Below are 72,089 nucleotides of genomic sequence, written 5' to 3'. Positions count from 1 at the left end.
AGAAGAGAGGTCAATATCTGACCAATTTTTTAAGGCTGTATTTTGTAGCAGAGATCACAAAGACCTTAATATATAAGCCTTTCCATTCTCAGGGTTATTAATGAGTCTGAGATTGTTCCTTCGAGTATGATTTGCAAGATGTTCCAGACCCTCTTCCATTTTCTTGTTTTGGCAAGTTAACCGGCTCACCTCAGCAGACGTCTTGTCCATAGTTTGTTTAGTCATGGGGATTTCCTGCTCCAAAGCCTCGGTTCTCACAGTGACTTTCTCAAGTTTCTGGGCTAGAACAGCACAAAAGGCCTGTACAACAGTCCCTCCGGCCAATGACTGACAAAACCAATGAAATGGTCACAGAACAATCCTCCGGGTGAGGACAGAACACATTGTCATTGTTTTGGGATCCAAATGTATCATTAAGGACCAAGTGCAATTATAATAAAAAGTGTAAAATACAGGTTATCCAGTGCAAGTGCATGAAAACCCAGCTATCAGATAAGCACCATGAAAATCCTAGTATTTATATCATAAGGAATATAAAGTGCTATGTGTGAAATATCAGGCTAAAAAAAGATCTACCCAGAAGAGATCATACATAACTGTTGCAAAACCCCACATCGCTGGGTCTTAAAAAATATATATGAAGTGTCTAGTACAAAGTGCAAATAAATCAATTTATCATGTAAACATCATGTTCATAGAGTTTCTAGTGTTCAATTCAAAACACAACATAGAAAACTGCAAAGTGCTATATGCTAGGCGTCAAACATTAGTCACTGAACGATGCACCCAACAGTTATCCTGCTTTAAGACTTACTGAAGAACCAAGGTAACGCACAGTTAGAATTGACCTTTAAACAGAATTTTCAGTTTGGATTGCTGTACTTTTGAGACATGTGCTCCAGCACTTCTATATTTGCCAATTAACTCTAGATAAGATCTCTGCTGATGAGCTGCCAATACTGGCATATCTGAAAATACCCTTATCTGTGTTCTATCAGGTAGCATAAAGAATATATTTTGGATGGCTCTAGAAAGAATAGCCTCTTCAATATGATAGTCAACAAAGTTCGTAATCCTCATTGAGGACACTTGGCATTTGAGGCACATTGGGCGGGGACTGGGTCAGCTCACGTTATAGTGAGGTCAACGGGGGCATTCTCCAAAATATGTGCTTTGATCAATGTTTCAATGTACTGCAGTGGGGTTTCAGGATCCTCAATTACTTCTACCGCCTCTGGGATTCCCACAAAATGCAAATTTGAAATTCTTGCGTAGTTCTCCATTTCATCAATTTTACTTTGGGAAGCCTGTAACTTTTTTGGGATGGTACTGATACCTTTGTCCCAGATGAGAGTGTGGTTTAAATCCGATACTCTCGGTTCAAATTCCTTAATTTTCTCTGGAATTTGTTGCATAATCCCCTCTATTTTATCAAATTACTGATGGACTGCCCCTATTTCTTGAGCCATTGACACTTTAAAGTCTCTGGTTATCCCCTGTCCTGGCTGTTCACAAATTGCTTTCAATGAGGGCCTTGACATTGACACAGAAGTGTCATGCTCAGAATGAAACAGAGTGGGGCCGGATCTGAATATAATTCTGTACTGTTTCACCAGAAAAAGAGTTGAAACAGGGTCTAAGATTGATTTGTACACGCTTGTTCCTGCTTACTCTGCGGCCATGATCTCTGTTCCAGTCTTATGAGTTTTAGAAAACAGGAGATTGTCCTTGCACCCTTTATCAACATTTTTGAGTTTCCTGCTACTCCATAGCAGTCTCTCGTGACTTCATGTTGGCTACTCCCACCCCCTCCCTCTATTACTTCACCCGGGGAATGGACTGTCTGTCTCGGCATCACCCCTGATGGTACTTGAACACGAGGCCATACTTGTAGGTAATACAGCATTATCCAAAATAACCAGAAATACTGGTGACATTGACTCCATGGTGTTAATGGGCGAATTGCCTCTGTGTTAAGACGCCTTCTCTTTGCAAGCTGCAATAATACACCTTTTGGCTTTTTGAGTGAGTGGATTAGTACCGGTAACTTGATCACTGGCTCCCCTCAAGTGCATTTGCTGCATACTACCCTTACAGTGCTATTTTACTACCACAAAGCCTCAACAACTCCAATCTATTTCTTTAGTGCAGTTCCTTGTCCAACTTTTAAAAACTTCAACTCTCTACCTTTAGCCTGTAGGTATGGAAAGGGAAAAGGTGAAAAACCTGATCAGGGACCCTCATATGTGGTGGGCAGGTGCACTGTATTGACTCCTCAAGACAGAATATCTCGCTGACCTCAACAAGGCACCTGAGGGCGCTTCACCCTGCAATGGTAACTTGATAGAGCACAAGCCAAAACCTGTCCTGCTGGTGGTTCGTAAATGGAGATCAGTTTACTGCCAATGGTAATACTTTTGCTGCAAAGGCTCAGTGCCCCCGGGACAAAGTTGTACGCTGACAAAGATCCTGAGCAAGTTTCTGCAATGCTGTAGCTTCAGCAACCTCTGACAACGTTCTACTCCAGAAGCACAAACGGTTTCGTCATCTGTAGAGGTGGTAAGGCCTGAGAGCACCTAAACAGCGAGTCATGTGGCCTCCTTGCCTGCTCTGAGTACCCAACATTATCAATGGCAAAGGGTAAATACTGTAGCTTCTAGCTACATGTTAGTTGATGGATTGAGCTGGTGATTTCTTTCAGTAGACTAGACAGTCATCCAGTATGTAGACTTTTAGTTTTCAGTTTTTGTCTGCACTGGACATCTACTTGATCCATAACACATGATACAATTCTAAAACTGTCTGTCTCCAGGTGTTATACAATATGCATTTGCATTACCAATTTGACTTGGCACTTTATCGTCAGGACTTTATATTGAATTTATTGAATATGTGATGTGATTTAGTGGATATTTATTTATGTATTCTGTATCAGTACCAAAATATTTGAATGTTTTCTCATCGTTATAATGTAATGGCTAAGAACTGCTCAATATATATATATATATATATATATATATATATATATATATATATATATATATATATATATATATATATATATATCAAAACTTTAACAGGTAGCCCCATTGAAGCAAAGCCACACGAAGTTGATTTGGCAATTTTAATCCATTTCACAGCCTGCTCGCAGACAAACAGCCAAGTACAGTCTTTGAAATAAACCAGCCTGACGCGTTTCAGGATGTAAAATCCTTTCATCAGAGGCACTGTTCATAAAGGAGTGGAAAACAGTTTTTGGTCGTGTTCATTTAAATAATTACATACACCTGCCACATTGGGCGTGGCTTTTTCGCAATGCCTTCTGTGCATTGTAGTACGACGACCCGGGAAGCGAAAGCCCACCGCTAGAAACGGATCCTTGCAGGCTTTGTAACGAGGCTTGCAGTCAAGGAACGAAGGCTAGTACAGCGCCAATGCAGGTGGTGCTGTCTTGGCCATGGATTGACCGCTACAAAGCAGAGCAGATGGCACCCAGCGCCGTGCTTCATTCCACTTGGACAATACTTGGTTCAAAATTGTAAGGATTGTGAAACTGCCCCACCAGGGGAAGAGGGTCGTCGTACTACAATGCACAGAAGGCATTGCGAAAAAGCCACGCCCAATGTGGCAGGTGTATGTAATTATTCAAATCAACACAACCAAAAACTGTTTTCCACTCCTTTATGAACAGTGCCTCTGATGAAAGGATTTTACATCCTGAAACGCGTCAGGCTGGTTTATTTCGAAGACTGTACTGGGCTGTTTGTCTGCGAGCAGGCTGTGAAATGGATTAAAATTGCCAAATCAACTTCGTGTGGCTTTGCTTCAATGGGGCTACCTGTTAAAGTTTTGATGGATTTACGGCTGTTGCCCAGCCGGGAAGCGAAAGCCCACCGCTAGAAACGGATCCTTGCAGGCTTTGTAACGAGGCTTGCAGTCAAGGAACGAAGGCTAGTACAGCGCCAATGCAGGTGGTGCTGTCTTGGGCATGGATTCACCGCTACAAAGCAGAGCAGATGGCACCCAGCGCCGTGCTTCATTCCACTTGGACAATACTTGGTTCAAAATTGTAAGGATTGTGAAACTGCCCCACCAGGGGAAGAGGGTCGTCGTACTACAATGCACAGAAGGCATTGCGAAAAAGCCACGCCCAATGTGGCAGGTGTATGTAATTATTTAAATGAACACAACCAAAAACTGTTTTCCACTCCTTTATGAACAGTGCCTCTGATGAAAGGATTTTACATCCTGAAACGCGTCAGGCTGGTTTATATCGAAGACTGTACTGGGCTGCTTGTCTGCGAGCAGGCTGTGAAATGGATTAAAATTGCCAAATCAACTTCGTGTGGCTTTGCTTCAATGGGGCTACCTGTTAAAGTTTTGATATATATATATATATATATATTTAACACCAGGCACAATAGGGATTTATCATGTCTTACCTATTTTGTCATTGACGCCGTGGCCCCCCTCAAACGGGGAGGTGACCGTGAGAAATTACTGCGCCGGTTGGAAACCCAATATATCTTTAAACTCGACAGTAAACAACCGAATGGGCTGAATGCAATGGAGGATTTGCATAATTTCCTTTATGGACACTCAATTTTCAATGTTTCTCTGCATATTAATGTACATAGTGGGTAGAACGTGAGCACAATTGTATATAGTGTGTAAATATATGAAATCCTGTTAAACAGCACCTATTATTAGGTATCCTGTAGTCTGATCTCCGTACAGATCTGGTTGTTTTTGTCTTCTTGACAGTTTAGTTTTTCTAAACAAACACACGGATTCTTTTTTTGGTGATTTTTTAAACACTGGTTATTGACTTATGCACTTTGAACACAATTTCTTTTTGGGGCTACACAACCCTTTGGCGCAGATAGTTCCCATATAATCATGATTCGTGACACACAAATAATGTATAGATGTACATATACTGTGGCGTATATGGGAAATGGTGATTATATTTTGTTTATTATTGTATCATACAAGTAGGTGCTGTTTTTGGCGTTTTAAGTCATTATGTGTATAGGTTATAAACAACACAGGACAGTGCAACACTGGGATGCAAATTAATCAGTATATATTGCAATGACACATCTTCTTTTGAGGTTGCATGTATTGTATATCGGAGTCGTGCATATCACTAGGTTCAGTTTTACAGTGATATAAAGGGTTTTTTCGCATTCATGCGGTCATTTTTAAACCCGGATGGGATATATAACAGTCTACAGAAATAGTCTGCAGATAATCAAGACTGCAAACCAATGCGATCAACAACGAGCATTCATATTGATAATGTGTCTTAGCAAACTGTTTTAATGAACACTCACGCATTCATGCGGCTATTTAAAATGTCCAGTTTTAAAGTCATGGTATATGCAAACATTTATACAAAGTAATTTATGTAAATAGGCCAATAGACTAACACATGTATTATTTACTTTGTATTGCAACATTGTTACAACTATAATGTGGCTACCATGCACTGTGCCTTTAATTAAGTCGAGGTTGTTTTAAATGTTTTACCATGTGACTCACGTTTGGAGGTGGGACCCGGAAGGGTGTGTCTCCACTGCAAGAATATAAAAAAAAGTTTCCACTTTGTGCAATGTGGTGTGTGAACAAGACTACATCGTTAGTCGAAACGTTGCATTTTTTGGAAGGCACAAGAACTCAATAAAACATCTTGCCTGGAAAACGTGGGGTCTGTCTCTTCTCTCGCCGCTGTGCAGTGGAGGTTTGAAGATTTATGCTGATATATATATATATATATATATATATATATATATATATATATATATATATATATATATATATACCATACCCTGATCGATCATTGGTATGGGAAGGGGATCCTGGCCAGGGAAGAATACCTATATTTGCAAAATAAACAACCGAGGCTTCCCAGATGGAAATGGGATCCTGGCCAGGGAAGAATACCTATATTTGCAAAATAAACAACCGAGGCTTCCCAGTTTCTACCATCTGCCTAAGATACATAAAGACCCCACTAGAACACCTGGGAGACCCATCGTATCCTCCATAGGGGGACTTACAGAAAGGATGTCCAAGTTTATTGACTCATTCCTGGCCCCATGGGTAACGCAACTATGTTCCTATACTAAGGACACTAAAGATTTTTTGCGACAGATACAAGACGTGGAGTGGGAAAATGATCTGATCATGATAACTATGGACATCTCCAGCCTATACACAAGTATCAGGCACAACAATGGGATAAAAGCAGTAAAAACATTTCTAGACTTACTTTCTGCAAAATATTTGGAACATAGCAAGATGATTGTAGACTTCATATCATTTTGTCTTAACAACAATATTTTTATTTTCCAGGACCAAAGGTATAGACAGACAAGAGGAACAGCGATGGGCACCTGCTTCGCCCCCAGCTATGGGAATTTATTTGTGGGCTTGTGGGAGAAGCAGGTGGCCTGGGCCGACGACAAGGCAGAATGGGTGGATAAAGTGATCTGCTGGAAGAGATATATAGACGATCTCTTCCTTATTTGGAAGGGATCTGAATCCTCGGCTGAGGAATATATAGAGGCACTTAACATCAATGACTTGAATTTAAAATTCACCTACAATATGAGCAGACAAGAGGTCAACTTCCTTGACCTGAGGGTCTTCGTAGAGTCCGGTATGATTCAGACCGCTCTCTATAGGAAAGGGACAGCAGGGAATTCCGTCCTTCATAGACGTAGCAGCCATCCTTAAACCCTCAAAAGAAGCATCCCTTATGGAGAGCTGTTGAGGATAAAACGCAACAGCTCCCTAGACAGAGAATTTGAGATGGCAGCCGAGAGCAGTATTAAACGCTTTAAATCACGCGGCAACTCTCAAAAGGTGCTTAAACACGCAAAGGGAAAAGTAACAAACACTGACAGGAATACACTCCTGAAAGAGAAACAAAGCAGGGAAAAGAAAGGCGGAAACGGCATAATAAGACTAATCACTAACTATTCGGTGGCAGCGAATAGAATTAGAGCCATTATGCTCAGGAATTGGGGTATTCTGAAATCAGATGTAGTCATAGCGAGGGATTTATCAGACCACCCAATGATAACTTTTAGGAAAACTAAGTCATTAAAAGACAAGTTAGTACAAAGTCATCTGTCGAGAGTAATACCCAAAGGAGAATTACAGGCCATGCATGGATCGCTCCCATGTGGGAAATGTAAGGCCTGTAATACAAGTCAAAGAGTACTATCCTACCAAGTGCCCCACAAAGAAATGAAGATAAGAATTCCGAAATTCATAACCTGCTCCACACCATTTGTTGTTTACTGTTTGAAGTGTCCTTGCGGACACCGCTATGTAGGGAGCACTACGAAAGCAGTCAAACTAAGGATATTGGAACACCAACGTGCCATCGCGAATAAAGATGACAACTATCCGATGGCCCGTCACTTCGCAACACATCACAATAGCGACAGAACTCTCCTTAGTTTTTTCAATCTAGACTGCATTCCACAAGATCTGAGAGGGGGTGACTATAAGCGTAGATTGAGACGTTTGGAGTTGAGATACATTATCGAACTCCAAACAAAATCACCAGGAGGCATTAAATCATGAGAAGAACTATTATCACACCTGTAAATTCCGATGAATGATAGGGACGTTTAGCTGCCGATAAACCTTTGTTTGTTTTTGGAAATGTCCCGAATACATCACTACAAGCAGAATGTTGGATAACTATATGAATTAATACTTACAGTAAACCAGTATTAGGAAGTGTGAGTTATTATGTAATGATTCAGATAATTGTTTTAGTGATTCTAACAATTCTATTACTATGCCCATCCAGGGCCTTATGAAATTTGCATACTTGGACAATTGTCTTCTTCTTCTGCTTGAAAATTTTGGGTACAACTGAAAATATCTGCCTGTATGAATTGATCAATTGTTAATGAATGAATTGGACGCTTACAATCGCCCATCCAGGGCTTGATTATCTGTCACTAACATTTAATGGATGGGTCAGGCAGTACTATGTACTCAAATTATCTAATTTGAATGTTTAATTTGTATTTTATTATTATTTGGTTTATTTGACCATTCTAAGATGGCGCTTATGATTTTGGACTTTGGTCCACTTTTTATGTTTCCTATGTTGCCATTATTTACACTCGCCTTGCCGTCGCCAGTTGAAACTGACGAAGGCAAGTGCCAAAACGCGTTTTTCCTTTTGTGCAGTAAACCTATGTGGTTTAACTTACTGCGAGTGCTGGTTTGTTTGACTTTGTCAGGCAGAGGAGCTGTGAATATATATATATATTACCTACTGGCGGTCGCCAGTAGGTAGTTATAGTTAGGACCTAGTTTCCATAGGAAATCCACAACATTCTATTTGGAATAACTTTGGCGCCGGTGGACGAATCTTCGTGAATTTCTCCAAGAAATGGCCTGCTCGGTTCCGCTCCTTCCCTGAAAGTTTGGGGGTGATTCGTCAAGTGGGGGCCGAGAAAAAAGGGGGGTCCCAAAACGTGTTTTCCCCATGCAATTTTACATAGGGACCTTTAGCCAGGGCTCCAGCTCGAACGGCTGAACGGAATTACACGAAATTTGTTGAGGTAGAGTTCTGTTCGCAGATTGTGCTTTATGTTAAATGGTGTAAATCCGTTCACTAGTTTCTGAGAAAATCATAGCAATGTCTAGAGTCAGAGTTCAGTACACGTCCTGAAATCTGTTCAATTACGAACGGGTGCTGCATGCTGATTGGCTGTGAACTGTCTGTCAGCATTCGCAACCAGGAAGTGTTGGCGGCCATCTTGTGTCTCGCTAGAACCGAGTCACAAGAAAACAGTAAAACAAAGTTGAGAAATAAGGGAAGGGGGTGGGGTAGAAACATTCTGATTGTTTCAAATTAGACAGAGACACCTTACAACCAGGGGAATAGGGTACTTTAACAGTAAAAGAAGTTATCCCTTGGCAGACCGTTCTTACATGGGACAAACCTAAATGTTTGTCTAAACTACCCAATAGGCCCACTAGATCCCTTAGGGGACCTTTCCTGTCTTATATACTTATGCAACAAAAATGTAGTTCATTTGTTTTATTATAAAAAAGTTCATACAAATACACTCTAATGTTAAAAACAAATCATTATACACATATATTAAAATGTCCTAAACACATTCATGGAGTACAATTTCTCCTACACAAAACATATAAAACTGAATTATTAAAAAAACAATTAATACATATTATATCAAGGTGAAAATTACAGAAAAAGGAGAGACATACATAGACATGAAATTGTCAATAACTATTGCACATTTTTTGAGATTTTTGACATAAATACCATTCTGGACATGTTACAATTCTTTGTCTACAGGCTAGGTTTTTTAATCTCCTGATCGTGCAGAGAGGCGTTGACGCGTTTCGATGGTTTTTATCGATGCATTACCATCTTTTTCAAGACTATATTAATAAGTCTCTTCTACAAATGGCACTGGTTGGTTGCCATCTGTATAATTCTCCTGCGAATAAACATATTACCATCAGTGTTTTATATGTATTACATTCGAGTTCTTCATTCTACACAAGCCACTTTTCTATTTGGTAATTGTATTACAATCATCCTAATTATGCATCATATCATAGTACATAAACATTATCCTATTCCTGGTTCAAAAACGGTAATCTCAATCAATCATGAGTACATCGCTATAGGTTACCTAGGGTCATGTCCCCCAGGGATTATATCTTCCCCCTATGCATATTATCAGTTCTGAACCACTCCTTATGCCATGTTGGCTTCATCTCGCCTTTCTATTAGCTCCATCTAGTTGTTATCAAATTCCTCGGCTGATCTGATGTGCACAGGGGTCTAAATTCCTCCTTACTGTGGAAACTTATGTAAGATTATCTTATTACCTGTTCACATCTTGCACAGTTTCCTAATTAATCTCATCTACTTCGTCACACTCTGATCCAGGGCTATTTGTACTGAAAAATAGATACATATTGTCACATCATCACTGCGGTTAACATGGTTGTATAGACACAATAAGCACCAATATGTAATTTTCCATTGTTTTTCCCTTTAGTTTGGCTGGAACAGTTTACTAATTGCCATATATTAATAACCACGAGTCAGATACGATTACATTCTGTATACCATGTAACAAATTAACATCATACCGAAAATGAACCTAGAAGTGTGAGGCCAACAACGGTTAACATGGTTGTATTGATACAATAAGCACAAATATGTAATTTTCCGTTGTTTTTCCCTTTAGATTGGCTGGAATAGTTTACTAATTGCCATATATTAATAACCACGAGTCAGACAACACTTAAAATATTGGGGACAGCAATGCGATTAATAATAAAATTCGATACAAAGATAGCTGTGCGCCAGAAGGAGGCTTGGAACCCATTTGACATGTATCATAACGAGGCTTGGAACTCGTAGATACATGCCAGTATACCTCAGCGCACTCGCAGGGATTAACATCAGGGCGTGTGAATAAGAGGGTCTCGTCACAAACGAGTTGTGCTAATCCGGCCGGCACACTCCAGAACGAGGCTTGGAACTCGTCGGGGATGAAAATGGCTCAGTATAGTAAGTTTCCATAGTAAGGAGGAATTTAGACCCCTGTGCACATCAGATCAGCCGAGGAATTTGATAACAACTAGATGGAGATATTAGAAAGGCGAGATGTGGCCAACATGGCATAAGGAGTGGGTCAGAACTGATAATATGCACAGGGGGAAGATATAATCCCTGGGGGACATGACCCTAGGTAGCCTATAGCGATGTACTCATGATTGATTGAGATTACCGTTTTTGAACCAGGAATAGGATAATGTTTATGTACTATGATATGATGCATAATTAGGATGATTGTAATACAATTACCAAATAGAAAAGACGCTTGTGTAGAATGAAGAACTCGAATGTAATACATATAAAACACTGATGGTAATATGTTTATTCGCAGGAGAATTATACAGACGGCAACCAACCAGTGCCATTTGTAGGAAAAACTTATTAATATAGTCTTGAAAAAGATGGTAATGCATCGATAAAAACCATTGAAACGCGTCGGCGCCTCTCTGCACGATCTGGAGATTAAAAAACCTAGCCTGTAGACAAAGAATTGTAACATGTCCAGGATGGTATTTATGTAAAAAATCTCAAAAAACGTGCAATAGTTATTGACAATTTCATGTCTATGTATGTCTCCCCTTTTTATGTATTTTTCACCTTGATATAATATGTATTAATTGTTTTTTTAATAATTCAGTTTTATATGTTTTGTGTAGGAGAAATTGTACTCCATGAATGTGTTTAGGACATTTTAATATATGTGTATAATGATTTGTTTTTAACATTAGAGTGTATTTATATGAACTTTTTTATAATAAAACAAATGAACTACATTTTTGTTGCATAAGTATATAAGACAGGAAAGGTCCCCAAAGGGATCTAGTGGGCCTATTGGGTAGTTTGAGACAAACATTTAGGTTTGTCCCATGTAAGAACGGTCTGCCAAGGGATAACTTCTTTTACTAGAAACATTCTGAACCTATAGTCTTGGTCAGGGGGTGGTACATGGATCTTTAGGGTCAATTTTTATTTAAAAAAACATACAAAATGGCGGGGTACTCGTGCAGTACTTGTACGCAATGGAAAAGGTGAAAAAAAAAAGTAGAAGTCTGTTTTATCCATTAGGGCCCGGGGGGTAAATTATGGGGGCAATTTTTCTGCATAATGGGGGCTTGTAAGGTGCCCCGAGCATTGGGGAATGGCACTCCTCTGGTTTTATTTTGAAGTATGCAGGGGGTTACTGTCCTACTCCCCGCAGTCTCAGGGAGCGGCACCCCTTGGTTCTTTTAAAAAAATATATATTTTGAGCTCTCTCTCTCTGTCCCCGTACACGTCGCGGGGAACACCACATTTCTGGGGCAGTGATATGTAAAATTATCTTCCAGCTCCGGGTATCTCCATAGTATGGAGTTTTTTATTAATGTTGGGAGGGTGGGCTTGATAATACGTCCTTGTTAAATCCCATAGAAGCCTATGTTCTAGTGCTATCATGGGGTTCTATGGGAAATAACAAGGACGTATTATGAAGCTCATCATCGCCATTTTATCAGCAGTTTCTTTCCAATAAAACAGCGATAATTTTAACACCGGTCCTTGATAATATGCACCTAAGTTTACTGGTAAAAAAAAAGAGCAATGGTCCATATTATCAACAAAAGGCGATACATTAACGTTGCATTTATTGGCAGGAAACTGCCGATAAAGCGGAGCTAATGGGCTTGATAATATGTACTTGTGAATAACCATAGCAGCCTAGGTTAGGATCAGAACCTGGGCTGCTATGGGAAGTTACAAGGGCCTATTATCAAGCACATTATCACCGCTTTATCAGCAGTTTCCTGTCGATAAAAGCGGCGATAATGTATCGCCTTTTGCATGTAAAACTTTCCTATTTTTGGTGTAGCAGCTGTACTCTCTTCGCATGCTCAGCGTCGTTTCCAAGTTCACGTTTTTTTCTTCAAGTTCAACAAGCAAACGTTTCTTTATATCAGTTAGTAAATCTGTTGTTTTCTTTTCCCGGTTCGTGTGATTCATCCGGTGCTGTAATTTTGTACAGTATTAATAGTCATATTTTTTATATATTTATTTGAAAGGTAGTGCTGAGCCATCGGCAACCCCAGAACACTGCCTATCCCTGCTGACAAGGGGTGATACCCCGAAACACGTGTCCAGGGATGGCGAAGACAGCGAAGACAGCAGAAGATCGAAAGATGATGCATCGCAAACACGTTACTACATTGACCAGAGTCCTTAGGGGCGACACCGCCGGTGTGTGAGTAGAGTGCAACCCCACCCCCATTTGTAACTTTAAAGCTCCCTTGAGCAGCGGGCTGACGAGCCTGGGATCCCGCACCTACGCGCCTGTGTGGTACTATACCTGGCAGATATTGGCAGCCATCGGCAACCCCAGAACACTGCCTATCCCTGCTGACGAGGGGTGATACCCCGAAACACGTGTCCAGGGATGGCGAAGACAGCGAAGATAGCAGAAGATCGAAAGATGATGCATCGCGAACACGTTACTACATTGACCAGAGTCCTTAGGGGCGACAACGCCGGTGTGTGAGTAGTGTGTGACCCCACCCCCATTTGTAACTTTAAAGCTCCCTTGAGCAGCGGGCTGACAAGCCTGGGATCCCGCACCTACACGCCTGTGTGGTACTATACCTGGCAGATATTGGCAGCCATCGGCAACCCCAGAACACTGCCTATCCCTGCTGACGAGGGGTGATACCCCGAAACACGTGTCCAGGGATGGCGAAGACAGCGAAGATAGCAGAAGATCGAAAGATGATGCATCGCGAACACGTTACTACATTGACCAGAGTCCTTAGGGGCGACACCGCCGGTGTGTGAGTAGTGTGCGACCCCACCCCCATAGGCGCCAAACGTTCATTACGTACTCCGTCCACCACCATTTTAGTAGTTTCTCACTGTTGTATTTATTATATCAGTTAGTTAGAACTCAGTAGTTTTCAATCCTAGTCTTGAATATCTTACTATAGTATTTCAACATTATTTTTATTGTGGAACGTCATACCCCTCCCCCACAAAATAAAAGAAGTATGTCGTTTTTTTAATTAACTTTTATTAAACAATAAATATAAACAAAACTCAATTATAACTATATTAGAACTGGCAAAATATGTTAAACAATGTTATAAAGAAATTGTGAAATGGATTCCAAAAGGTGTCCGATTGGTAATCTGCAAAAGAAAAAAGAAAATTAGAGTTTAGAATTATGTAGATGTGAGTAAATGAGCTGAAGCATTACAAGTTGTGGTAACTCTACAGTTTTACGTGTGCAGTGTGACTCGTATATTCCTGTTCTGTTATACTGCCGCGTTCAAGTGGTGTCTATATGGAAGTGCCTATTGCATTACTGACGCCCGTTATGGCAACTTATTTCTAATGCATTCCTATGAAGGATTTGTAGATCTAGGCCTCTGTGCTTACCGTTGTATAAAGCGTGCGGCCAAACACATTGCACCCACTGGGATGGACAACTTCAGGTGGGCTGATCTTCTTCACGTCCAAGTAGACAGCAGTGTCTAAGTTTAAGAGAGATAGAGAAATGATGTCACAGAGTGTGAGAGAGAGAGAAAACATTAAAACTGTGTCGCAGAGTCTGGAGTTGAGATTTTTTGTTGAACCAGACGTAGATTTACTAGCTCCTTGCATCACTTTACCCATGTTAAAAGTGACTCAAAAGTGGCGTAATAAGGTTGATGATCTGTTTGTTAGACTGTTGTAACCTATCTGTTGTCACTGCTCGGAGGTATTTATACATTTTACAGAGAAGCTGCTGTACACTACGCACTCTGGGCCATAATATCAAGCCTTTGGCGACATAAATTATTGCCACTTTATCGGCAGGAAAGTGTCGCTAAAGTGGCGATAATGGGTTTGATAATATGCTCTATTGAATTCCAATCAAAGCTCATGTCAGATGTCGTTCACATCTAACATGAGCTTCGATTGGAATTCCATAGAGCATATTATCAAACCTATTATGGCCACTTTAGCAGCAGTTCGCTGCTGATAAAGTGGCGATAATTTTGTCGCCAAGGGTTAATAATATGGCCCTCTCTCGTTTCACAAATAAAGCTAACACTACAGTTTTATGAGTGCAGTGTACCTGGTACATTTTACTTGTTATAGTGCCGCGTTCAAGTGGTGTCTATATGGAAGTGCCTACTGCGTTTCTGACGCCCGTTATGCCAAATTATTTCTAATGCATTCCAATGAAGGATTTGTAGATGTAGGCCTCTGTGCTTACAGTTGTGTAAACTTTGCGCCAAACACATTAGGAGGAGGAGTTGACACATTAAGCTGAGCAGATCTTCTACACGTCCAAGCAGACAGCAGTGTCTAAGTTTAAGAGAGAAAGAGAAATGATGTCACAGAGAGTGTGAGAGAGAGAGAAAACAACATTAAAACTGTGTCGCAGAGTCTGGAGGTTAGATTTTTTGTTGAATTAGACGTAGATTTACTAGCTCCTTGCATCACTTTACCCAAGGTAAAACTGACTCAAAAGTGGCGTAATAAGGTTGATGATCTGTTTGTGAGACTGTTGTAACCTATCTGTTGTCACTGCTCAGAGGTAATTATTCATTTTACAGAGAAGCTGCTGTACACTACGCACTCTTGGCCATAATATCAAGCCTGGGTGCCAAAAATTATTGCCACTTTATCGGCAGGAAAGTGTCGCTAAAGTGGCGATAATGGGTTTGATAATATGCTCTATGGAATTCCAATCGAAGCTCATGTCAGATGTCCTTCACATCTAACATGAGCTTCGATTGGAATTCCATAGAGCATATTATCAAACATATTATGGCAACTTAAGCGGCAGTTTGCTGCCGATAAAGTGGTGATAATTTTGTCGCCGAGGGTTGATAATATGGCCGTCTCTCGTTTCACAAATAAAGCTAACACTACAGTTTTACGAGTGCAGCGTACCTGGTACATTTTACTTGTTATAGTGCTGAATTCAAGTGGTGTCTATATGGAAGTGCCTACTGCGTTACTGACGCCCGTTATGCCGAATTATTTCGAATGCATTCCTTTGAAGGATTTGTAGATCTAGGCCTCTGTGCTTACCGTTGTGTAAACTTTGCGCCAAACACATTAGGAAGTGGAGTTCACAACTTAAGTTGATCAGATCTTCTACACGTCCAAGCAGACAGCAATGTCTAAGTTTAAGAGAGAAAGAGAAATGATGTCACAGAGAGTGAGAGAGAGAGAAAACAACATTAAAACTGTGTCGCAGAGTCTGGAGTTGAGATTTTTTGTTGAACCAGACGTAGATTTACTAGCTCTTTGCATCACTTTACCCATTTTAAAAGTGACTCAAAAGTGGAGTGATAAGGTTGATGATCTGTTTGTCAGACTGTTGTAACCTATCTGTTGTCACTGCTCAGAGGTAATTATACATTTTACAGAGAAGCTGCTGTACACTACGCACTCTGGGCAATAATATCAAGCCTGGGCGACAAAAATTATTGCCACTTTATTGGCAGGAAAGTATCGCTAAAGTGGCGATAATGGGTTTGATAATATGCTCTATGGAATTCCAATCGAAGCTCATGTCAGATGTCCTTCATATCTAACATGAGCTTCGATTGGAATTCCATAGAGCATATTATCAAACTTATTATGGCCACTTTAGCGGCAGTTTGCTGCCGATAAAGTGGCGATAATTTTGTCGCCAAGGGTTGATAATATAGCCCTCTCTCGTTTCACAAATAAAGCTAACACTACAGTTTTACGAGTGCAGTGTACCTGGTACATTTTACTTGTTATAGTGCCGCGTTCAAGTGGTGCCTATATGGAAGTGCCTACTGCGTTACCGTCGCCCGTTGTGGCAACTTATTTCTAATGCATTGCTATGAAGGCTTTGTAGATCTAGGCTGCTGTGCTTACCTTGTATAAAGAGTGCGGCCACCAGAGTTCACCACTCGACTTGAACTCTGCTTCTATACGTCAAAGTATATTCAATAAGATGCAGAGATTTCCATTGCTGTTGCTCGATAGGCCATGGTTGCTTCTGAACGATGTTTAATGAAGGAAACAAAAGGACATTATGATTAGTCATTGAAACTGAGTTGCGTAACTACTATCAAATTGAATTTTAATGTGGGTTCTTAATATTCCGTAGTTAAGACTGTTGCAGCTCCAGCAAACAAAGGAAGATCAATAAGTTAATAAAGGGCTGGGACGGCATCGTGTCGCAGAAAACAAATACTATCATGGACACGCAATTAATAATAATAGAGGCCTAAGCACGTGGCGTAGTACAGAAATATGACACAGAAATTTATGCACGCACAATTTTTAAGATTAGAGGTGTATAGGACCTCGTGACTTATAAAGGAATATTTCAATAATGTAAGTACAATTTAAAACCATTGAGGGGTAGAAAAGCCATATGAAGGATAAAAAAATTGTATTTTGCATATACAATTTACAGTGGAGGCTGATGATGTGACGTCTTCTCTTACCTTTGTTTCTGTAGTCTTTTGTCGTGTCTTGAAAGGCTGTGGTTTCGCTGAGTCTGGGGTGTTTTAGACAGTCTGTCTGTCATCGCAGCAGAGGTAGGCAAAAGAGAGTGTGCTCATGTCAGTGCCCGCATTATATGGGAACCACGGGGGCTGACCAAGCCAAGCCAAGGGCCATCATTGGTAGCGTTTTCACAGTCTATAAGAATGATGGCCCTGGGGGACATAACATTGGCTAATGTATTGGTTTCCAGGCTAAATGATAGCAAGCATGTTTGGTAGTGGCATGTGGTAGTGTGGGCGGGCGTGCACCGCGCATGTGCAAATATGAGTGTGTGCACCAACAATTAACAACAGAGAGAGATGGGGGCAGTGTTATAATGTACGCAGAGGCAGGACCAGAATCGGATCTGCAATGAGTCAGCACTTCTAATCATTCTTCTTAGCGCGGCCTGAGCTCTGATTTGTCACTGAGAGGGTGATCGCACCATAGTTTGTATTGCGTATCATACTCAGCGTGTACCCGCGCATACTTTACAAATATGCTTTGACGGTACGCGTCGCATTAAAGCTTCGGCGTGACGTCATGCACGGCATTCTGTACGCGAAAGGGGGCAATGTTTCTACTTGGTTTAAAACATTTATTTATGTATTTTTTTTATATTTCTTTTTATTAGAACAAGGCATCAAGAAATACATTGGTGCATCATACAGAAGAGGGTCTGCACAACTTCACCCTATGGTACAGAAAATGCTGGCCGGGGGGGGAGGGGGCATGGAGCACAAATGTCAGGCAGATTTAACATGAAAGGGTCATGGGGAAAGAGGAGTTTCAAAAACAACAGTTGCAGGTGGTACACAAATATTTCCTCTGTATTGATTCCAGGGTCCCCAAACATTGTTCCACTTCCTAGAGCGACCCCGTGCCAGATAAACAGTTTTTTTGCGGAACATACACCAATCCATACTTTCTTTCCACCGTTCTAGCGTAGGCGGACCAGCCGCTCCCCACTGCTGTGCTATGTTCCGCTTAGCAATCATGGCCCCAAGAGTGACCTACCGCGTTTGTGAAGTGTTCAGGTCTGTAGGCTCCCAAATATTCAATAAACATCTTCTAGCTTCTGGCAAAAGAGCCACACCGGTCACTTCCTGCATAACATTATGTACTCTGCTCCAGTAGTCTATCATATATCAGCATTCCCACAGGATATGAAGAAATGTCCCCAACTGGCCGCAACCACGCTTACACAGACCATCCTACGTTAAACCCATTCTAATCAGACGCGGACCAGTGACATAGACCCTGTGCAGTATTTTCAACTGGACGAGCCTCAATCTCGCTGGGATCGCAACTTCCCTAGGGAAAGAAACTGCTGGCTGCCAATCCTCGTCATCAATTTCAATACCCTCCTGCGTCTACTTATCCCTTAAATCTGCTAAGAGATCTGCTCTATGGTTTATCATTTTATTATAATTGAGCGAGATGGTGCTGTCAGGTAGATGCCCATCTAGTATTCTGTCCTCAAATGGGGACGCTTCCGGTATCTCTTCCCCGTCGGGGAACACCGACCTCAAGGCATGTCTCACATGCGCATAGCGAAAATATTCCATCCCACTCAGTACATATTTAGTTTGTAATTCATCAAACGACTTAGCTCTTCCCTTCTCCCAAACATTGCCCACAGTGGTAATCCTTATCAAGTCCCATTGATCAAAACCCTTAGAATTCCATAACCTGCCCAACTTATGCGATCCAAATAACGGGGTAGCCAAAGTCAGACGGTCTTTCCATCCCAGTGAACAAAGAGCATTGTGCCACACGCGCACCGCCACTCTAGTCGGTCCCGTCAGAATTTTCTCTATAGATTTGGTGTACAGCGCTCTAGTATAGTCACCACCAGGGAGCCACCATTTATCCATTGCATTACCCGGATCCACATTGGACCCATAGGTACCATGATTTATAGCACTCAGCTGTGACGCTCAATAGTATCTCTTAATATCAGGGAGGGAAATTCCTCCGTCGTACCACGGGAGTGTCAACTTAGCCAACGCTATACGCAGCCTGCCTTCCCAAAGTAGGTTGCGCTGCATTCCCTCTACTTCTCGAAAATAGCTAGATGGTACCACATCCAAGGTATTCTGGAGGGCATAAAGAAATCGAGGTAGGGACATCATTTTAAAAAGGGCCGCCCGTCCTAATAGGGACAACGGAAGTTTCTTCCAGCCAGCTACATCGCTTTTCAGCTGAGTCAATGGAGGAAGAAGATTCCTATCATATTGAAGTACGGGATCCATTGAAATATAAATCCCTAGATATTCGAACCCATCCTGAGCGATCTGAATAGGACAATTACGAGGCAGGACAGGGGTGTCACCACACAATACATAGAGATAGGATTTTGCCTAGTTTATTACCAATCTTGAATTCCTACCATACGAGACCAAGACATCACAAACAACATTAAGGGATTTCCTGGGAGAAATCAAATAAAGTCAAATATCGCCAGTATATAGGGAGATCCGATCTTCCAAACTGCGGGGACTATCGTATACCCCTTATCGAAGGCTCCCAACAGATCCAGGCCGCAAGAGGCTCAAGAGCCAATGAAAACAAAAGAGGAGAAAGCGGGCACCCCTGTCTAGTGCCACACCCAAGACAAAATGGAGCCGAGACACGATTGTTCACAACAACCTGTGCAAGAGGCTTAGTATATAATAAACGCACCCAGCTAACAAACTCAGGACCGAAACTGAATTTAACCAATACAACCCAGAGATATGGGCATTCCACTGTATCAAAGGCCATCGTCAAGTCTAATGACGCTAATATGGCCGGTTCCCGCAGGGTATGCGCCCTGGCTAGAGCCCTGTGTAACCGCCTTAGGTTCAACGCTGTATTCCTATGCGGGATAAATCCAGATTGCTGAGGATGTACTAAATCACTAACGACCTTGATCAACCTATTAGACAATACTCTAGCCAAAATCTTGGGTTCCGAATTCAGCAATGAAATCGGTCTATAAGAAGCACAATTGGATCTCGGCTTCCCCTCCTTAGGTATCACTACTATCGAGGCCACTCTCTGGTCTTGGGGCAACACTCCACTTTCTTGAGCTTCCAAAACATATCTTTCAAATAGGGGGTGATCTTATCTGGTCTGAGCTTATACAACTCGATCGGAAGACCATTGGGACCCATTGCTTTCCCAGAATTCAAGGAACGCACCGCCAAGGCGATCTCATCAGCGGTAAGTTCACTATCCATGAGGTCAGGATCCTCCTCCGTCAAACATGGAAGTTGAATATCCCTCAATAATAGGTGTGAATCTTCCTCCGGCCTATATGAGACAGAAGTATAAACGTTACAAAAATGATCCGCAAAACGATCTAATATCCCTTGTCGATCTTTTATATAAGTCCCCTCTTTCGTCTCAATCTCAGGAACCACCCGATCCGCTGTGTCCTTCTTATCCAACCACGCAATCAATTTACCGGCCTTGTCCCCAACATCATAAAGATGCCCTTGCTGTTCTCGGCTCAAGACTCTAGCACTATCTGTGACTAGCGTCCTGTACTCGAGCTGCTTAAGTTGTAAAACATGTAATCTAGCCCGGGTCGCCTCCTGTTCTATTTCTATTTCAATGTTTGCTATCTCCGATTCAACTCTCACCACTTCTTTCTCTTTCTGTCTGTTGACTCCCACGATCAGGGACAAGGCTTGACCTCTAATCACTGTCATTTTCCTGAAAATAGTGCTCTAACGTTTGTAACAGTTGCTTGCGAATTTTAGGATTACGCAAGTGCCACGGGTTAATGGGGACGATCCTACCACCTGAACTCAAGGTCATCTCAAATCGGAGCCAGAGCGGCGAGTGATCCGAGATGCCTCTAGCCAGATGTTTCACTTCAGTAATATACGACGCCTGGGCCGCCGGTACTAGACCATAGTCGATTAGAGAGAGGCTACCATGGAGACCAGAGTGGAAGGTATAGTGTCGCTGATTAGGATGAAACAATCTCCAGCTATCAACCAGACCCAGAGCCTCCAAAAAGTCGGTTAACCATTTTTGTGCCCGACCCACATAACTTGGGCGGAGACCTGTCCATGGTGCCGGAGACCACAGCATTGAAATCCCCACCCAGAATCAACAAACCACTAGGAAGGTCTAAAACAATCTTCCCCAAGTCAATATAGGTAGTGGTCTGCAGACCCGAGGGAACATAAATAGTGACCAAGGAGAGAGTGTATCTGTTGGACAGGCCTTGTGACATGCCCGACCCCTCCCCGCATGGCGGGTCGCTGACCCCGGCTACCCCTGTCCCCTGGACGGGAGCGACCCCTCCAGGCCGCCGGGCCAACACCCCGCTCTTCCCCGACAGAACATTGGCTCATGATTGAAACCTCCTCAGCTGGCCCGGGTCCCCTCCCGAACCTCCGGCTCCGGCCCAGCCGCCATCTTGGACCCTACATGACCAGGCCTCGTGGCCTCGGGTCGACCTCAGCCTCCGGCCTGGCCCAGCCCGACATCGAGGCACCACCATCCACCCAGGGGGTAAAGAGACCACTTGGCAGGTCAATGGGAGAAGGAGTGTCGATGGCTCCCCTCCGCCAGGTTTCGATCGCCCCCCAGCCTCCCTGGGCGCTGGCTCCACCCCCCTGCCGGGTGTCTGGACTCCCTCATCCTGGACCTCCCGACCTCCAAGTGCAAGGATCCGGACATCAAAGGGCACCAGACCTATAACTGGGGCAGCTTCAGAGCAGGAAGGCAGTTGTATCCTGGAGTCGAGAGACACTGAGACAAACTCATCCTTGGAGGCCTGCTGGCGCTGCCGTGGCTCCTCTTCGTGAACTATCCTTGAAGGCCTGCTGGCGCTGCCGCGGCTCATCCTCTTCGTGAACCATCTTGAAGGCCTGCTGGCGCTGCCGCGGCTCATCCTCTTCGTGAACCATCTTGAAGGCCTGCTGGCGCTGCCGCGGCTCATCCTCTTCGTGAACCATCTTGAAGGCCTGCTGGCGCTGCCGCGGCTCATCCTCTTCGTGAACGCTCTTGAAGGCCTGCTGGCGCTGCCGCGGCTCCTCCTTTCGTGAACCATCGTGAAAGCCTGCTGGCGCTGCCGCGGCTCACCCTTCCGTGAACCATCTCGAAGGCCTGCTGGCGCTGCCGCGGCTCATCCTTCCGTGAACCATCTTGAAGGCCTGCTGGCGCTGCCGTGGCCCCTACTTGCGAACCCACCAGCTCAAGGATTGTGAGCTTCACACCCGCTAACCCCGTACCTGTCCGGTACCGAGACTGTCCCGCTACCCTTTCCCCAAAGAGACTAGAATTGACGGGATCCTCGTATCCTGCTCCTACTGTATCATCAGCTACCTTACCTAAAGATATATAAAAGTGTGCAGAACTCATCTCTGTGTGGTGTCTATCTGTGGGGGGGGAAGTTGCTCGTCCGTACGATTGTAGGAGAGGGCCCTCGCCAGGAGGCCTCTCCCCCCTTGCCCGGCCGACCCTCCGGGTCCCCGTCTAACATTGGTGGCAAGCGGCGCGACCCGAGCCTACGCATAATCGTACAGAGAGTAACTCACCCCACGACACACAGCAGCAATGACGACAAAGGAGAGTGGAACAACCGCGAAATTTCAGATAGAGCAGCTGGAAGAATACAGCCACAAAGAACTAAAGCAATTCTGCCTAGAGTTGGGCATCGCTACCACAGGACTGAGCACTAAAGATGACCTCAAGCACGCATTGGAGTCTTGGGTGGAGACAGAAGCGTCCCCACCCCGAAATGAAAACATTGAGGCCAGAGAAACGCCGACCACCCCCGTAGAAGAACGGAGAGCGGGCCTCTCGTCCGAAGAGGCCCGAGAACGGGAGAGAAGCAGACTCCACAAGTTGGAGCTGGCTCGACTCCGCTTAGATGGAGAACTAAAACTGGCAGAAAAAAAGATAACTCTCGAACACTTACGGCTCCGGGAAGAACGAGAAGAAAAAAAGAACCAGAGGGAGCTAGAAGAAAAAAGACTAGCGTACGAACATGAGCGCAATTTAAAAGAGCTAGAAATTCGACGACAAAACAAAGAACTCTGCGTCCCCGAGAACCAGAACTCCGCTCCCCCGGCGGACCCCAAGGTCCACATTCCCAAGGACGTCGTCCGAGAGTACCACAGGAACGACGATATCCAACAATGGTTTAAGGCCTACGAGGTAGCCATGATCTCCCACCGAATACAGCGAAAAGACTGGGGAGCCGGGTTATGGGGAAGATTCGTCAACGAAGGAAGAGATGCCCTGCTACAGCTCCCCGACCACGAGATGACGTCCTACGAACACATGAAGGCCGCCCTTCTCGCTCGCTATGGGCTCACGCCCGAAATGTACCGGCAGCGATTTCGAGACTGTAAGAGAATCCCCGGTACTACCTGGGTGGAATACGTGAACTTTTTTAGCCGAGCCTTCGAGGGATGGATCAAAGGCAACCAGGTCACTACTTACGAACAATTATTTGACCTTATTGTGTGGGAGCACCTCTACAATAATTGTTTCGTGGAACTAAGGCAGCATCTCCTCGATAGCAAACTGACCGAACCTCGGAAACTTGCCATCGAAGCGGATCGAAGGGAAAGCACACGGGTCCCTCGGAGTTGGCCAGGCGAACAGAACAGAGCCTCCCAAGGGCCCCGCCACCCCCAGGGGGAGGAGGAGGCCAGGGTTGGGGTCGGGATACCGTCACGGTGCCCCCCACTAGCAACACCCCGCCCCCGGCCGGAAGAGGAAACCCTCCGGCGCGACCAGGATTCCGCGCCTACGTTGTCTGCCACAAATGCCGGCGACCCGGCCACTACGCCAATGATCCAACCTGCCCGAGAAACCAGAGCCCAGCGAACCACCAGATCACCGCCGTCGCCCTAGGAGAAGAGCAGGGCGACGAAGAACAAGAGGAGTGCGAACAATACCAGCCCGAGTGGGAGCCTGCCGCCATGTCCATGGTATGTCTAGGGGAAAGGGACATGGTCCCGCGAACCCCATCCCCGCCAACACACAGAAATACAGCCAGTGGGTCACTATAAATGGACACCGGGCGGAAGCCCTCCGTGACACCGGGGCCAGTGTGACCGCCGTCCGCTGCCATCTGGTGACCCCCGATCAAATACTACCTAATGTACTTTGTCCCGTGCGGTCTGCGGACAATTCCGAAAGCCTGTGCCAGATGGCCCGCATCCCCTTCGAGTGGGGAGGGGTGTCAGGCATGCTGAAGGTGACCGTCCGAGATGATGCCCCGTGGACTGCCTCCTGGGGAACGATCTCGAGAGCTCCCCCTGGGCAGCAGTTGAGTGAAGAGAGCACCTGGGGATGCTTGGCCTCCCTGAATGGGTCTGTGCAACGACCCGATCCATGGCTGCCCGCGCCATCCCCCTCGCGGAGGAACCAGAGTGGCCCGAACCTCCTCCGCCGATCGTCGCAGAAGAAACCACGCCTGAGCCTGATCCTCCGGGGCTTGACAATGAAGAACCTGACCAGCTCCAGAACCTCCCGGAGCTGGCCCAGTGGCGCCAAGAAGGTGGCCCCACTCAAGAACAGTTCCGCCAAGAGCAAAGGGCGTGCACCTCCCTCGATGGGCTCCGACAGCAAGCCATAGACCAGAGCGCAGGGGACGCCTCGGGCCCCACTGGATCTACTGGGACAACGGGCTGCTCTACAGCGAGCAAAAAATTGCCGAACTGGGAGCCAGCCGGGTGCTGGTGGTCCCCCTCCGATTCAGAGACTTCCTCTTGAAACTGGCACACGATGTGCCACTTGCCGGGCACCTGGGACAGGACAAGACGTATAGCCGCCTGGTGACCCATTTCTATTGGCCGAAAATGTGGAACGATGTAATGAACCACTGCCGGGCCTGCCCCACCTGCCAGGCCAGCGGAAAGAGCGGCCGGAAACTGAAGGTCCCCTGCAACCCTTTCCCATCGTCACCACCCCCTTTGAGCGGGTGGGAATCGACATTGTGGGGCCCCTGGAGCCCCGGACAGCACAAGGTCACCGGTTCATACTCGTCCTGGTAGACCATGCCACCCGCTATCCCGAAGCTATTCCTCTCCGGACCGTGACAGCACCCGTGGTGGGCCGAGCCTTGATGGGGATCTTCTCGCAGGTGGGCTTCCCCCGGGAGGTCGTCAGTGATCGAGGCACGAACTTTATCTCCAGGTACATGAAGTCTCTATGGCAACAGTGCGGGGTCACCTACAAATTTACGACCCCCTATCACCCGCAAGGAAACGGACTAGTAGAACGATTCAATCGCACCCTCAAGGGTATGATCATGGGCCTCGAGGAGCCCCTACGCCGCCAATGGGACGTGCTACTCCCATGCCTCCTGTTTGCCTACAGGGAGGTCCCCCAGAAATCCCTGGGCTTCAGCCCCTTCGAGCTCCTGTATGGGCACCCCGTCCGGGGCCCCCTCAGCCTGATCAAAGAGGGGTGGGAGGTGACCCCCCAGAAGACGCCCCCAGATGTGTACAAATACCTCTTGGCCCTCCGGAACCAGACCAGGCGGTTCAGGGACCTCGCCAAAGCAAACCTCGAAGCCAGCCAAGAAGACATGAAGCGCTGGTATGACCAAAATGCCTCTTCCATTGAGTTCGAGCCAGGACAACAGGTCTGGGTGATGTCCCCGGTCGAACCCTGCGCCCTCCTGGACAAATGGACGGGACCCTTCAAAGTGGTGGAGCGCAAGGGCCCCGTCACCTACCTAGTGGACCTGGAATCCCCCCGAAACCCTCTTCGGGTTCTCCATGCCAATAGACTTAAGCCCCACTTTGTACGCTCTGAACTTAGCCTTCTGATGGCTACCGACAGTGGGGCTGAGGAGGACTCCGAGCCCCTCCCCGATCTCCTGAGGAACCTCGAGACAGACGGCTCCGTAGACGGAGTCCACCTCTCCGCTGCCTTATCCCCGGAGCAACGCCAAGACTGCCAAGACTTGCTTCAACAATTTGCCGACCTGTTCTCCCTCATCCCTGGGGTACCCCCTGGTGCCTCCACGATGTCGACACCGGAGATAGCCCCCCTATCCGGCACAGGGCGTACAGGGTACCTGATCGAGTATGCGCCTGCATCCAGTCGGAAGTCTCCAAGATGCTGACTCTAGGAGTGATTGAACCCTCCGACAGCCCCTGGGCCAGCCCAGTCGTGCTGGTTCCCAAGGTCGCCGCCCCTGGCGTCGCCCCAGAGCTCCGGTTTTGTGTGGACTATCGGGGTCTGAACGCCGTCACCCGGACTGACGCTCACCCCATTCCCCGAGCAGATGAACTAATCGACCGCCTGGGGGCCGCCCGCTACCTGAGCACCTTTAATTTAACAGCGGGCTATTGGCAGATCGGCCTCACCCCCGGGGCCCAGGAGCGATCCGCCTTCTCCACCCCGGATGGCCACTACCACTTCAAGGTGATGCCCTTTGGAATGAAAAACGCACCAGCCACCTTCCAGAGGCTCGTAAACAAAGTCTTGGCGGGACTGGAGGAGTTCAGCGCCGCCTATCTAGACGATATCGCCGTGTACAGCCGCCAATGGGCAGATCACCTCCAACACCTCTGGGAGGTCCTGAACGCCCCCCGCGGGCAGGGCTAACAATCAAGGCCAGCAAGTGCCAAATCAGCCAAGGGTACGTGACCTACCTGGGGCACCAGGTGGGGAGTGGCCTGGTGGCCCCTCTCCAACTCAAGATTGCCGCCATTCAGGCCTGGGAGCCACCGGTAACACAAACAGAGGTCCGAGCCTTCCTGGGGCTCACCGGATAGTACAGACGCTTTGTAAAAGACTATGGCAGCATTGTGGGGCCTCTCACAGAACTCACATCCAAGAAGAACCCCACGAAAGTACACTGGACTCCTGAGTGTCAGACTGCCTTTGAGAAACTCAATTCCGCCGTGTGCTCTGCCCCCATGCTCCAAGCCCCCGACTACAGCCGAGAATTCGTGGTGCAGACGGATGCCTCCGATCATGGCATAGGGGCCGTCCTCTCCCAACTCAACACCGAGGGAGTTGACCAGCCAGTGGCCTTCATCAGCCGCCGCCTGTTGGCCCGGGAACAGCGATAGAGCACTATAGAGCGAGAGGTCTTCGCAGTGGTGTGGGCCCTCAAGAAGCTCCGGCCCTATCTCTTCGGTACCCACTTCCGGGTGCAAACGGATCACCGACCATTGCAATGGCTGATGCAAATGCGGGGGGAGAATCCAAAACTGTTACGTTGGTCCATCTCCCTGCAAGGGATGGACTTCACGGTGGAGCATCGCCCAGGCCATGACCACGCCAACGCAGATGGCCTGTCCCGCTTCTTCCGCCTCGGCGAGGAGATTACCCAAGAGGATGGGTGACTCTCCCTGCCTTCAGCTGGGGGGGACGCATGTTGGACAGGCCTTGTGACATGCCCGACCCCTCCCCGCATGGCGGGTTGCGGACCCCGGCTACCCCTGTCCCCCGGACGGGAGCGACCCCTCCAGCCCGCCGGGCCAACACCCCGCTCTTCCCCGACAGAACATTGGCTCATGATTGCAACCTCCTCAGCTGGCCCGGGTCCCCTCCCGAACCTCCGGCTCCGGCCCAGCCGCCATCTTGGACCCTCCACGACCAGGCCTCGTGGCCTCGGGTCGACCTCAGCCTCCGGCCTGGCCCAGCCCGACATCGAGGCACCACCATCCACCCAGGGGGTAAAGAGACCACTTGGCAGGTCAATGGGAGAAGGAGTGTCAATGGCTCCCCTCCGCCAGGTTTCGATCGCCCCCCAGCCTCCCTGGGCGCTGGCTCCACCCCCCTGCTGGGTGTCTGGACTCCCTCATCCCGGACCTCCCGACCTCCAAGTGCGAGGGTCCGGACATCAAAGGGCACCAGACCTATAACTGGGGCAGCTTCAGAGCAGGAAGGCAGTTGTATCCTGGAGTCGAGAGACACCGAGACAAACTCATCCTTGGAGGCCTGCTGGCACTGCCGCGGCTCCTCTTCGTGAACTATCCTTGAAGGCCTGCTGGCGCTGCCGCGGCTCATCCTCTTCGTGAACCATCTTGAAGGCCTGCTGGCGCTGCCGCGGCTCATCCTCTTCGTGAACCATCTTGAAGGCCTGCTGACGCTGCCGCGGCTCATCCTCTTCGTGAACCATCTTGAAGGCCTGCTGGCGCTGCCGCGGCTCATCCTCTTCGTGAACGCTCTTGAAGGCCTGCTGGCGCTGCCGCGGCTCCTCCTTTCGTGAACCATCGTGAAAGCCTGCTGGCGCTGCCGCGGCTCACCCTTCCGTGAACCATCTCGAAGGCCTGCTGGCGCTGCCACGGCTCATCCTTCCTTGAACCATATTGAAGGCCTGCTGGCGCTGCCGCGGCCCCTACTTGCGAACCCACCAGCTCAAGGATTGTGAGCTCCACACCCCCTAACCCCGTACCTGTCCGGTACCGAGACTGTCCCGCTACCCTTTCCCCAAAGAGACTAGAATTGACAGGATCCTCGTATCCTGCTCCTACTGTATCATCAGCTACCTTACCTAAAGATATATAAAAGTGTGCAGAACTCATCTCTGTGTGGTGTCTATCTGTGGGGGGGGAAGTTGCTCGTCCGTACGATTGAAGGAGAGGGCCCTCGCCAGGAGGCCTCTCCCCCCTTGCCCGGCCTACCCTCCGGGTCCCCGTCTAACAATATCCTTCCCAACTTCCCGACACCGCTATATATCGACCCCTCTCATCTGCAGCAACGGAGTCAACTGTAAATGGGAGAGAATTTCTAAGGAGTATCCCAACTCCCCGGGACCCCGAAGTAAACCCAGCATGCGCAACCAACCAGTAGCCTTTTCTGTGCATTGCCTGACATGCATTTCCCACCACGTGCCTTTCCTGGAGTAGGACTACATCAGGGAAATGTCTTTTAAGGAATTGCAGAACCACCCTGCGCTTGATTTTATCCCCCAACCAATTCACATTCCAACTTAATACTCGCAACCCCTTACCCCCATCATGAAACATCAAGAAGGTCCAACCCCCTCCAGTCCACGCAACATCAATAAGCAATCTTGGAATACGATGCCTTGGAAAAACACAAAGAAAAAAACTAAACAAAAAATAAACACCCCTCCCACCAAACTTCCCGTTACACTACCCCCACCGTGCACCCCTGCTTACGACTATCAAGTCTCTCCAACTTGCAGTGTGCCTGTCGCCCCCACATCTAGACTAAGCTACCAAAAAAGATAAATCTGAGGAGGGAAGAGACCCACCAATAGCCCGTTGACCCCCCATAGTTACTGTGCAAAAACATTTTATCGGAAAGAGTACAGAAATAGTCCATTCCCAAACTGTCCCCAGTCCACACAGCAAGAGTACTTATTCTTGTTCTTGTGAGCCCTCTCATTCATCGCCACTCTGTCTCTGGGGTTCATGCTGAGCCGTTAAAGTGTCCAACTAGTCCGCTCTGACCTCCGGCTTGTCAGAGAAATAAACTCTCATTATGTTCAATTCTCAGCTTGGCCGGGTATAGCATGGCGTACTTGAGTACCTTATCACGAAGCTTCCGTTTAGCCCCCATAAAGCTCATTCTCTGCTTCTGGACTGCCTGTGTGAAGTCCGGAAAAAACTGATGGATGAGTTTTCGTACTTCAAAGGGCCCCCCGATCTGGAGGCCTGGAGGATCGCATCTCTGTCCCTAAAAATAAATATTCTCGCAATCAACGGTCGAGGCGGGGCACCAAGACGCGGCCTGCCTCCGGGAACTCTGTGCGCTCTCTCGACGGTAAAGAAATTGCTCAGGTCTTTGGGCTTAAGATAATTAAGTACCAAATCTTCGACGAGGAGATCTGCGGCCTGCCCCTCCGCCTTTTCTCGCACTCCAATAAGACGCACGTTGTTCCTCCGGGTCCGTCCTTCAAAATCCTCCAGTCTACAGATAGCAGGATCGTTCGAGGCCTGCAAAGTCCGAACCTCCGATTGCAGTTCCATTACATCATTAGTGAGGCTAGCAGTCTTGATGTCAAGTGATTTAACTTTCTCACTTGTCTTCGTGAGGTCCGCCCGAATCAGATTTACCTCAATAGATACAGTGTCCAATTTATGAGGCAGGGTCTCCATCTTCTGTCCGAGGGAGGACTTGATTCCATCAATGGCGACCATGCCGTCTTGTAGCGTCGGCTCCGCTTCCAGCACAGAGGTTTCTTTCACTCCTTCTTGCGACTTTCCCGGTCCACTAGGCGACCCTTTAGTTTGTGCATATCGGTCCATGTTAATAGATTGGGTATACCTTCCCCCTCTAGTGGACTTCGATTGTCGTTTCTCTCACTCCGGTTTGGTCGCCATTTGTTCATCGTTCGATTCGAAACAGAGGCACTGGATAGCCGTGTATTTGGACCACTATCTTACTTACAACTTTTTAGGAATGCGTGCTAGCCATCTGCAGTCCCGTAGTGTTGGCGAATGGCCCAGGCCTCGGCGCACTGACTGGTGCGACACGCAGCCAAAATCCTAAATCACGTTTCCACAAGTCTGCACTCCGTTAAAGTGTCGTAGTAGTACAACCCACTGTCATCGACCAGGGTCTCAGATGTTCTGGAGTGGGACCCAGCGAGGTATCAGAGAGTTCCAGGCAAAATCGAAAGTGAAACTAGGTGAAGTCGCGAGGCCAGGCCAATCGCTTCCAGTATTCAGAGCCGTTGTTGGCGCATTACAACTCGGGCACAATGCCAACTCAAACACCGGGTCTCCAAAAGATACAGGCCTCAAACTGTCCGGACCTCCAACTCTGGTCCCCGGGGCACGTTCGGGACACGTTTTCAGCATCCGACACTCCTTTGATTCCGCTGCAAGAAGCACTCCACAGTAAACAGGATAAATGACAGGATATATTCGGGGGGCTACGAGGGTCTTGGAAGCCCAAAGGTCACACGGCCATCTTGGATGCACGCGAAGCTCCTCCTTTATTTATGTATTTAATGTAGATACTAAGGGCAGACATTTGGGATAACTATGATTTTTTAAAAATACTTTTAATAATCCTATATTACATTTAAAAAGAATTACACAAATCGCGGTAAAAGATCATGCGTACTCGTATTGAAAGAGCTGCGCAAGCGCATCATGAGCGTACGCAAAGCCATGTGACTTTACAAGTAGAGATTTGATTGGTTCGTAACTTTTCCTATTGCGAGTGTTGAAAGTTCTGTTCCATTATAATTATTCGATTTTGACTTTCTAAGAAGAAGCATTTGTTGTGAGAATCTTCTCAAATAGAAGGAAGATCACCATAATAAGAGCAGTTCTTCAGAGGGAGATTTCATTCCTGAAGAAGCTCCAAAGAAGAGGAAAGAAGCTCTAATTTGGAAGATTTTTCACTTTTCCAGAAAGTAAAAAAAAGGTTATTGCTGCAAAAGTAACATGTAAAATTTGCCAAACAACTCTTTCAAGGGGTGATCCATGTAAAAAATACTCCTTTGGCACAGCAAATATGGTGCGACATGTGAAGAACTTGCACCCCAAGAACTTTCCTCGAGCTGAAAGACGGAGGTTGCACGAGAACTCACCTGCTGCTACACCAAGCACATCAACTGCGGCAGCATTTTCAGCAAGCAGTCCACACCCACATATTGATTCTGACTTTGCTAAAGTTAAATTTCTTTGCATTTATTGCGATAAACTTTTGTGTTATGGGGAACAGTCTATCAACTTGATAAAACGCAGGATACAGATTCATTGCTGTCCTCGACATTAGTTGTTCTTTTTTTTATTCTTTTGTTCCGCTTGGAATTTGTTGAGAAAACACAAAAAAAACAGTTATTTTTAGAACTACCTTCACTGGTCAAAGAAAGAACTATATTTCTATGTTAGTGAGTAAAAGTTTGTCAGAATGAATGTGTAGTTCATAAATGAATGAATAAATATATTACTAGTGTATGGAGAATGTGAAAGTGCAGAACTATATGGAAGTGCTACAGCATAAATCTATAAGGTGTTTACCTATAGTATACTGTAGTATGTGCAAAGCACTTGAATGTAACATATGAACATAAATATGTTAGAAGTCCATGCTTCAATTTGCGCTGCTGGTGAAACTGCCTGGGTGAATTTGTATGTGTTAGGGGCGGATTTGCAATCCGCTTGTGCCTCTTTTACACAGCCGTTGTGTCACTTTTGTGACATAGCGGTGGTGCAAAAGATGTGCCATGGTGTGTGCTTTTAACAATGCGACACATCTGGAGGGTGCATTACGTTGTAAAGCTCTATGCCAGAAGAGGCTTTCCTGTGCAGAAGGGGGTGCAGCAACGCCTCCTAAAAGTGACTGAGTGAAATGTATTATCAACAAATGGTCTCTGTTACCAGATTCCTGAGAGCCTTGCTAGTTTCTATGAACCATACACAACACTCAATGGGGTCGGTCATGGAAAATTTATACTAGGCAGAAAAGGAGAAATTGCTCCTTTTCTAGGTGTCCCCTCACTTACCAGGGTTGCCCCATGGTGACATGCTTCATCATTGGGGCCATCCCAGTCCTCTACGGGCTGGGGCGTGCTACGACTTGCGAGTTACGTAGGAGCACTTTCAAAAGACTATGTGTGGTGCATATGTGATTGTGGAGTGGACTACGTGATGTATTTAAAAATACCTGCCCAGTAGGTTTACAATAAACTTTATTCTTGCCTCTAGGTGGTAGTATTAAAAACGGGGTGGAAAGATAGGGCGCCCTAAACGTAATGTGTCAAGGTGTACCTATCAACTCCTATCGTCAACATGTTTCGTGCATACCCCAAGCACTTCTTCGGGATTACACAGGGACCAGCCCTGTGTTCGCCACTCCTTAGCTCTGTGATGAGTTATTTTTAATAAGATAATTAATTTGCAGCAAACTATAATTAGTGCATGCAGTAATACCTACGTATTTAATCCAAACACGTGGTTCCTGTGAAATAAAAGACAACTTGAAAATTCAAGGGGTAGGTTACCCCGAAACATAACACACATAGACCATACTGTAGGATTGCATCGGAAAATGTTATTACATTTCGCGTGGTCCTTGACGCACGTTTTTTCATGTAAAAAACTTGATTGTTTTCATGCACAAAACGTGATAGTTCTCATGCATCAAAACGTGATAAAACACCTTACTGTGACACACCCATACATTCATCTATCACACACTCTCATATATGTTTTTACATACATGTCATGGGACCTAACTGTGCCCCATGGACTCGGAGGGGTTCAGTATCCCAGCAAATCTAAGAAAGATAGGAGAAATGGGATATCATAAATAACAACCACAGGGTTGTTTTTGCTTAGCGATGGTTATTAGACCCGTTAGATGTAAGGGTTAACACCCTTCGTTAGTCCGATTTTCACTTACTTGCTTTGAGGATACCTCCCTCTTACAGGCACCTACTTGTGTCCCTCCGGTCCGAATGTTACTCGACCGGGGGCTGAGTTTGTTTTTAAAGAAGTTCCCGATCCCGGTTACTTCCGCATACGCACCCATGCTCGATAAAGACCTGGTGCGTGTGGATCGCCCTGAGCAATCGCGGGTGGCGGCCATCTTAGGGGTATGAAGTGCTGTTTCGTTACTTCAAAGGGGCAATAATTATGTTTACGGGGAATTTGTGTGTCCAGATATTATCGTTCAGGTGGCCCCTTATACCAAAAATATAAGGGGCCACCTGAACGATAATATCCGGATCACCGACTTCAAAATATGATATGTAAATATTTTTGGTAAAATACGGCATTGTGTCTGATAATATAGAATAGGTGTTAATACAAGTTCTAAATTAATTTCTGGACACACAAATTCCCCGTAAACATAATTATTGCCCCTTTGAAGTAACGAAACAGCACTTCATACCCCTAAGATGGCCGCCACCCGCGATTGCTCAGGGCGATCCACACGCACCAGCTCTTTATCGAGCATGGGCGCGTATGCGGAAGTAGCCGGGATCGGGAACTTCTTTAAAAACAAACTCAGCCCCCGGTCGAGTAACATTCGGACCGGAGGGACACAAGTAGGTGCCTGTAAGAGGGAGGTATCCTCAAAGCAAGTACGTGAAAATCAGACTAACGAAGGGTGTTAACCCTTACATATAACGGGTCTAATAACCATAGCTAAGCAAAAACAACCCTGTGGTTGCTATTTACGATATCCCATTTCTCCTATCTTTCTTAGATTTGCTGGGATACTGAACCCCTCCGAGTCCATGGGGCACAGTTAGGTCCCATGACATGTATGTAAAAACATATATGAGAGTGTGTGATAGATGAATGTCTGGGTGTGTCACAGTAAGGTGTTTTATCACGTTTTGATGCATGAGAACTATCACGTTTTGTGCATGAAAACAATCACGTTTTTTACATGAAAAAACGTCCGTCTAGGACCACGGGAAATGTAATAACGTTTTCCGATGCAATCCTACAGTATGGTCTATGTGTGTTATGTTTCGGGGTAACATACCCCTTGAATTTTCAAGTTGTCTTTTATTTTACAGGAACCACGTGTTTGGATTAAATACGTAGGTATTACTGCATGCACTAATTATAGTTTGCTGCAAATTAATTATCTTATTAAAAATAACACATCACAGAGCTAAGGAGTGGCGAACACAGGGCTGGTCCTTGTGTAGTCCCGAAGAAGTGCTTGGGGTATGCACGAAACATGTTGACGATAGGAGTTGATAGGTACACCTTGACACATTACGTTTAGGGCGCCCTATCTTTCCACCCCGTTTTTAATACTACCACCTAGAGGCAAGAATAAAGTTTATTGTAAACCTACTGGGCAGGTATTTTTAAATACATCACGTAGTCCACTCCACAATCACATATGCACCACACATAGTCTTTTGAAAGTGCTCCTACGTAACTCGCAAGTCGTAGCACGCCCCAGCCTGTAGAGGACTGGGATGGCCCCAATGATGAAGCATGTCACCATGGGGCAACCCTGGTGAGTGAGGGGACACCTAGAAAAGGAGCAATTTCTCCTTTTCTGCCTAGTATAAATTTTCCATGACCGACCCCATTGAGTGTTGTGTATGGTTCATAGAAACTAGCAAGGCTCTCAGGAATCTGGTAACAGAGACCATTTGTTGATTATAGTTTTTTGGAGGGTGAGCCTTAGCTATTGTTTTCCCTCTAACTCCCTCTCTTTAGTGTTGAGTGAAATGTATAACATTTCATTCAGTCACTTTTGAGCTTATGCTGCGTCAAAACCTTGCACATGCTTGAAGCAGGTGTAAGGATTGATACAGCTTTGTGAGCATAGGGCCCCAGAGCATTGCTGGAGTTGTGTTATACTTGCAACCGAAGTCAAGCAATAATTAATCCAAAAATTACTTTGCAATTTAGTTTTGTTATTATTTTATAATAAGAATATGAAATATAATCTAAAAAATTAAATACATATATATATTAAAAATATAAGAAATTAGTGTAAAAAGAAAGACATAATAATTAATACATTTATAACTTATCATTTACAAAACCTTTGAAATTCACAGAAAAAACCATAGGTTTCACAAACGTTATAGTTAGGAATTAGCATTTAAAAAACCTTGCAAATTCATTGAAAAAACCATAGGTTTCACACACGTTATAGTTAGGAATTAGCATTTAAAAAACCATGCAAATTCAATGAAAAAACCCTAGTTTTCACACGTTATAGTTAGCTGAACATTTCTCTCAAACAAAACCTTTGAAATTCCTCTGTTATAGTTAGCTCAGCTAACTATAACTTGCGCGCCCGCAATGCACTGCTGATGACATCACATATAACATCACTCATGACATGGTCAGGGACATCACTCATGACATCACTGATTATTATTATTATTATTATTATTATTATTATTAAAAGGCTCTTCTATAGCGCATGGCCACTCGGGAGCATCCCAGCGCTTAAGACTAACCAAGCAGAGATGGATTAAAAATGAAGAACTATTTTAACTAGTTTTTGGAAACAGAAGAGTTTTTAACTTTTTTCGAAAGACAAGGAGGTTAGGCTCTTGGCGGAGAGGTGGAGGAAGAGCATTCCACAGCCCAGCCGCGTTGTGCGAGAACAGGCGACCTCCTGTGCGGGATCTGCTGATCCTAGGAACTGTCAGCAGATTTTGTTGGTTCGAGCGAAGGTTCCTGGTAGGGTTGTAAGGTCTGATCATATCATCTAGAATGGGGGGGCCACTCCCATAGAGTGATTTATGGACCGTGCAGAGGGTCTTAAAATAGATTCGCTCCTTTATGGGGAGCCAATGCAAGGTGCAAAGTGCGGGCCTGGCTGATGTACGATGGCTAGTGCCCGTGAGTAGCCGTGCTGCGGAATTCTGGACAACCTGAAGTTGCCGGATAACCGACACGGGGGCTCCAAGATAGAGCGCATTTCCATAATCCAACCTGGATAGGACAAGGGACTGGACAATGGTTTTCTTTGCTGCCTCGGGTAACTGAGGAAGGATTTTCCGGATTGTTTTCAGCAGTCCGAAGCAGGTGGCTACTGTTTTCCTTGCCTGGGTCTTAAATGACAACTCTGCATCCAACCAGAAGCCGAGACTCTTTATCTCGGTCTTTGGAGTGGGTCCTGGACCCATACAGGAGGGCCAATGTATCGAGTTGTCAAACGTGGCTCGTTTTCCTAGAAGCATCAGCTCCGTTTTACCTCCATTCAATTTCAGGTGGGACAGGTCCATCCAGTTTGCTACTGCCTCCAGGCAATGACAGAGCCTGGAGGGGGAGGATTCCAACTGATTAAGAGAAACAACTAGCTGGGTGTCGTCAGCATAGCTTACCAGTTGGATCCCAAAGGGGGCAACTACTTCTGCCAGGGGCGCCATATAAACATTAAACAGTGTGGGGCTAAGGGAGGAGCCCTGTGGCACCCCACACTGTAATGGCATTGATGGAGAGCAGCTATTTTCTGTAAAGACCTTAAAGGATCTGTCACCAAGAAAGGACTCCAACCACATGAGTGCCCTGTCTTTGACGCCCAGTTTTTTGAGACGAGACAGGAGGACACGGTGGTTCACCGTGTCGAAGGCGGCACTGAGGTCCAGGAGGATAATGGCCGCGCTGCCACCTGCGTCCAGAATCCTCCTGGAGTCCTCTACCACCCTCAGCAGTGCCGTCTCCGTACCCTGTCCTTTCCGAAACCCAGTTTGGGTTGGGTGGAGCAGGTTATGGGTCTCCAGAAAGGATGCTAGTTGTTTATTTACCCATTTCTCTGCGAGTTTACTGATGCCGGGGAGCAGGGAAATGGGACGATAATTGGAAAAATCCTGGGGGTCGAGATGAGGCTTTTTTAACAGGGCCTTAACCATTGCCAGTTTCCAGTCTTGGGGTACCCTTCCTAATTCAAGTGAGGTGTTAACTAGATGGATAATGTATGTACTGATGTTGGGTAAGGCTAACTTTAGAATATTCATAGGGGCAGGATCTAGCGGGGAGCCGCTTTTTACAGAGTTGAAAAGCGTGGGCAACAATTCAGTACTGAGGGGGGAAAAGGAAGGGAGGCAAGGCAGAATAATATCTGTATCATCTGGCAAAGGGAGGATAGGTTCTTCAAGAGGTAGGGGGGGAGGGACAGGAGGATCTTTTGAATTTTTTCAGCAAAGAAATTCGCCAGATTGATGCAGTGAGCATCAGCCTCCTCCGTGCAGAGTGGTGAGGATGGCGGGTCAGTGGCTTTTAACAGGGATTTAGCTATCTTGAACATCTCTCTTGGGGCATTAGCTGAGATCTCTATTTTTTCTGCATAAAAGATGGATTTGGCCACGTTAAGAGCAGATTTATATTTTTTTAGAGAGAGTTTGTATTTAGTTTTTTTCTCTTCCACAAAGTGTTTTCTCCACTGTCTCTCCAACCGTTTACATTCTTGTTTTAGGGACCTTAGCTCAGAAGTGAACCAAGGTTGTTTAGTGGAGGCTTTCTTTTTGGAGATGTTTGTTTTAGGAAGCACCCTATCCAATGATGATTCAATCCATTGGTTAAAGTCCACATTAGCCCTGTCAATGTCCTGATTGACCTGAGGTTCGCTTGTATTCAGTGCCTCTGCCCATTCGTTCATTTTTAATTTCGTCCACCGCCTTCTCAGAGTTTTACTGGGCGGTTCTGTTGGACCGGGTGTGGGCGTATTCCATATGAAGGGGATGACCATATGATCTGTCCAGGGGGTGGGGTATGGCTCTGCTGATGTTAAGTCCACAATATTGGAAAATATGGGGTCTAAAAGGTTCCCTTTAGAGTGGGTAGGGTGTGAGACTATCAAATTCAGTTCACATGCCGCAAGATCTTTAGTTAATTCTGTGGCAGTGGTGTCTGAGGGATTATTGAAATGAAGATTCAGGTCTCCTAGTACTATAAAATTTGAGACCCTGCTAGCTAACTCTATGGTTGATTCAATGATTCCTTTCGGAAATTGTCCAATAGCGCCAGGGGGACGGTAAATCAGAAGTCCAGAAAATGACACTTCTGGGGATAAAGTGATGGCGAATTGTGCACTTTCACAGTCAGGGATGGAGCTGTCGATCATACGACAGATTAAGTGCTCCCTGTATACTATGGCTATCCCTCCTCCAACTTTGAGTTGTCTGTCCTTACGTTGGATCAGATATCCAGGAGGAAGGGCCTGAACAATGTCTGGACCGGACGTGGATCCCAACCACGTTTCAGTTAAAAAAAAAATGTCAAGTCCAAGATCTTGAATTAACAAGAAGATTTCAGTTGCATGTTTGGGTAATGAGCGGCAATTGACCAAAGCCATTTTCAGGATGCCTTCTGGATTAGTAGTATTAATATCCGCTTCCGTGGTTCTAAACGGGCAGTGTTGACAGAAGGGACAATCCGTCGCAGGATTTATAGAATGAGTGCAAGGGGGCAGCGAGACACTCCTCAATGCAAGGAGAGCCAGGCGGGAGTATGTCTGTGAGCAGCTGGGAGATTGGTCAGAGGTTCTGGTCCCTGAGCCCGACCGAGCGCGAACGGGCGCAAACGGGCTTACCTCTGGCGAACCTCCGGCGCAGGTCCGGCGCGTCCGCTGCCCGCGTCCGCTGCGCGGAGGCATGGCTGACCGTTTATGTAGAGCGACTAGAGCGCTCGTCCAATAGCGCCCAACCTAAGATGGCCGCCAACTACAGCAACCCGGGACCCGGTGAACTAAGCCTCGAGGACGGCCAAGCCCCACCTGGGAAGCGGGGAAGAGTGATGAGGTGCTAGCGTGTCCTGGGCATTAATATCAGCCCCTAAAATGTGCAAAAAGTAGCTCGAAGGGGGGGGGGGGCGGACACAAAGGGAAATTCAATAAAACAATTGCAATGAACAGTTTAAAAGTTTTTAAGAAGCGTTTTAGGCGAGCGACCGCTCAGGAGCATCTCAAATGACATCACTGAGGATATCATCCTTGTGAAAGAATGGCAGACCTCTTTTTGGCATAATATAACCTTTGATACACACCTTCAGAAATAGAAAGTAAGATTTTGTTTTTAAATGGAGATAGGAATACCACTTACCAAAAACCTATTCAGTAATTCCGCCATCTATATACCCATGCACTCATTCACCAACAGTTCTATATATTCACGTATACATGTACTCACTCATCATATGTACTCAAAATATACTTATAAATACTGTTACACACTGTTACACATCCATACAGTTACTCACACACATGCAAATAAACTATCAAACATCCATTTGTTTGCATATACAGCTATACACACACCACTTCACTTACTTTTACAGAAACGTACACATACTTACTCTCTTAAACAATCAGTGATAGAAAAACATACTTATTTATAAGGGAACTTTTTGAATCTGTCACTGTCATATATCCTTACTTATATACATCGATACTCACACATGTTTAAAACATATGTACTTACTCATAAAGACACTATTGAGGCAGTCAATCACTCACTAGCACACCCATACACACATTCATCCACCCGTGCAGTCCTGCACACATGCTGTCTTCAAAACACATATAAACAGTGACTCAGTCCTTCATGCATCTGTGCCCTAAGTAATACCCACCACCAAACCATAAAGACACCCATTCTGATACTCAAAAAACCAACTAATAACCCATATAGACACTCGTGTAGCTACTCACCAACCCATGCAGTCACTTATAAACAAAGTGAGACACTGATACAGATATTTACATATTTAAATATTACTCGCTCATACATGTATTCACTAAGATACACTTAATAAGTCAGTTATACAATGAAATTTACAAAGAAAACATTGATTTAGACACTTATTTACCCATTTATTCTTCCATTGATCTTTAGATATACATATATAAAAAAAATTGTTTTTCAGAAAGACACACATTCAGTGGATGATGTCATCAGTGATGTCATCAGTGATGTCATTTGAGATGTCATCAGTGATGTCATGAGTGTTGTCACTGACCATGTCATGAGTGATGTTATATGTGACGTCATCAGCAGTGCATTGCGGGCGCGCAAGTTATAGTTAGCTGAGCTAACTATAACGGAGGTATTTCAAAGGTTTTGTATGAGAGAAATGTTCAGCTAACTATAACGTGAAAACTAGGGTTTTTTTTCAATTAATTTGCATGGTTTTTTAAATGCTAATTCCTAACTATAACCTATGGTTTTTTCAATGAATATATATATATATATATATATATATATATATATATATATATATATATATATATATATATATATATATATATATATATATATATATATATATATATGACAGCTCCACTCGCACCAGCCTGTAGCACTCAGAGGCGGGTGCCTGCCGGTCGGGGGTGCACCCGACAACAATGTCCGCTCCAACAGTCCCTCCCCGCAATATTCGGGAAACAGGAGGCAGCACTCCAAAGATAGGCTCACAAAGTTTTTAATCTCACACAAAGCGCTTTCGGCACTCGGCCTTCGTCAGTAATGAGACAGAGGGAGGTTCCATCAACTTACATTTAAACACCCGCGTTGCGCGAGTAGTCAACATAAAGATAGGACTACAATCAAAATCGGCAGGCGCCATCTTAGAGTGGATATTAATGCATTGTGCTAAACGCTAATGCGCGCAATCATGCATAAATAAATATTCAAAATGCAAAAAAAGCCAATGTGGCTGAAATAACACACAATGCGCCAATTTATCATGCATAGTAACCAATTACGCCCTGGATGGGCAATTACAAGTTAGTTTAACTCAAATTATATCGGCATCCGCCATCATGGAATGGGTTGAAATATACAGTTCTGACAGTATAGTGTGAGCCATATGGCTACAATATTTACACGAAACCCATAATATATATATTCACTGAAAAAACCATAGGTTTCAGGCCTTATATAGTTAGGAATTAACATATAAAAAAACCATTGAAATTCCTCCTATATAGTTAGTTGGGCTAACTATATATGGCGCACCCGCAATCCACTGCTGATGATGTCACATATTACATCATTCATGACATGGTCAGTGACATCACTGATGACATCACTGATGACATCTCAAATGACATCACTGATGACATCTCATTTGACATCACTGATGACATCATCCAGTGACTGTGTGTTTCTGTAAAGTTTAAATATGTTTTACATATTGAAGAATGAGTGGATGTATAAGTGTCTGGATGAAGGATTTAGTAGGTGCGTGACTGACTGTATGAGTGAGTGATTAAATGTGTCTTACTGAATGCATAGGTTAGTGACTAAACTGTGAATGTGTGCATCAGTATGTCTGTTGTTGTGTAAGCTGCTGCATGCGTTGATCAATAGCTATATGAGTGGCTATATGGGTTATTGATTGGTTGCCCAAATATTTGTATGGGAGACTGAGTGTGTGTGTGGCTGGCTGGGAGGTGTGTGACTCTGTGCAGATCAATGTGTACTTGTATCAGTGATTGTATAAGAGAGTAAATATGTGTTAGTATATGTTTGAATAATTAAGGTGTTGTGTGTATAACTATATAGATGAGGAAATGGAAGTGTGATTGATTCTTTCATGACTGACTAGGTGTGTGAGTAACTCCATGGATGAGTGGCAGTGTGTGAGTGTCTGCATAGGTGTATGAGTGCATATGATAGTGTTGCATTGATGAGTGACTGTATGTATGAGTGATTGTATGGGTGAATGAGTGGATGTGTGAGTAGACCTAGGAATCAGTGAGTGCCTATGTTGTAACTAGTTTTGGTGTGTCAATAGTTGCAAGAATGGTAGTCTGTATTTAAGACTGGGTCTATCAAAGGTTATATTAGAGTGTGAGGAGATGCATCGTATTATCACATGAATGATGTACTCAGTGATGTCATCAGTGATGTCAAATGAGATGTCATCAGTGATGTCATCAGTGATGTCATTTGAGATGTCATTAGTGATGTCATCAGTGATGTCACTGACCATGTCATGAATGATGTAATATGTGACATCATCAGCACTGGATTGCGGGTGCGCCATATATAGTTAGTCCAACTAACTATATAGGAGGAATTTCAATGGTTTTTTATATGTTAATTCCTAACTATATAAGGCCTGAAACCTATGGTTTTTTCAGTGAATTTTCAAGGTTTTTTTAATGCTAATTCCTAACTATATAACGCCTAAAACCTATGTTTTTTTCAGTGAATTTCAAAGGTTTTTTAAATACTAATTCCTAACTATATAAGGCCTAAAACCTACGGTTTTTTCAGTAAATTTCAAAGGTTTCTTAAATGCTAATTCCTAACTATATAAGGCCTAAAACCTATGGTTTTTTCAGTGAATTTCAAAGGTTCTTTAAATGCTAATTCCTAACTATATAAGGCCTGAAACCTATGTTCAGTGAAAATATATATATATATATATATATATATATATATATATATATATATATATATATATATATATATATATATATATATATATATATATATATATATATGTGTGTGTGTGTGGGTGTGCGTGTGTGTGTGTGTGTGTGTCTTTCAAAGATTTATAAGGATTCCCCACATTTCTCTCCAGCAACACAACAGCATTTTACTAGTCCATGGTGCATTGAGAACAGAAAGGCATTTGTTCTGGAGAATAGAAAGGAATTTGTTCTGGAGAACAGAAAGGAATTTGTTCTTTCTTATACAGAACCATTCTCAATCAGAATTATTCAGTCATCTCTACTATAGTTTACTAAGGCAGGGGTTGTAACCCTTAAAAACAAGAAGACCATTGAGACAGATGGCAGAACAAACAGGTGAAGACAGCCCCCGCTTAAAAAAAAATCCTGTCCAAGAAACAGAAGCATTTTTTGTCTCCAGTGTACAAAGTGCAAAAAAAGGATTCATCATAAAACTCCGAACACTGTCTGTCACCGTGCCGAATTGTTTTTCAGAAGAAAATAAATGTGTAGTCCAGTTTAAGAAATGTGAGGCTTTTGCTTGGCTAAATTAATATATGTATCCCAAAATTAGAGAGTGTGCGCCAAAGACAGAAATGTGTGTATTTTCAGAACTCATAAGCTTGTTTGGAGAAAATGGGTCTAGGTATATATGTGATGAAATATGTAAAGAAATTCCAAATTGAGAGATTTTTTTTACATTGCTTGTGGCAACCCTGCACTGATGTATCCCAAAATTAGAGAGTGTGCGCCTGAGACAGAAATGTGTGTATTTTCAGAACTCATAAGCTTGTTTGGAGAAAATGGGTCTAGGTATATAGGTGATGAAATATGTAAAGAAATTCCACATTGAGAGATTTTTTTTACATTGCTTGTGGCAACCCTGCACGGAGGTGACAACTGCCAGTAATCTTGCTTAGGAGGCCACTACTGTAAACTTCTCTGATGTGGTAATTGGTGCAATAATACTAATAGCGTGGGATTATTTTCATTAAGCCTAAGTAGCTCTTATAAGACAAAAGGTTGGAAAACCCATGGCTCATTGAACAGAGATTTACCCTTAGTCTCCATGCAGTTTTGACTTCATCGGGTAGCATGAGATTTAAATGGGGTGCAGCACTGGCACAGAGAACAGCAGAAGACTGATGGAGCTAATAGTGCTGCACCTGCCCGACTCAGCCAATAAGGATGCAATTGGTTATATCTCGGCGCAGTCTGCTGCATATGCACAGGTCTGATCACTGAAGTTATTGGGCACGCATTGTGGTACTGTAGACTGTATATTGGCAGGCAGCTGGAACGCACAACAAAAAGGATTTCAGAGTCAACATGCAAAAAGGTGACCACTGCTAATATTATTGTGGCACTAGAGATCTGCTTCTGTGACAACATTTTACAACGGTTGAGGTAGAAATATGTTAAAAGACAGTTCTTGCATCATAATGCCTTACTATTAGCCATCAATCACGTTGATCGTCCACCTGCAAATACCTTGTACATTAATCCAGTGCTAAGCCCACACTCAGCTGCCACACTGCACTCATCACTGTGAAACTTTCCAAAGTGCTATAGGATCTAGGTATCAGAAAGCATTGCAATCACAAAGCCATCATCGCACGATCTGCTCTGAAAGAACCTGCATTTGTACCATATAATCAAGAAGTTTTACACTATTAAATGTCCACAGACCACAGGTGAAGAAATACATCTGTAATGACAGAAAACATGCACACTGCTATCATGAAGGACGAGGGTCTATCCATGCATCCCTTCACGTTTCAATGCCGTACACCTCAAGCTCTATGGGGATTTCAACCTTTTACATTTACTTTTAATTTTAATTTGATTGGAAAAATACACCACACGATGACATTTCTCTTTAACTCAATGCTACGTAAGTTGTCTCAAGGCAATCAATTGACTATGGAGACCTGTAGGAAGGAAGGGAGAAAATGTAACAAATTCGTTTAGAATGAATGTTTCAAAAAAATCTAAATGTAAATAAAAAAAGTCATTCAAGGATTCCTTTGATGCAGCTGGAAAAAAAGTAAAATAAAACTGCCTTGACAAGATTCTACCATTAACACATGGAGGGAGGTAATCCAAGTAAATTAATCAATAAGATCCTTTGACGAATGTTCGGACATGCAAGTTGTCTGGTTACAAAGGTAGATAGGTTCATTAAGCTAGGACAAAAGCAAGAGTAAACTGAATGGTAGGTTAACTGGGGAACGTGTTAACTTGAGTTTGAGGTTGTATGGGGCGGGAGCGAAACGGACTTTTGGAACAGTGCAGAGATAAGTCCTGATATTTATCTATACTTCAAGAAAGGTCTTCTCAAAAAGGTGACCAACTACTTTACAGAAGGGACACCATAGTTGTGTGCCTGCCAATACTGATAATTGGTCCCTATGGGATATTGTGCATACTAAATACTGGCTCTTACTGCGCTGATCTGTATTGCTGGGGTTTCATGCATTCCTTCTTCTTCTCCGTCAGACAGGGAGTCTCGGCTTGGAGACCGAGAGGGAGAAAAAGACTCCAACTGGCGCAAGTCAAGCATTGATTTCACCGTCATTTCAAGGCTCCCAGTGGGCTGGGAGCAGCGACCACGCTGCCGAGGTGTCTTATTCATTGTGGTGTCTGAACGCTGCGAAGACGACGTCATCAAAACATACACACCACTCTCCACCTGCTCAAACCCAGTTGTATATCAGCCCATTCACAAAACATAAAATCAACCCGACACACAGGCCTTAAAAAAAAGTACTGCTTGACCATATCCATATACAAGTCCCTGTCCACAAAAACCTACGCTTAACCTCCGCACTGCACCAGCCCATCCGGTAACCCGTGCACGTCAATATGACAACACGCACACCCCAACTACATACCTACACACTCACGTATCATCTACGCCCGACACCACGCGTACACATACACACCTGTTGTTGTCCATATAGCCATGGATTTCGATGCAGACATGAAACACAAATGACGCACTCAGCGAGCTCCCTCAATGCCCCACTTACGAAACGTCCACCTTCACATCCTTAAACAGGCATCACTAACAGCCACGGTAGTGTCACATTGTTTATTTTGAAGCCTTTGATATGTGCGAGGAGGTACTGTAAGGTAGAATGTGTGTACGTAAAACTCCCTTGGTGTATTGCACAGTATCAATTATGAGTGCGACAAGAAGCTGGAAGCTTGAACGACACCCATGTGCAGCCGCAAGTATTTGTTGTATGTAAACAATTGACGTGAGTGCATGGCTCCCAGTCTGAAGCAAAATGTAATTGAAAGGGGGTTTGTCATGGAAAAGTGTCTGATTCGCCAGCCAATCCAAGCTGGAAAAAGTGATTTTCTTGTTCTTACTTTTAAAAGCACACTATCACGTGTACAAGCTTTAGAGCGCTGTACCTTAGAAATGCTTGGGTGGCCATTAGAACCGAAGTGGCCGTTCACTCTTATTAGGTGACACGCTTTGATGACTTACCGGAAACATCTCTTCTGTTTCCAGGTACACCGTGCATGCTGTGATGGGACGTGGGGCCACCGCTGTGTCTTCGTTTCCTTGTAGCTTAACGATTCCACTTCCCATGGCTGCCTGCCTTGGAGTCTCCTTAATGGCACGGTTACGTTATGGACAGCATTCATACCACGGGGGCCCGCTGCAGTACGGGTGGCGTCTCCTCTTTTCCCGGGGCTCCCTCAGCACACGGGAGCCCCGCACCAGCCGGCAACATCACCCGGTCTCCCCCTCGGCACGGGAGACCGGGCAGGCACATTAAAGGCTTCCCCCAGGCAGGGGGAAGCGGATACCACCTCCTCCCGGCCCCACCCACAACCAGGCCGCGGCCATCTTGAGGCGGCTCGGGCCGCGGCGGTGATCTCGGGGGGGAAAAAGAGGGGTAGGCACCCTCGAAATTAAAATAAAAACATTAAAATAAAAGACAGAAACCCCCCAAGCCCCCCTCCCCCCCCAAAAAAAATTCCCGAAAAATTGCGGGGTGCACGCACGGTGCGTGCTTACAGATATATCATTTATTTCTCTTTTAATTTTCTCAGAAACTACTGGAGGGATTTACACTATTTAACCAGAAGCGTGATCTGCGTACCAGACACTACCATTTTGACAAGTTTGGTGTAATTCCCTTCAGTGGTTCAAGCTGTAGCCGTGTCTAAAGGTCCTATGGAAATTAACATGGGGAAAACACGTTTTGGGACCCCCCTTTTTTCTCAGCCCCCACTTGACTAATCCCCCCAAACTTTCAGGGAAGGAGAGGAGCAGAGCGAGCCATCTTCTTTGAGAAATTTGCGAAGATTCATCAACCAGCGCCAAAGTTATTCCCAATAGAATGTTGGGGATTTCCTATGAAACTAGGTCCTAAGTATATATACCTACTGGCTACCGCCAGTAGGTAATATATATATATATATATCTTTTTTTTTTTAAAAGACCAGTGACTAGTAACAACCTGCTCTAGATTGAATCCTGCTGATGGCTTCTTTAAGAGTCAGTCCTGGTCTCTACATGCTGTGCCTGAATTATTAGGAGCATTAAAAGAGAACATATGCAGGTTCCAGGATTGCTCCACTGGAGGATTTTGAAGATCAAAAAAGAAACAAAATTCCGAAGGTACAAATCTTGACAGGGCGAAGATGCAAAAAAAAATCCAACTGATGAGAAAACTTTGACGAGCATGAAATTTGAATTTTACTGCCAAAATCAACAGCTTCAGCGGGACCTCGTCAAACAGCAATCTGACTTTCAGAGGACTTCACCAGATATAAGCTTCATCTTTTCCTCCACTGGAGGATTCCAACTTCCATTTCAGAGGCTAAGTCAGAAGGTAAATATTTCACCAGGATGACCCACGGAGGGCTTGATTATGAGTGGCTCGTAATCTTCCGACCCATGCCTAAACTGCTGTTTCCGAATGTGTCAGATTACAGGTTTGAAGGTATTTAAGGCATCCAATAGTAACTGGATAAGTTAAATACCTCAACCTTCATTACATTTCATCAGGTCAAACCTGCCAAAATGTAACAGTGGAAAACATATGGAGGCTTATTACGATGTCGGTCAGAGTTGCCTCTGACCGACACTGTCGTGGTCTCGGGACCTACCGACCTCCATTCGGCAGTTCTGACCGCCTGATTACGATGCCACTAAACACTGTTCGGTCGCATACTCCCATTTCTCTATGGGAGCTTGTATTACGGCTGTAAACCAGCCAAAAAACAGGCCCCCTCAGAGAAATGGGTGTGTGTATAAAACCCTGCACCCTGTGGCCCCATGGGGTCTGCCCTACAGTGCAGAAATTTACAGGGCGGCATCCTAGGTACCCCCTCGGCCACCAACCATAGGCTAAGGAGGCAAGAGGGCCCTGATAGGGCCCCATAAAGTTGCTTCCCAACAGCCTTTCCTTGTCTGAAAGGCCAGCAGGGAAAGGCTTTCGGAAATCAACATTGTAATCCTGACAGCGGAATCACCGTGCCTAGGGGATAGCGGGGCGGTTCCGACTGGCCGGAGGATTCCGAGAGCTGGTCGTATCTCCGTCAGAATGACCAGCCGACATCGTAATTGTAAATATAGGGCATTCTGATTTTTGCAGCGAGCAAGATGGAGCCAGCGTGAGCGCTCGCTCTGCTCGGCTGCTCACTCCAGACGTGTGAACAATCGGCTAGTGACCCTGCGTCCTGCGATGCTGAGCCAGAGGATCTTCTCCATGCAGAGGCTGCCTGCGGGAGGCTCTGAATTTCGGCGACGCGCTACAACTTCTTTTTCTTCTATCTTACCGGCAGACCCCCGAGCATTGCCTGCATTGTGCTGGATCATCGTCCTGACTTGGATTCTACAGTCTGCAATGTCTTTGGCCCCATCATTTACCTGCAGATTTGGCAGGAAACAGACACAGCGGCAGCTTCACTTTGGCAGCAACTTCAGCATGAGCGCCTGGGGAGCCAGGAAGGGTGGCAAAACTAAAGCAGCTGCCATCTCCAAGCACAGAGAAACCAGGGATGCTGCATCCACAGAGGGAACTGCAAAAGTCAGGCAAGAAGTCAGAGGCAGTAAAAAACTGTTGGGAAAAGCAGGGGGAGCGGGCTGCCCAAAGACTTAAAGGACTTTAAAGACCCAGCATCGACACAGCCTCCCCTAACTAAAATGTTAATGGGAGCTAAAGCCCATCTCCCAGGCACTAATTCCAAGACTCTTTTGCCTGCGCTTCCCGCTGAGAATCTCTCCACTGCCCCGTCTATCAGGCAGACCATGCCAGCACCTGCACCTGGCTCACAGCAAAAGGCCGGCTCAATGGTTAATCAAGAGACTGGTCTAGAGACTGACCTGGTGGGAGTTGGACCCGGGGAGGACCACTCGTCAACACCAACACCACAGATACCTCAGCCGGGCCACTGGACCCTGTCATGAACCCAGGTATCTCTCCCAGAGCACCTGCAACTAATTCTCTAAACGGCGCAATTGATCATCAAGCCTTCTCAAACCTGTCCTTTGTAGCACAGAATTTGGGCAATGGCCCGATATTGTCAATCTAGGTGCCCCTCCTACAGCGCCGGAGATGCAGATGACAGATATAGCCAACTTCATCCAGAGTCTAGAAGCCCCCGCTGGTGCGTAAGCTCCTTGGATCCCAGAAGCAGGGCCTGAGCACTTCTACTCAGTCTCCGATGGCACACCAACCTCTTCGGGTGAGGGGGGGTCAGACACAAGTGAAGGTGATAGCGAGGTCTCAAATAAAGACACTGGTACAGTCCAATGGTAAAAGAAGCCCAGAAGCAAGAGCAAGTGACACAGCCAGCTGAAATGGGATTACTCTGACTCTCAAATGTCCTATCCTCTGGATAAGGATGATCCTAGCACAGCACAGAGGGGGAAAATGACAAGCCTGCCTGCAGACACTGCTGAGCCCTCCTTAGCCTCTTTTCTAGCTTCCATCATAGAATTTCAGGAGGAGGTTCGGGCAGACAATCGCGCAGCTAAAGGTGCTGCCAAAACATTCAGGGAGGCCTAAGGCGGCTAAATAAAACCTGCACCGATAATGAGCGACCGTGTTTCTATGGTGGAAGCGCGAACCAAACACTTGGAAACTGAATCCACGGCAGCTAAACAACAGAGGGAGACCAACACTGCCTGCCTGGTAGACCTAATGTCCAAGATGGAGGAGCAGGAGAACCGCCAGCGCAGGAACAATCTTCGCCTGCTTGGTATTTCGGAGGGGAAGGAAGGGGACGACTCTAGACGTTTCATCGTAAAACTTTTGCAGGAATCCTTCTCTGACCAGCCAGGCTTGGACTGGGAGCGCGAGGTACAGAGCACACCGCTTTCCCTTCAACCAGAGAAGGCAGCGCGACGGCAGCAACACCACTGGGGGACAGCCAAGGGTATTCGCAACTTTCTCCTCAGGCAGCTTATCTATGATCAGGCTCACCCTAATTCCAAAAAAGGGACTAATGGCATCAAATTCTTCACAAAATTCAGATTTTTGCTACCAGACAGTAGAGCGGAGATGACGTCTGAGACAATTGATTTCCCCATTTTAGCAGCTGGGGGCTGAAGTATATCTAATGAACCCAGTCAGACTCAAAGTAATCTTAAACGGGAGGACTAAGGTCTTTTTGTGCGCGAATACTTGAATGAGCTGAAATCCAAGAAGAGTCTTAGATGAAAAGCTTACCCTTTGGCCCTTGCTGTCGTCTTTTGGTCTCTACTTTCGTTCTTACAATCTTGTATAAATCTTCAAGCCTCCTAGGGCCATGGCATTGGCCACATTAGGGCAGCTCTATGGGAATCTGACGATTGATTAACTGGGTAGTCCTTTGTTTCTCTTTTTCTTTTTCTCGTTAAAAAAAGGGGGTTATTAGCCGAATGAAAGTCTCAATTGTTTTTTTTTCAGGCGGGGTCGACAGTCAGGACTCATGACTGACTACCATCACTCAGGTCTGATTGCTCAGAAGAAGGGGGGGTGGGAGGGTTGGACGGTCACCGAAAATGGCACAGAAGAACCAAGGGTACTCTTTGGCACGTGCACACACACACACACTCATGCACTCACTTGTCAAGATATTGGGTGAGGTTAGAGAATAAGGAAGGAAAGAAAACAGGAAAAAAACTCACCAAGGGAAGCACACCCTAAGGCTCAAGAAATGCTTCTATTATGCTTCCTTCAAATATTCAAATGGCTAAGATAGACTCGCTTAGGTTTGTCTCTGCCAACATTTGCCGGCTGAACGACGCCTCAAAAAGGCAAAATGTAGCACAAGGTCTACGCTCTCTAGGTGGTAACATCATCTGCTTCCAGGAGACCCATATAGAGGGCTCGCAGAAACATTTGTTAGACACGCTGGGGTTTAAAGTCGTGGGGGCTACCACACAGGGCACCAAAATAAAAGGGGTAGGAATCATGGCAGACAGAAGACTCTCTCTTAAAAATCCTTGTGTTAAAACGGACTCACTGGGCAGATGGGTAATAACTAAATGCCACCTTCCTCCTAATCTTCCTTTTACCCTCTGCTCACTATAGGGCAGCAATACAGATGACCCAGGGATCATTAAACTGGTCTCAGGGGAGTTGGCTCACTGGCCCAACCCAATTATCCTTTGTGGCGACCTTAATATACATCTGCCCAGTGACTGGAAAACAGATAGCAAATGGAGATACGAAGGCAGAAAGCCCCTAGTATTTCAAGCAGTAGCTATCCTAGCCCAGATCCATAGGCTAAGCGACATTTGGGCTAGTTTAAACCCTACGCAACCTGGCTACACTTACTTTTCGGCCCTGCATCACACTCTTGTTAGATTGGATTATTTTTTTATTTCTTCTTCATTACTTAGTAACTGCACTATGGACATTAATTGTGGGTTTGTAATGCGCTAGAATTGACTCCCGAAGGAGTATCTCTGCGCAGTAGACCGCTGGGGAACCCGTCCTGGCTTTCCCTGTGAGATGGTCCCTACTGGGTATCTCCAAGGTGAAACCAGGCATCCCCGGCGTATGTGGGGGGCTGTTGTGGAGATGAGGCAAGCTAATGCCCAGAGTTGCCGAGTGTTATCCCTGGTTAGAGTAGGCACCGAGATGAGAATTATCAAGTTCGCTGACCCTGGTCCACGACCCTGCAGCGTCGGGAATTGAACCCTGGTCCCGGCCGTCCTCTGCTCTCGGGTCTGCCGCCTCTAACCAGTGAGCCACACCACTCCATTGCACCTCGGTTTATGTCAGATCATAATCCTCTTATATTAAACATCAAGGGATTAGGGAATTGGAAGAAGGAACCAAGGTGGAGCTTTGAGAAAGCCCTTTTGCAAGATGCAGGCTACCGGGTGCACATGCAAGGCTGGATCCAGGAGTACCTGGAAATAAATATCGGAACTGCCTTGATGATGATTGTCTGGGATACGCTAAAGGTAGGTGTTCGGGGTGAAACCTTGAGGTTTTCAGCAAGGAAGAATAGGAAGGAGAAGGTGCTAATCAGTGATCTTCAGGAGAGACTAAGGAGAGCAGAAATGAAATTGGCCCTAATGGTTAATCGGGACAAGATATTGAGAATGTCCAAAAAGTTGTAATCTTTGCTAATGCAGAAATAGGAGCAGTATTTGTGGAAAAAACTGCAGCCAAATGGGCAACATTGCAGGAAAAGAATTACGAGTGCAGTGACTGTTTTGGGCATCACATTGCCGTCAAGACCAGGCAACAGTCCACAAGCAGTGAAATACACGCAATCAAACTGGCTACAGGGTTTGAGACCAATGACCCTAATGCAATACAAAGGGGATTCCAAGACTTTTACACTGAGTTATACACTGAAGAGAACTGCAGTGCAGCAGGGTTAATCGAAAGTGAAATAGCAAGCTACTTATGTGAGGTCGTCCTTAGACAGCTTGCCTCTGATAATAGTGAACTGCTAGATCTCACCCCAACTTGGGACGAGATCAAGGACGCCCTATCTAGTTTACCAGATGGAAAAGCCGTAGGAATGGATAGCATTCCTGTGGAGTTCTATCAAATCTTTGCTCCTCAAATCAAATAAATTTTTACTGATATGGTAACTTCTATCTTTAATGGGGCTCCCCCTCCTGCTTCCTGGTCTAATGCTAGAATATCTATATTTCCCAAAAAGGGTAAGTCACCATTAGAAATGGGCTCATACAGACCCATCACACTTATCAACTGCAACTCCAAAGTCTTCTCTAAAATATTGTCAAATAGAATATCCTCTGTGGCCGAGTCCCTAGTCTCAGAATGGCAGCACGGCTTCATTCCAAAAAAAGGCACTACAGAACATGTCAGGCGGGCTATTACCCTGTTTGATGCAGCGCAGGTAGCAGGAGACCCGATGTCATTAATACTACTAGACGCTGAAAAAGCATTTGATCGGGTCTCCTGGCGGTTCTTGTGGGCTGTCATGGGCAGGATGGGTTTTGGGCCGAGACTCACACAGGCAGTACGGGCAATTTAACATCTCCCGGGGCACTAGGCAGGGTTGTCCCTGCCCCCCCCCTGTTATTTGCCCTCTACATAGACCCATTCATTAAGCAAATCGAAAGGAACCCCGCCATTATAGCAACTAGCATCCAGGGCAACATTACTAAAATTATGGCTTATGCTGACAACCTGCCCAAAACTTCCCCTGATCCCGAGAATGCTATATTGGCTCTAGAAACAGAGGCACAAAAATTCGGGAAATATTGGGTTATGCTTTGAACAACAAGAAAGCCCAAATAATTGTAAACAGGGAAATTGCCTGGACCGACCCCCGGGTAGTGCCAAAGGCTAAATACCTGGGGGTTGTCATCTCTGCTAACATCGATGAAATCGTAACAGAGAACTTAGCCCCTCTCGCGGCAGATACCAAGAAGGCCCTTAAACAAGTGTATAACGTTCATCTGACCCTTGTCGTAATCAAAATGACATACTTTCCTAAACTCCTTTACTTCTTTCGTACCATACCCCTGGAATTCAGCAAAACCAATCTGCAGAAATGCCAGCAACTATTTACGCGGTTTATCTGGGCCTACTCACAACCAAGGCGGGCTCTAAGGCAACTGTCTCTCCCCTAGAGAACGGGGCAGGTGGGCCTTCCCCAACAATATGCTATAATACTGGACCTCAGTTATGCAATACAGCACTGGTGAGGGAACTCCCCCTCTCATCTTCATCTGGGCTCGGCTCGCCTTTTCAACTCCTACTGGGTGAAGAGCACCGAGGCTGTCTCTTCCAACAGACCTCGTTCGGATACTATAAACGTGTGAGATTCAGATCTTAATGAATTCCTACAAGGTCTTCCGTAATATCCGCAGATTATTTGGGCTGGGAAGATTCAACTATTACTCTCCTACCATGACAAATTGCACCCTCCCCGCTATCTTCGGTAGGTCCTACTTCTCAGATTGTCACAAGGCAGGCATCACGAAACTGGGGGATCTCATCACCAGTGAAGGAGTCAAATCATTTGCAGATCTGCAATCTAAATATGGTTTGAATAGCCAAGATGCCTTCAAGTATCTCTCCATACGGGATTTTCTTTCCAGAAAGGTTGGGGGCACCATAGGGTTTGAAGAAGTGGAACTTGTCAACACACTGTTTGACTCCGTAACTCCCCGGATTGGTCTTTTGTATAATATATTAAATAGACAAACCCCAGACGACTTATTGAAAATAGCTTGTGGACGGTCTTTTTCTTTTTTTTTCCTTTCTTCTTCTTTCTGTGTCACTGAATCGCTAGTTTAAGGGTGGGGGGTGGGACGGGTGGTCTAATCATCATACCTCTGTACTGTTTTTGCCATTGCAAAATAAAAATATGAATAAATAAATAAATAAAAAGTAAATGTAGGGCTTTCTGACCTACCTCGTAATCGGCCCCTTGGTATTAACTGTAACATGTTGATTTTGATGGGTTAAACCCCAAACCTGCATGTTATTCCCCTTGACCTCGTAATAAGTGTTATTTGTTATACCCAATAAATAATATACCTTATGGTATCAATATTTATCAGGGGTGATAAATAACTCCTTCTTTCATAATCTGGCCTCTGCTCAATCGAGGTTGGCCTAGTATTGTGCCTTGGGCCCTGTCAACAATGACCAATGACTTCAGAGTGACCTTTTGCTCTTTCTTGGGGCTTTCCCTTATTAGATTATAATCATTTATGTCTATTTTTTCTAATTCAACTTTCCCCTTTATTCAGAAATTCTTCATGTATTGTGTTCTGTTTGACTTTTTGTTTTTGCAGTGCTAATTGTTTTTATTTTTTATATAACGCGAACTAGACCCAAAGATATCAGGTATCAGAGCTCCTTACATAACACCAGTTTTGTTACACAAGGACACATTCATTTTTGTCAGGCACGGGGAAATTAAGTGATTTGCTCAGATTCACAAGATGTTGAGCATCGTTGCCGAGACTCGAACCCGGTTCCCCAGCATCGACATCGACCGCTCTGGCCATAAGGCTACATCCTCTCCCCATAAATATTTTGGACATTTGTCCTACTGCATCTGTCTTGGACCTGACAAGATTTTGTAATTATTATTTGGGAAGGACTGACAGCTCCTCCAACTAACTCATTTTTCTCATAATATTCTTTGAATCATCGGCAAAATCCGTACTCATACCCGAGAAAAGTAAAAATCATTAATTGCATGTTGGGATTCCTGTTAAATAGACAGATTCGTGAGACAATTTTGCCTTCTTTTGTCCCTTTTCATTTAGTACTTATATGAGAGATGCATGAGGAGTTGATGGGCAAGTTCCTCATTTTTCTTCTGAACATACGCCCATCGGTTTGCAGCATGAAGTGAAAATCGTGGAAACCAAAAATTTCGAAATAGCATATCTCGTCAATACTAGTTAACGTAGTGTTCAAAGGTTACAAAAAAAAGTTGGTTCTATCAAAGAAGCAGACTTCTAAGAACTACAAATATCTGGGTCTAGTGATCAGTGAATAATCAAGCTGGAACTAATATCACACTGGGAAAAAAAGAAATGTACAGAGGTGTGCAACGGTTCTAAATACATTGGACACGTGGTATGGGGTTTGTGTTTACAACAGTTACTAAGAGCATACAGAATAAAGCTTATCAATGTGCTAAATTATGGTTCACCGGCATGCATTACATAGGGGTAAAAGCTTTGCATACAGCAGAAGCAATTACATTAAGAAAGATTTTTCATCTAGTGCAATGGGCTCCATGTTACGTGATTAGATATAACGTTTATATCAATTTTTGATGATGTTTATCACTATAGCCTACGTGAAGTTGGCAATTTGTCATGATAAGAGCAGAAGAGAAAAGTTCTGTTAATCATGCTGTACAAAGAGCCAGGTGAACAACATCATTGAGGACACGCCTTACATGTCACATTCTACCTGAATTGTCTAGGGATATTGAATTGCTAGCTGGTTTACAATGGCATCTTGTACACTGTTTCAACATACTCCTTTTTGCGATAGTTTAAACAATCTATCCAGTCATCAACAATATGAATACTTTCCCATTGTATAAGAGTGGGCTAGCAGAACAGCAAGTAAGGCATAAACGTATGAGGCTCAGGCTACGGCATGTAAGATCTATGAGCAAGCAGGGGCATGAAGTGGTATTCCACATAATCTTTGGCTATGTAGAGTTAGCAAATCCGCTGTAATTAATAAACATTGAGGTTGGGGGCAGTGGTATCCAAACCTGGCTGGCACAGACCCACTGCAGGCGGGCCCCTGGCCCCGAGGGTTGGCACCAGGCCGTGTGCGGCCATGGAGCAGAGCTGAAAACCTGGAAGGAAATGAATGAACAGAAGAGAGAAGGGGGAGTGGCCGCATCATTATTGGTGATAAAGTTGATGCGGGGGGGCGCCTCAGTCTGGTTCCGTCTTAGCGCTGGTAGCTACCGCTCCAACAATTGTAAACAGATGCTGGTTCGGCGAGATGCTGCCTCTGCGCAGCGGTTGCTTGATATGCAACTTCTGATGGGCTCCCTTTGCACGCCGAGGAAGCTCGCTGCGACCCTACACACGCACCGCGTGCATGGACAGCCCGGAGTGAGGGCTGGCCCTGACCTTGCAGGAGATCCCTGGAGGCAGTTGTATGCCTTGGAAGCTACCAGCCAGGGCAGATCGAGGTGTTAGTCCTAGTGCTGGAGGATCGAGGTTATGCCCTGCCTGCAGCTGTGTCCCGCACCGCACTTGCCCTGGTTGACGCTGGCATCAAGATGAACATGGACGGCACAGTTGTGCTTCGGAGACCGCATGCCCCACCCTCCCTTTTTGACTGCCTGGCTCCTTTCACCTTCTTGTTCCTCCTGCATTGGGTCGGCTCCCTGAGTTTCTTCGGACTCGGCCCTCTTAACTTTTGGACTGGATCTTGTGTGCCCCCCGCCATTTTGGGACCGCCTCCTGTTGTCGCTCTTGTCCTTGGTCCGCCATCTTGTGAAGTGGTCTGTCCCTCCATCCCGCTGGTCTCCAGCTGAGCGACCTATTGATTGTCCTCCTTCTCCAGGGATCTGTTCCCTGTTTGTGACTATTGTTTATACTTATGATCCATCTCCGTTTTTTCTCTCTCTTTCCTGTCCCTATCTGCTTTTCTCACTTGTTTCTCGCTGATACATGCTTGCTTCTCACTTGTAAATGCCATGCCCTGTACATTTGCAACATTTAATTGTCCAAACCTAATCACTTTTGAAATGTAATCTTGAGTGTTTTGCAATTTGTATATATGTAATTCTAACCACTAGAATCTGTAGTCAGACCCCCCAGGATATAGCGGCATGGATTAGCAAATTTAGCGGCAGAAAAATGGAAATTTAGCGGCACAAATATGGAAATTTAGCGGCAATTTAGCGGCATTTTATTTGGTGGTTTTTCCTACAACAAACACAGATATCTTCTTTTTTTAGTTGTTTAACAACATGAAGCTATGTATTTTTGGGTTATTTACAATGTAGACACTTTATATGGCTTCAAGGCTGCATATAGGACATAAACTAATGAATAAATGCCCCAAAAGCAATCCCCACAGGGCCCGCCGCACACTGGGCACGCTGCAGAATTACTTAGATTAGTGGTGAGTGGAATAGTATTGTAGAGTGGCATAGAGTTGGCATTGAGTGTTGTAGAGTAGATTTTCCACCCAGAATGTGAACAGTGTCTAGTACCACACGTGCATAATTATGTGTGCCAGGGTGTGGTCACGAGCTAGTAGGGCTACAGCACGTTCATGATAAATATATGCAAACATGTGGACCAGCTTCTACTTAGCAAGAAGATCTGTTAATGCAAGCGTTGGTTGAAATGAAACTCATCAACTGCACTGTGTGCATCTGCCAACATTAACAGAGGATGCTAGATTCGAGGTTCCCCACAAAAGCTCCATGTTTTACACAAGACGTTTGTGATCTGGGATGTATTATGGTTAGTCAATTCCAAGCAGCTCCGCCCGCTTAGCAGGACGCTTAGTACCAGGATAATGGAAGAAATACTGCTTACCCGCTCTTGCCTCTCACTATTCCTAATTGAATAATCATGTATGAAATCAATGTGTTTTTGATGAAGCCCATCATAAGGTAGCTTTGAATTCAGTGCAATCTTGAAAGCAATGTCACTAAGCCACTACATTCTGTGCAATCACACATCCGTGCTGGGGGAGCTATGCTCATACAGTCATGTGAGTTCTTAGCAACATCACAGCGGATTCGAATAAAAAAAACTGAATTAAAGCAACACTTTGAAATGTTTCCCATATTAAAATGAATAAGTTTCAATAAAAATGACACAATGTAAATTGAATGTTATCATAACAAGTTTCCATAAATGTCCTTTCTTCTGAGATCGCAGCAACGCCCGACGGGTAAGCTAGTGTGCTATAAAAGGTATTCATCCAAAGTACACAGACATTGTCATTTCTTATTCTGGTACCTCTGGAGGATTTGCCCTAAATTCAACAATAGTTGTATGAAGTCCTTATATTATGGAGGTAGATCGCACAATTCACTAAATGTAATTATTTAATGTCCTTTATTCAGTCATTAAAGTATCACCTGTGTCATGGTGTCTTATTCAGAATACTTTACCACATTTATGTCAAAATGGGTATCCGATTTCCAGAATCTTGTTAGGTTTCACATTCTTTTTAGCTTAACTCTATTTAGGTTTTGAAAAGCTTGACTGTGGTCACTAGAATTGTGTCTGGGCAGGACAGTGCTTTTTTCGTTTAAAAAAAAAAGTGCTAGGCCCCTTCTCAGAAAGCCACTGCAGCTTGCACCGCCCATTGCCACTAAAGCTCTGCCAGTTCCAATATAACTACAAACCATCACACTCTTCCAGGAGTGACAGTGTGTACTATCCCAGGCCACCCAAAGCTATGAAAATGTCCTGGGCTAGAGGTGGTATAATTTTTTTTAATGTATATTGAATTATAAAATCCTGTTGATGTGCTCACAGTAGAAACAGCTAAACAGTGCCACCACGCGGTTTACTGTCATGTGTGACATTATTGAGATTTTAGTGCCATTGTCACGCACCAGTGAACACCTGCTCAAATTAAGCACTGCATGGAGGATCAAATTATGTGCAGAACTGACTAAATTATGTAGCAGATAAGACAAATTATGCGGTGCAATGCTGCACAAATTGTGGCAGCATTCCTTCATGATTTTGCTCTTTTTACAAATTAACGTGGTCTGGGCAAAGGTTTGCTATCCTGAGTGTCAGTTTAGCATGTTAATACTGCAATTAGCAACTGAAAGGTGACTCGGTAAGTTTAATAGGCTTTCCACTGCACAGAAACCCTCATGGCAGTGTTTTTAGGTACTTTTGAATCTCTAGCTGAAAAGGGCTCTCTCAGTATAAAACAAACCATCAAACAAATATATACATTCATGTTTAACCTATCTATTTAATGAAGGTAGTCAATCCACAACGAGCAATGACCTAACTAAAGCATTTTAATTGCTTGTTAATAAATCCTTTTCAATTTCGTACATTTTATAGTTTCCTTCTTTTTTATCGGTTTCCCTCTTTTCAGAGTCGGGGAAGATAAGGCTCCGATAGAGTTGTAAAACATTGACTGTCGTGATCGCCCGTGATTAATTATTCCAGCCCTAGGCAGAGGGGTCAAAGAAGGGGTGAAACAAAAAGCCTCATTAACGAGTGAAAGGTCTTTTAATGACCTGTGAAGTACTCGGGTGGGGCTGGCAGCTAAAAACCTGACTGTCTGTGTGTCCCCGGGAAGCTGCTGACACACACGAGTGGGGAGGGGCGCACAGCCAATAAAAGGCAGGCATTGTTTGTTTTGCTGTCTCCCGGTAGAGACACTTTTCTCTAAATATCGCGGCCAATATGGTCATTATCGCGGCCATCGCGGTAGTCTGCCGATTTCGCGATATTTTCGTGAATCGCGAAATCGCGATAAACTGGAGGGTCTGTGTAGTAGACGTATTTACTTATTAATCTTCAACTTGTATATATGCAACTCTAACCTCTAGTATCTGTAGTAGGTGTATGTACTGACTACTATTCTTTAGCAATTTTAGAGTTGTTCTGTCTGTATCGTTTATGTAACTCATGTACTCTCTTCCTTGAGTGACATTACAACTTGTACATTTGCAATTTTTCTCTCCTTTAGCTCCACTTGTACATTTACCATTTTTTTTTATGTAACTCATATAATCCAAAGTTCTTATGTAACACAACTGCTTCTTTTGTAAAGCGCTCTGCCCCTTCTGATAATGTTCGCGCTATATAAAATTGCATTAAATAAATAAATTATTTACAAGGAGAAACTACCTATTGTTGGAAAGGCTGCCGGGATCAAGTCATGAACGCCTGCATGACAGATCGTAACTGATAGTAGGTGAATGTGACCAATAGTGTAGCACCAAGGCCCTGTGAAGCAAGCTGTGGCGTGACAAAGGTATCTCCATGGTTGTCAACTGCAGCCGGCACAGCTGATTATGGGTGCCAGGATCAAGATCCATGGGGAAGGAGGGGTGGCCGATTATCGGTACAGAAGGGGCAAATAGACAATTCAGCCGTGCCCACCACCACAGCTCAATCCATACCCACACTGTGCAGGCTACAGTATCAATCGGCAAACTTGGGTGCCAGGGGGCCAAATACAGTGTTATCGAGAGTGCGCCCAAGACAACATAGTCATGTTTGTGTTGTCATATGTGCCTGAAACACATATGAGCCAATAATGTTCAAATTGCACGAGTCCATGTTGGGTGCCCCTAGCCCTCCCTGCTCAAAAGGCAGTGCCATAATCTCCCAGGCCAAACAAGGCTGTCTGCCCGCCCACAAATGAAGATGTAAAGAAATTTTGGGACTACCACCATCTTAGTGATGGTCAATCTCACAGTCAATGATAATGGGCACTGCAGTTAGCTCTCTACCCGCTCCTCTTCCCAGGACATCAACAAACCTTATTTAGGTTTCCACGGCTCATGCAGGTCATGGCTTAGCAAGATCCCCAAGTATCAAACAGCCTCTCAAGTCCACTGACGTGGGAACTCCAAGGGGAATTCCCTGGTCACAGCTCTCAATGGGAATATAATAGTTTTATCCCTATTGATATTGATACCTGTCATGCGACCACACCGTTGTAGTTCCGTGAGTTTGTGGGTCCGGTTTGGTGGTTCCGAACCTGTTCAATAAAGGTCGTCGGAAATAGACGATTTTGGTGTCAGCCGACCGCAAATGACGAGTGTAGCATGTACAAGAGTTTTCGCATGAATCGATCAATGAGAACACTCTGAATTTGGGGATTTCGTTTGAACCCTTCGTTTTCCATTCTGTATGTGGCAGCCATTTTGTGTGGTTGCCCTCACATAGGTCAATGATTGTGGCCGAGTGAGTCCTTCAGACACGTATGCTTTAGCTGACTTTTGAATGACCTGGCCGAACTGACTCCCTTGCCCGAGGCCGACCTCGTTGAGCCAGTTCCTTGTTAAGCAGCTGGTCAGGTTAAAGATCAAAGAGTAGGACGTGCCCGAGTTTATAGTACACTGCACCCACCGTTCTATCTTGCTTCCAATCTGTTTCTGTTCCTTCCTTTACGACATAATCACTGATATGGGTAGAGGGTTTTATGATGGGTTTGTCCGGCTTGACTGAACAGGAAAATGGAATTTGCTTGGTCATTTCTGGTGGGCTGGACAACGGATAGTGGGATTGTCGTCATACGCTACTTTTGAAATGTCATGCTGCCATTGGTCTATTTGTATGAATTCAATCCTAATTTTGAATGTTGCCTGAGGCTTGATTTTTGGCATAAAAGACCATGCTCCGCTCATTGAAATTGAGCAGTCTCTAGCGAACCACCCGTGTGTGCTTCATAGATCTCTGTTCCTGGTTGCAGCCAATAAACTTTGGTCTTTGACGTCATCAAGAAGTATCCTGTTTCTCTGTTTGCCAAGGCAGGGGAACTCAAATGCATCAGGCGTTTTCCCTGACGGCGCTGGGTTCTAAAACCCGGTCCTTCAGTTGGCGCCCAACATGGGGCGACTTCAGCGGTACCGGTCCTAGCCTGAAGATCGTGAGGAGCTTCGTGTGAAAATTCTGGAGGGAGGCCTGCCACTTCATCGACCCCTGTATGTTGCTGTGGTCTGAAAGTCTTTGCTGCGAGGTTTCCCGCTTTCCGACGGCTACAAAGGACTGCTGCCCTGACTGTCGCCCTGTCTTGGAGCCTTAGACGTTTGTAGAGCGAGACGATTGACGGGTTCTTCTGGTTACGCCATCGACATTTCAGTTAAGTATGAGTGGAGCGTCTCCTAGTCCTTAGTTTGTTTTTGGTATCCCTTTAGTGGATCGCTTTGATTTGGTACCTGCAGGCCCCAAAGCCAAGGGACTCGTGTATTCGTGAGATTATCGTTTGAGATTTCCCTTGTTGTTTGAAGCTAGACAAGTGGGCAAGATGCCTGGTCTTAGCAGACTTAGAAAGATATTTGGTTGTGGTTGTTCTAGGGATTCCCGGTTAGAGGATTCATGTCCGGTTCCTCCGATTGAAACTCCTACATATGAATTGTATTTGAAACATGGTGTTGGCCCTATTAGCTATAATGAGATCTGTCCTACAGTGACCCCGTTACGGTAGTTTTGAAACTGAGATTCTAGATCATCTCGAAGTGAAATTGTTTAAGAAGAAAGCCCGGCCGGCAATGTTTGACTCTTTCCGCATATGGCGCAAAGAAGCCAAACAGAAAGAAATTAAATTAGCGAAGAAGAATAAACGAGAACGAGGTATGTCAATGGTACAAGCTGCTGTTGCGTTTAGGGATAATGAGGAAGAGCAAGAGAGTGAACAGATGCTTAGGGTGAAGAAGTTAGCGGTAGATAGATGCTACCCAGTTTTTCCGCCTAAAGAGCTGGAAGACAAGAAAGAACTTGCGAAAGATCCTTTAACGTCACATTTACTGTGCAAGCTCTGGCTGTTGTGCCACCTGCGATTCCTCCACAGCCAGCTCCTCTTCCGTTGGCTACTGTTCTTTTGGCGCAGCCTCCTCAGGGGCCGCCAACTTTGCCTTCCCCTTTGTCTGCTACTCCTACGCCTGTCTATGGTACTCCTTCTGTTCTGACTTTGGATTCTTCGACCATTGTTCCGTCTTCCCTTATTCTTCCATCTTCTCCTTCTACTAGACAACGAATGACTGCTGCCTTTTCTGGTTTTCTTTCTCCTTTGTTGGGACAATTGGGTATGTCTCCAGTTAGTGAGCGTAGACAAACATGTAGTCACTTGCCTGACACGGATGAGCGTGTAATTTTGGATCACATGGCACGTAGATGGATTACGTATACCTCCCAGTATGATCTTGTGGGTATTATGGATGTTTTTCAACAATGGAAAGCACCAAAGCAACGGTACGTTTTTGAAATGATGTGTGTTTTCCTCCATGAACAATGGATGGACGAAGTGGGTAAAGCTCCTGAAGAATTGTATCGAGTGCGTTCCGAGTTTGCGAAAGGGACGATTGTGAGTCTTCTCGACATTGAGAGAGCGATTGCGACGTTGTTGTCGTTTCGTAATAGTGCTCCTTCTGAGCGATTGTTTGAGCCTGATTCGTCAGCTAGGAGAAAAGGGTGTCAATATCCAATGCGTGAGGTTCCTCCGGTGTGGAAGGAAGCAGTTCAGGCTAATGCTGCGCAGAATATTGTAGCTGCGCCTGTGCATTTTCAGCGAGTATGGGTACGTGTTCCTTGGAAGCGAGTTGAAGTTCTAGTGATTAAGCAGACTTTACCTGATCCGCGCAAAAATCCAGCAGGATATTATAAAGAGCTCACCCAAACTGTGGGTTCGTGCATTATGAATTTATCGGACATAGACATGTTGTTTGGCAATGTTGTTCCACAGCCTATCTGGAATGTGATTCGACATACGGATCATGATAATGAATTGGGTGATACTTGGGTTAACATTGTTGCTGCGAACGATAGACAAGTTGGAGGTGCTAAGCCTGAAAATTTAATTGCTGAACTTCCTGGTAGGATTATTACTTTCATGAAAACTTTGATGCCCGAAGTGCGTGTTAATTGGGACAAGTTGTCTGCATGTAAGCAGAAGAAAGATGAGACTGTGTCTGACTTTTTAACGCGGTTTGAAGAGACCTTTGTAGATCATAGTGGTCAGGATATGGCTACCGAGGGTGGCCAGAGATTGTTCGTTGACAAATTTGTGCATAATTTGCTTCCTGAGTTGTGCACTAAACTGAAGGATTCTGAGAGTGCTTGGGCCGTTTCTACGTCAGCGCAGATTTTAGCTATGGCTCAGTACTATGAAAATAGGCGCAAAGATGAGTTAGAGAAAGCGGATAAGAAGACTAAGGAATTGAAGACTAAAGTTCTTCTACAGCAAGCTTATCCACCCCGTACTAATAGTCAGCGCGATTATCAGCAACCTCAGCAATATTCGAGAAACTCGCAAAGGAATGAGTTTTCTCAACAGCGTTTCCCATATGGTCCTAATCAGTGTGCGTATTGCAAAGAAGAGGGTCATTACAAGAATAGTTGTCCGGTTTTGCTACAGCGTACGAATGGTGCTTCTGGTTTCCGAGGTAGAGGTGCTCAACAAGCACCTAGAGGTAGAGGTCGAGGACAGAATGTACTTTCTTTGCCTCCACAGAACTCGATGAATAGTTTTGATCAACAGCGAGGTTCGTCTGGTAGGACAGCACAGTACTATATGGATGATTACTATGTTGAAAGTGATGAAGCAAATGGTAATGATTGTTAGGACAGCCATGGACAAAGAGAGGGAGTTGTTTCAGTCCCAGTAGATCAGAGTGGACCCTATGTTGAAGTGATTGCATCAGGTGTGTCAGAACCTTTTCTGCTAGATACTGGTGCTACAAAGAGTTCTATTATGCACTCTAAACTCCCTGGCGCACCTTTGACTGGCTTTGAGAATGTTTCTGTAGGTTTTTCTGGCGCCCCCGTTACAAATCCGATTTCTGCTCAATTGTCTCTTTCTGTTGGTCCTCATAAGTTTGAAGCACCCCTCATTTTGACTACAGGTTGTAATGAGAATCTATTGGGATTGGATTTGTTGAAGAGATTGTATGCGACGCTGTATTGTTCTCCGTCAGGGGTACATCTTACCTTGGGTGAGAGAGTGATCTCTCCGATGTACATGTTGAAAGATATTCTTCCGTCTGAATTGTCTTCTTTACCAGATTCATTGTGGGCTACTGGTCCGAATGATGTGGGCCTACTGGAAATTCCCCCATATGTTGTGACACTGAAGGCGAATGCTAAGTTACCACGCATTCCACAGTATCGTATCTCAAGTGATGGTGAGCGTGCACTTTTAGCGATCATTTATGATTTGATCGACAAGGGAGTTATCGAGGAAACAAGAGGTAATGTGTGCAATAGTCCCGTTTTGCCTGTTCTGAAGAGAACTGATTCTTCACAGCCTCCTGTATATAGGTTTGTCATCGATCTTCGCGAAGTGAACAAGATTGTTGTTCCACAATTTCCTGTTGTGCCTGATATCACTGCCTTGTTAACTCTGATTCCGGCTACTGCCACATGGTTTTCGGTGATCGACTTGAAGAATGCTTTCTTCAGCATCCCGATTGCCATAGAGAGTAGGGACATCTTTGGATTCTCTTTAGGAGGATGAAGTTTCCGCTTTAAGCGCGCTCCTCAAGGCTATTGCGAAAGTTCATCGATCTATAGTCAAGCTTTGAAAACACAACTTGACCTGTTTTTTTACCAGATGGTGCAGCCCTTATTCAGTATGTTGATGATTTGCTAGTTGCCGCTGATACTGAAGAGATTTGTAAGGAATCCACTTTGTCATTGTTACGCCACTTGTCTGATTGTCATCACAAGGTTTCTCTCTCCAAGTTGCAATATTGTCAACAAGAGGTAACCTATTTAGGTCACCTCTTATCAAAGGAGGGAAGGAGATTTACCCCAGAGAGAATTCAAGCTATTGCGAAAATGAGTGTGCCTACGACACAGAGCGAAGTACGTGCGTTTTTGGGTATTACGTCGTACTGTAGACAGTGGATCCCTAATTTTTCCTTGTTAGCGAAGCCTTTGATAGCTCTTACTGTTAAAGATACTTCAAATCCTTTTCCTTGGACTGACGAATGTCAAAAGAGTTTTTCAGAATTACGAAATGCATTGCGTTCGGCTCCGGTGTTGGGTACTCCCGACTACAGTAAGCCTTTCACATTGTATGTTCATGAGAGAGAGGGATGTGCATTGTCGGTGTTGACTCAGCATTTTGGTGATAAGCAGCGTCCATGTGCTTATTTTTCATTGACTTTGGATCCGGTAGCTAGAGTGTTGCGGAGTTGTTTGAGAGCTACGGCGGCAGCGGCTGTTTCAATTCGACAGTCTGCTGGTTTGGTTATGGATAACACGTTAGTGGTGATGATTCCACATGCAGTGGATACCTTGTTGAACCGTACAAAGACACAGCATTTAACTAGTGCTCGGTTGTCGGGTTACGAGTTGACGTTGTTAGCGAGCCATGTGCACATTAAACGATGCAACACGTTGAATCCAGCCACGTTGTTGCCAATTACAGTTGAGACAGCTAGTGAAGAACAGCACAACTGTTTTCTGAGAACTGAAGAAGAAACGAAAGGGAGAGTAGATTTGCGTGATACTCCTCTTCCTGAATGTGATGGTACTTTGTGGGTTGATGGTTCGTGTTTTAAGTTGCAAAATTGTGATACGACTGCGGCATATGCTGTTACGACTTTGCATACGATTGTTGAAGTTGCACGTATCCCACATAATTCAGCACAAGCAGCAGAGTTGATTGCATTAACAAGAGCATGTGTGTTGGCGAAAGGAAAACGAGTGAATGTGTATACTGATAGCCAATATGCCTTTGGCGTGGCTCATAGCTTTGGATGTTTGTGGCGTGAACGTGGATTCCTGACTTCGCATGGGACGAAGATCCAGCATGGACAGTTGGTGAATGAACTTCTTGAATCTCTTACGTTGCCATTACAAGTAGCGATCGTGAAATGTAGTGCCCATAAGAAAGTCACGAATGATGTTGGTCGCGGAAATGCGTTTGCGGATGAAGTTGCAAAAGAAACTGAGAGAAATGTGATGAGTCGAATGTATGTTGCAGGTTCGGCGGGATGGGTTCCAGAGAAGAGTATGTGTGAAGATACGATTGAGAGTGTGAAATCCATTCAAGCTGAAGCTACAGAGAAAGAGTTGAATGATTGGAGAGAAAGCAAGGGTAGATTGGATTCGGATGGTTGTTGGACTGGTTTGTCTTAGCATCAAAGATGGTTGTTGCCTAATGCGTATGTGCTTCCGGTTGTTGCAATGGCTCATGGATTGGCACATATCAGCGTGAAAGGGATTTGTAAGTTGTTGGCTCTGGTTTGGCAGAATGCAGGAATTCTGAAATGTGCAGAGAATTTGGTTAAGAACTGTATGGTGTGTCTGGTGTACAATCCTGGTAAGGGAACCCCAACACCAGCTGGTCATTTTCCTTCTCCTACGTTCGAGGCTTTGCAGCTAGATTTCATCCATATGGAGAGATGCAACAACTTGAAATATGTTTTAGTGGTTGTTTGCTCCTTTTCTAGATGGGTAGAAGCTTATCCCCTTAAGGACAATACTGCCTTGTCTACAGCGAAAGTCCTGATAAAGGAATTTTTCCCGAGGTTCGGAATGCCGAGAATTATCTGGAGTGACAATGGGAGTGAATTTGTGGGTCAAGTCATGAAGAGAGTGTGTGAGGGACTAGGTATTCGGCAGAAGTTCCACGCTGCAAATCACCCCCAATCAGCTGGTCTAGTCGAGTGCTATAATGGCACCTTGAAGCTAAAGTTAGCCAAAATCCAAGCGAGCACTGGTCTACAGTGGCCAGATGCTTTGCCTTTAGCGCTCCTGCCCACAAGAATGACTGTGCATTTGAGAATGGGTCTGAGCCCTTATGAAGTTGTCTTTGGTCGCCCAGCTAATATTTGGGGCTTGCCAAGGCCGACTAGTTTTAGTGAGATTGAGTACCCTGTGTTGCATGACTACTTGCGTGAACCGACGACTAAATTGCGTGTCTTACACCAACAGGTGCATGTGAGCCTACCACAAGCTTCAGAAGATCCAGGCCACGCGATTGAACCTGGTTCTTAGGTGTTCGTCAGAAACTTCCAGCAGAACAAGAACGATCAGCCCCGGTGGATGGGACCCTTCCAAGTGCTCCTGTCTACACGTTCTGCGGTGCGAGTACAAGGCAAACGAAACTGGATCCACGGTGTACATTGTAAGCGAGCTCCTGTGCCCTTACCGTACGATAAGTGGATCCAGGAGGGACTTCCAGACTCTGAAACAGACACTGTTCCACGATTTTTGCCATTCAGCGTTGCTAGTCTGATTGGTACGAACTCTGAGAGACAAAGTGACGATCTTTTACAAGAAACTGTGCCCCCTTCGAATCGATTGAACACCACTGAGTCTGATTTGTTGTTTAAAGATCAAGAATTGCCTGGAAGAAGCCGCTATAATTTGCGACCGAGAGTCATGGACTAATAAAGCACAAATAAAGTTTTTATGACTTTTCTGTTTGCAGGTTAACTTTCCACCGAGGATCTACTCATTTTTGTTTTCGAACCGCCATCCGGGTTCAGCTGTAGGGTCGCGGTGTCAAGTCTTTGGAGTGCAAGCCTAAGACACTAGGTCGAAGGTGTTTATTTTTGCTATTGAGGCTGTTGACATTAATAATTGGTTATGTGACATTCTCTTTTAAAGTAACGTTTGTTCCCACTGTGCAACCTACACCTCCACTGACTATTTCTTCTCATTCTTTTCATCCTCTGCCTGAACATGAGGTAGTTAGACGATTGGAATTCGCTAATAATTCCTTTATTCAACTTCTGCACCAACACCAGTTAGTGATGAACACGACAAACTGTTGGATCTGTGGTCTAATGCCCCATACAACTGATAAGGGTATTCCGTATTTAGTTTTACCTTTTAGCTTAATTGGTTCGATTTGGGCTTACAGAACAATGTTTATTTATGCCCATAGTGTTTATCCCTTACGTTCACGGAAGGACAATCCGAAGAATAGTGCTGTTGCTAGAGGCATAGTCGATATGGTTAAAGGGACTAATGCCATTGAAACTATTCCGATGGATGAGAGGCAACCATATAGTGGTTGGGATATTACTGGATATGGAGTTAGTCTGAGTGTTAACCAGCGAGCGAAAAGTTCTCCACCAATTTGGATAGTACCCCATCAGGGTCGCTATTGTCTGCAGGGTAATGGCAAGAATCCGAGAGTTCAGCTAGGGAAGAGCGTTTGTATTGACACCTACGTAGTTATGTCTCAGTCTTCCCCAGCATTTTTAGCTGCTAAGGGTACCTACTTTGTTTGCTATGACAAAGCGTATACATGGTTGCCCTCTGATTTTTCAGGCACATGTTTTGTTTCTTTTCTGTTGCCTCCCACTTTTACAGCTGCGGCAGATTACCATAAGACGAGAGTTGCTTGAGGTGTCTTTAGTCAAGAAGACACTGCAGGGCAAGAGTTGGGAGATTTCTTTAAGGGTTTTCTGCCGTTCTGGGGACCGATGGCAAATAGCAGGAATATTCGCCAGTTGACGAGAGTGGTTGAGTCCACCATAGTCGAAACTGCCGGTGCCCTTAGTAACTTAACTGCTGAGCTCCAGTCGGATAGACTTATGACACTCAAAAATAGAGTTACCCTTGATGTTATACTAGCAGATCGAGGTGGAGCTTGTAAACTGATTCAATCGAGCTGCTGCGTTTTCATTCCAGACAACGCTCCGTCAGTTTTCCAGGCCATTTCCAAGCTACATAAGATCTCCGATTCTGTCCATTTGGACAAAGGAGATTGGTTGTAGATTCTTTTTATACTCTATCTATACGTACATTCTTCATGCATAGATTTTCATATAATTGTTTGCTATAGAACATAAACAATATTCAAAACCAGGAAATGTGCATTTATCTTTTTTATATACACAAAATCATCCACAGATATGTCATATTTTATAGTAACCCTACTCTTTTTTCTTGTCTCTACCAGGATACATCAAACTGGTATTCCTTGGTACAAAATATGATATATCTGTGGATGATTTTGTGTATATAAAAAAAGATAATTGCACATTTCCAGGTTTTGAATATTGTTTATGTTCTATAGCAAACAATTATATGAAAATCTATGTATGAAGAATGTATGTTCAGTTCAGTTCAGTTCATTATGTCTTTATTTCGAAATAAAATTCATAAAAGACAACATACAATGCATAAAATATGATAAAAACATTAATCATATCCCGTAATATTAAAAAAGTTGTAAACATACAGCAGGGACTTCATATCATGTCATTTCGGTTAAATAAGTGTTCAGTTTCTTAATACGAATCAACCACGCCCTTCCCAGAAACTTGGCCACACAGACCACGAAAAACTCAGATCTAATATTACGAAACTTCTGCAGGGCTTCAAGGTGGCCCCCACAATCCAATCTTCTGCATAAAGGTTTCAGCCATTTAAATCGTGGGGCTCGATAAGCTGGACAAGCAAAAAACAAATGGCCAATACTTTCCACATGATCCGGACACCAGGGACATTTATTATTTACATTCCTCGCCCACTTTGCAGTAAAGGAATTAATGGGGAGTGTACCTACGCGAAACTGATGATACAGTTTCCGATCCAAGGTTTTACTTTGAAGAATGTATGTATAGATAGAGTATAAAAATATTCAAATTCTGGTGTTGTTAAACTGAAGGTTAATTCCCTTTTTGAAAAAAGGAAAAAAGAATATTTGAAGAGAAATGGTCTTGTTGTGTGCCGTTCATTGTTGTGAAGACAAGTAAATGTGGTGTTGTATACCTACCTGAAGTGTTAAAACATTGAAAATTGATATTTTCATTTATTGATATTGACGTAGGAAAATAGTTAGACCCATGATACTGAGTAAATTGAGAATTTATGGTCTCAGAGGTATTACTTTTCTTTCTAAATTTCACAGCAGCATTTGATGCAGGAACTGGGAGATTCTTGACCTGTTCGCCCTTGCGTCCAGGACCACAATAATGTCCCTTCCCCATAGAAGTGCCTCAGGGCCAAGCATCCCCCCAATCCCCTAACTTCCGTGTAAAAATAAGGGTTTTCTACTTTTGGGCCAAATATGGATAATAGCCTTAAGGGGTGGCCCTGCAGTGTTCTAGATATCATAACATACAGGCCTTGTTGATCGCAGAGGGCTTGACGCATGCTCCATGACAGCCCCTAATAGATCAAAATTGCTATCCCTTGTGCATAATTAGAATAGTACGCCACATGTTGCTCACCAATCCAACCTGTTCGCAGCCACACCTGAGTGCCCTCAATAAGGTGTAACTCAAGTAGAAAACAGATGTCTTTGGTATGCTGCTGTTGATATGCCAGGACATGTTGTGCCTTGTGCCTATCATTTAGCCACCCTTATGTTCCAAGTCACAAATTTAATCACCGCCATTCACAACTGTATATAGGTGTGAGATCGCTTGTCATGCCTGCGGGGTTCACAACCTGCGAGAAGCAAATGTCATTATGTTGAGTGATAATAGAGGGAAAACATCCCAAAATATTGCAAACAAAATGTTTCCTGCGTCAACATTACTGCAACATCCCACCAACCTCCCACTTTCTGCCCCC

This window comes from Lissotriton vulgaris, chromosome 10, assembly GCF_964263255.1.
Source record: "Lissotriton vulgaris chromosome 10, aLisVul1.2, whole genome shotgun sequence".
Taxonomy (NCBI): Eukaryota; Metazoa; Chordata; class Amphibia; order Caudata; family Salamandridae; genus Lissotriton; species Lissotriton vulgaris.
This window is presented reverse-complemented; position numbering follows the sequence as displayed.